The following is a 72,089-nucleotide window of genomic DNA, read 5'->3' on the forward strand; positions in this document are numbered from 1 at the left end:
TATGCTGCGGAGCGGCTGGGCCCATGAGCCATGGCCACTGGGCCTGCGCGTACGGAGCCTGTGCTCTGCAACGGGAGAGGCCACAACAGTGAGAGGCCCACGTACCGCAAAAAAAAATAAATAAATAAGAAAAGAAAAGAAAACCTAACAATTCTAATGAGGTAATTAGTAAGATAATAAGGAAATGATGGATAGATAAATAGAGATTTACATTACACCCTTTCTTCTCTCAATCTTTTTAAAAGGTATAAAAATATATAAACTAATACTTATAACAATGTATCATTGGGTTTATTACATGCATAGATGTATAGCAATATACAAAACGGGTGACTTTTCAACCGAAATAATGAAAACATGAAACAAAATAATGTTATAATTAATATTCTAAAAAACCCTGTTAATCTAGAGTATTGCAGTATGAACTTGATATCAAAACCTGATCAGTACTTGAAAATTAAAAGAAAATAAATAATAAAATCTTTTAAAAATTAACAGATAGAACATTAACAAATTGTACATAAAATAACAAAATTAACAAATTGTACATAAAATAAGGAAAAATCATAATGACCAAGTTGGTTTTGTACCAGGAATGCAAAGACACTTTAACATTTGAAAAAATTAATCAATGCAATTCATCACATTTATCAGAAAAAATGTAGAAAAATAGTAAAGTTATCTCAGATGGGTAAAAGAATGTTATATAAGTTAAAACTTATTTATGATTAAAAATATATGTTAGCAAACTAGGAATGGGGGGAAATTTCTTAATGTGATGTGTCTATCAAAATATTATTATAGTCAATAGAATATTTAGCAGTGAAATATTGAAAGTTTTCCCTTTCAAATTGAGAACAAGACAAGTATTCCAGCTACCACTTTTATTCAACATTGTTCTGAGGGTCCTAGCTCATGTAATGTGGCAATAAAAAGAAATAAATGGTATGAGAACTGTCAAAGAATGAAATAAAACTGTCAGCATTTGCAAACAACTTGATCTTGATCCTGAAGTAAGTACACAATAATATATCGGAATGTAATACAACACTCAGGTTGTTTAGAAGTGTGTTTACTAAATGCTTAAGAAATGAAATTATTGAAAATATCCCAAACCTTAAAGAAATATGGAAAATTTCCGAATTCATTCTCCTTATTATCATAACTGAAATATTCAAATAAGATGAGGGTAGCAGCAAATGAAAGAAAATAAAGGTAAAAAAAGAAGACAGCAAGGAAATTACTGAGCTTTATGTTAATCCATGAATTCAACAAACACTTAATTCTTACTTTGCTCAAAGAATATTCCAGGACCAGTGTTGCATAATTGGTAACTGTTATGATTATCTAAAAATATTTTCTTTTTAAAATCAGAGAACTGGTTGACGTGGGGAGAAGAGATCAAAGGGAGTAAACATTTAGAGAAAAATCTGTAGACATAGTAGATTATCACTAACTGTTCTATGAGGAATTTAATGGAAATCAGTCTCTAGGTTCAGAACAGGACATGATTTAAAGGTGGTTCAGCAATATTTCACCATTGATCAACAGCAAAGCAGAATTCAGGAATGAAGAAAATGTACAGAAAGAAATCGATGTAATCCTCCCATTATACACAAACTTATTCACACCATTAACTAACAGTCTCCTCTGTGTTAACATGTATGTGTACAACCTGAATAGGGTATTCAGGAGAGCAGTGAAATTGATTAAAAGCTTTGATCACAAGGTTTATCTAAGAAAGTTTATAAAATGATTTGGGGATTTCCCTGGTGGTGCAGTGGTTAAGAATCTGCCTGCCAATGCAGGGGACACAGGTTTGATCCCTGGTCTGGGAAGATTCCACATGCCACAGAGCAACTAAGCCTGTGCACCACAACTACTGAGCCTGTACCCTAGAGCCTGCATGCCGCAACTACTGAGTCCACGTGACATAAGTACTGAAGCCCATGTGCCTAGAGCCCGTGCTCCACAACAAGAGAAGCCCGTGCACTGCAATGAAGAGTAGCCCCTGTCCGCCGCAACTAGAAAAAAGCCTGCGAGCAGCAACGAAGACCCAACGCAGCCAAAAAAAAAATTTTTTTTTTAATGATTTGGCCTCAGGTGAGATTTCAGAGGATGATGGTACCAGACTTTAAAGATATGTAGGAACATTATTGTTCAAGTGCTGATGGTCATTTGTGTTGAAATGAATGAACAAGGGACAAAAGTCTAAGGGTAAGACAGAAAGAATTTAAATGTGGAATGATGACTGCTCATGAAATGTATGTCTCTAAGTGATATCAAAATAATGATACCTAGATTAAATTGTCTATGTTGATACTGTCATGAAGCAAAGGGGACAGATTTAATGATCTTCTGAGGTCACTAAAGTTCTGAAAATAACGTATTATATGTGTGTGTGTACATGTGTGTTCATAAATATATCATTCATATATTGTACACTTACTATATAATATACTTATTGAAATCTTTATTTTACCTAGAGATATTGTCCTAAAATCTTAATGTAATGGATGTTATAATAAAAATTAAACTTCATTCTTAACAGTAGGAGATCTAGTCACATAATATGTTTTAAGTTGTCATTTCCCTAATGGCAAAAAGAAAGAAAAAATACCCTCATTTCTCCTAAAGGGATTATGTCCACTGTCAGTGACTGCCCAGAAGAGAGTAAGCATATCTAATTTTGGTTTCTTTTCCATTATATTATCTAGTTCAAATGGTGTAATATATAAATATTTTATTCCATTACAATCTTTTTGAATCATTTTGAGATCTTAATTACAGTACAATTCCTTAGTTTATTTTATACAGAATGTTTATGCATATTATATCTTCAACAGAATCATTCACAATAAACTAGTCATGAAGAGTGCTCAAATTTGAAAAAATGTTAAAAAGAGTCATTTTCTCAAATTTTAAAGGGTGTACTCTCCCTCCCCTCCAGCTCCAAGGTGAAGGTATGGAAGACACTAATGTTACCACATTTCTGCAATCCTAAAGTTTTTGAGTGCCTTTCTATGTTACCTCAAAACTGAACTCTACATGTTTCAATCACTAAGTAATAAAAGTGTGAGGATATTCTTTCCATTGTTGAAGACATAAAATCAGTGTAATGATTTTTGAGAAAGAAGAGAGCTAGGGGTGTTTCCATCTCACTTCTGTAAAGAATGACATAACAGAGGACTTCCCTGGTAGCTGAGTGCCCTATAGGTACCACAGTGGCTATAGCACACAAGACAGGCAAGGTTCATTGCATAAAGAGAGAAATCTGTCCTCATTTGAACTTTCCCCTCAGGCTTCAAATCTATTTTTTAAAATGGACTGAAGCAATAACCAAAGGGATTTGCACCCCAAGAAAATCACCCTTTTGAATGACAGCTTTGCTACTTGGGGAAAATTTATCATAATTCAACTGTTTCTACAATGAGGGGAAGCAAATGTAAACTCAGCTACCTGGACTCAGCCATTGAACTTAGATAATTATTTCCCAATCCAAAAAGAACATCCTGTTTCTTTTTTTTTTTTCCCTTTTGGCACGCTCTGGTGTCTCTTAGCTTTGCTTTTTATAGATTTAATTGAAATTTCATAATCACAGAGTTCAAATACAGAACAGATTTGAGTCAGTACTCTGGAACAATATCATTTCCTTAGACCTTTCCCTGGTGAAAAGGAAAAAAATATGTATATTCCCATGTTTTTATTAGACTTTGTGCTTCTCCTGATTCTCTGTATAAGACTCTGTGCTCTAAGGATACTTGCTATTAAAGAAAAGCCTGAGGCAAAACTCAAAGGGGAAGTGAGGCAGGTGAGCTCACATAGATTATGGGTTTAGCAAGTTTATTGGAGAATTTAAAGAGAAAAAAATAGAAGGAAAAACACTTGGGATTCAGCAAAAGCCAAAACGAATTTGGACAAAATCTGTCATGAAACGATGTGTATTTTTAAAAGAAATGTAATCTGCATTTCTGACTCATTTACAATGACTTTATCAAAATGTCATGTGATGAAAGTTATTCAGGGTCCAATAATTCTTTTAAGCTTCTAAATAGCATTTCAAAACATTTTTTGATAGATTACAAATGAACTCAAATTCCAAAGTTCCACCAAGGTCAATAAAATTCTCAGGAGTCATCATACTGAAACAGAATTTCAACTCTGCAATTTTTCCTTTCTAGCCTGAATCATTAAAATAGCTCTGGGATGCTTAATTCAGTTGGTGGCTTTGGGTTGCATAATTATAGACAATCAAACAAAAATCATGAAAAAGCTTCTAGGAATAGATTTAAAACATAAATTATTTTGCACATTTATTATCCATTGCAAAAAAAAAAAATGCTACCAAACGCACCCTCTAACATTTTTGCTCTACAGTGTAATAGTAGTTTCTTAATGTTTCCTTAGGAATTAGGAGGTTGACATAGGACACTTTAATGCTGTAGTAGACTCCTGGTGCTCACACATTTTCCACATTTTCCATGTTCTATATCCTTTGTATTAGTTTGCAGAGAAAAACAAACAGTTGGAGATGGAGGTTATTGTGATAATTTAATTCAAACCCTGCGAGTTAAAATGGGGAGTTGCATTATAGGAAGTTTAAATTTTCTGCCCAAGGGAACATTATTATTTGGTGGCAAAAGTAGTCTAGATCCCCAAATACATGTGTAAACTTTCTGTAATATGCTCACTTCTCTTTCTGAAGATTGTCAAAACCTGCTGTCTGTAGGGCCAATCATCAATGGACATTGTCTAGCCCAAGGCATGACAATCTCTTGCTTAGACTATTACAATTGCCTCATAACTGGTTCTTGCTTTAGTCTTGCCTCTCTAAAGTCTGTTGCTGACCCAGTAGTGAGACTGACCCTATAGATCTTGTAACCTCTGTTTGAAACCTCCCATTAACTATTACTTGGTTTCCTCTTCCTTTTTGACTAAAAGAATGCTTACTCTGTCCTATAGGACCCTATGATGGTGTAGATCCTGGTACACTAACAAAGTGAAGTCCCATCACTTCTGTACCTGCTGACTGTTCTCTTATCATTCTGCCCCCCATCTCCTCTTACTGTTCCCAGCTACCAATGACACTGCTGCCTGAGAGACTTTGAACTCAGTGCCTCATTTGCATAAATACCCCCATTCCCCACCAGTTATCCCCATGGCTAACTCTCACATTCAGCTCTCTACTCAATGTCAGCTCCTCAGAGAGACTTGTCCTCCATTCCCTACATAAAAAAGCATCTCCTTTTACCCTCTTTGCCTAGGTTTTGCTTAGTTTACTTTCTGGAACTCAATACTAATTGACAGCATATCTATGTCTCTTTGATTATTGGTCGTAACCTGTTCCAACCACTGGAATATAAATTCTATGAGGAAAGAGACATTATTTCCCAGCACACTGAACAGTGTCTAGTAGATAGATGCACTCATAACTACGTGTGGGCCTATGGGAAAGTACGCCTCAGTGGAGACCCATAGGATATTTATATGAATGTGATTAAAATACTCATTTGCCCCTTTGAGCCAATGCATGCTTAATATTTGCCCACATAACACTCAGGCCAATGTACTGAAGTACTAGAAGACGATGGATGCTTCTGCTTCTGCTTCTGCTTCTATACTTCAAAATCATCAGAGAATCCATCCTCCACGTGTCCATCAGTGACTCCTAGACAGAGTTTCTTTCCTAATTCCTACTCACCTATGAAGGAATTAATTCCTCATCTTTCCACCTCTCCCATCTCTTTGTGTCAAATTTTCCTCTTCATGGGTTTGTCAATGTAAAGGCAATGATTATAGACATCTGTCACTAAACCAAAAGAAGATGCATGTTGCATTTACTAAAATGAGAATGTGTTTTAGTAGATACTGTGCAAATGAGAAAAGTAAAATCTCTGAGTGTTGAGAGTTCAGCCTCACTCAAAACTGATCCCCACTCTTTTGTTCACACTTGCTTGATTTACCTTCATCTATGGTTCTGTCATCAGGCCTAGCGATATTGGTTCCTGCTCTCGTGGTGTATGGTTCCAATCTCAGCACCACCATCATCATGTTCCTTTGGTTTAGCTTCATAATTTTGTGGATTTTGGAATTCTGTTATACAAAATATCTTGTTGTCACTTATTAATTAGTCATTTCCAAAGAGCTACAATTGCTGCTCAAATCACTAGCAATCAGGGACAATGCAGTTAATCTTGAAAAGCAGAGAAATTCTAGGATCTACTTCCATAATTGTAATGACAAAAGATTATAAAGAAAAGTGGGAGTGAAGATAGAGAGGTCACATCATCAACAAAAGACTTAGGTAATAATAAATTCTTATTCTTTATTTTTTGCTCAGTTACTTGTCTAATATCTTTTTGGATTGAGAACCATGTCTAAACTTGGTTATAAATACACTACAATACGGGCAAAAAGGCTGGGTACATTCAAAGATGAACAAGGAATAGTTGCTAGTCTTGTTGAAATGATAATGATGTAATGGTAAATGCTTGAAAGAGGTATACATACATTATTTAAATTTAATAATTTTACTAATAAGGACTGGAAAATCATGGGACACATTTCAAATTATTAGCTGAAGTATATATCCACAAAAAATGCTAGATATTATCATTGTCTTATTTTAGTATTTCATATTCTCATCACTCTCTATCACTTATATATGAATCATCTTTGTTTTCTAGTTCGACAATGATCACAAAAAATACTGAAGTGGCTATAAGCTATATCCTGAGACTCCTCTAGGGCCCAAAGTGTTGTTTATGAGATTGGAGAAGGCTGTAGGTGATGTCCATATCATATAGACATATATGATAATGAAAAAGGGAACTCAATAGTAATTAGTTCCATTATTCATCCACATTCAGAAATTATATAGCTGTACTCTTTACAAGGCCTTGTTTTTCCTCAGAAAGAACAATGTTTGAATTTGTATCTGCGCTGGCCATATTGGAGGCTTAAATTTTCCAATCCTCCCTTAAGCCATAAGACATGTGGAGAAAAAAACTACAAGAATGTTTCTTAACCAGTTTCAATGGCATTTACCTATGGGATATTAGCATACAAAATCACCAGCAAGGAGCAGCTGGATGTCAGCCAGCTACCAGTTTGGAAGCAATGCTGAGAGCAATTCACTTTTGTTAGTTTTGACATGTGGAATTGATGGATGATAGCAGTACACTTGAGCAGCTGGCCATGTAGGAAACTGAAACAAGTCTGGTCAAAAACAGAATATCTGCCTTAAGAACACCCAGAAGCACAATTGAGCCTAACTCTGGATTTCTGGAAAACAGAAAGAGCAAAACAAATTAATTTTTAGAACAATAATCACAAAGAAGTCTGTGCAAGTCAAGTTCTACACAGCTATTATAAATATCAAACATATGACATTATTAAATTAAAACAGAGCACAGACATACCATCCATGCCAAACCAATGAGATCAGTGAAGACTCATCATACAGGTGGATAAATTTATCAAAGTCTTTCAAATTCTTCCTGGTAGCAGACAAGATTGATTGATTATTATGTATGGAACTGTAAAGCTAATGGCATTACTGGGAAAATATAATACCCTCATTTTTTTTCATTTGTGTTTATTTGGGGATCAGCCCTTGTTATGTTTAACATGCTAGATTGCATTCAATAGACTAAAGTTTCCATGTAATGTTGGATTCCAGATTTTGAAAATAAGTGCTATTTTCTGAATTAAGCCAAGGAAGCTGTTTGAGGTATGACCATGTTTGGAAACTATGTTCTTAATAATAATGTTTTGAAAGTGGAATATTCTTTAGAACATCTAGAGAAAAACAGTTACTTTACATGAAGTTATAAAAATAAAATATATAGAACATATTAAAAGTTGCTTTGTAAACTTGGGATATAAGAAAGCAAAACTGAAATTTCAAATATAAATAAATCTGTATTGAACAGAACTTAAATAGATGACACACTCAAATGAGGTAACTTAGGACATTTTATTAAAGGGGTTATTTGTGGAGAAGTTTAAGAGAAACCAATAAGAAATGGAGGTGGCAACAATGGGAATCACTTGGCAACCTTGTCCTGAAGGGGACAGGGAAGGAACAGTTCCTGGAAACCAGCAAAAATACCTATAAGGAAAAGTCCCTGAAGCCCAACCAACCCAAGCTGTGATATTAGGTACAGAAATACAAACACCCCACAGCAACACAGGGAGGGGATCATAGGAATAAATACCCCAACATCGTTGTCCTCCTACTTTCTAACATCCTGCAAGGGCTTCTCACTGGCAAGAGAGTACATTGATTCTAGACTCATAAGGCTCACCTTCCCTTCCCAGGAAAAGATGAATAGAAAGAGATGAAGGAGGAATAAAGAAGGAAAAATGGAAAAATGGATGAAGGAAGAATAGATGAAGGAAGAATCTGGAAAAGCAAACAGACGATACGTGACAAACAGTCGACCTCAGGTTAGTATCATTAGCTACTAAAAAATGTAGAAATAGGTCACAACAAAACACTCTATCATAATCTTTGTTAACATTGGAGTTTTGTGAAGATACAAAAAAATAAATGTAAAATACTTAGCCTAGAAGAGAATGGTTCCTTTCCTTCTCCTTCTTTGGTAAATTATTGGTGTCACTAGAGATGTTGATGTCATCTTGATTTATCCCATGTGTAGTGTTTGGTATTTTATCAGCTTCATCAGTGAAGGAATATAAAGCCATATATTTGTTGCAATGTATGCTCAAGGAAGGAACAGGAAATAATTATGGAACTACTACTTGTGAAAGGCACTCTAAGTATATAACTATGAGATCTGACAGATTATAGTTAGAGTCAAACATTGTGAGTTTAGGTTAAACCCAGTTATAGTAGGAGAGTATAGAAAATATTCTTCATGCTAACTTTTCCTCATAATACCTAAGTAGTATTCATCTAGTGAACTTTTCTTCTTAAATCTATGATAACTTTGTGTGTAATAAGAATTATGAGATAAAGTGTACACAAATAAAAATTTTAAATACCTCATATCCCTATTCTAGAATATTCATAATCATTACAATTTATTATCTTTATTTTTATAAAATAAATAACCTACAATATGAAACTTTAATAATATAATAAAATTAATCTAAAGGATTTATACAAAATTAGATATTAAAGTATTAAGAAAACAATATACCAATAAAGTATTATAGTTATTTTCCAATGAAAAATATAAAATTAGCAAGTAATATAATTGCAAATAAAAGCTTTAGTAGAAAAGTATCACTTAGACTATAAATTGATTCTACTGCAGTTCCACTCCTGGAAAGATAGAGTATAATTATTTTCCCTATTACTCCCACTAAGTAAAACTACAAACCTTGGACATTACATTTAAAACAAACATAGGCAGACTCTGAACAGTGGGAGAAGAAGGAAGACTTACTGGGGACCGCGGGACCTGAAGAAAAGCATAGTGTGAGTTCCTTGGGTTTTCTTTTAGACCCAGATGTCCCAGAATTTGTTTCAAAAAAATGAAAGACCCCCCAAAAACAACAAGTTCAGACAAAAAGGAGTTGAACAGAAGTCACTTCTCTCAAACAAAAAGACCAGGAAAGGCCTAACAAGACAGAAAGCTGTTAGACAATAAAAGTTTTACTTCCGTGAAATATCACAGAAGAAAACTATAACCTCCAACCCCAATGCCACTTGGAAAGACTACGTGCAAAACCTAGACTCCACCTCTAGCCAGGCTATAATAAAGCATACTAACTCCCATGCTGGTTGGTATCAGAGAAGCCAGAAGAGACACTGGTATTGTTATGGGCTCAGTTGTGTCCCTTGAAATTTGTATGTTAAAGCCCTAACCTTTAGTACCTCAGGATGTAATTACATTTGGAAATAGACCCTTTAATGGGGTAATTATGTTAAAATGGGGCCCTGGAGTGGACCCTAATCCAATAGTACTGGTGTCTTTAAAAGAGAGGAGAACAAAACACAGACAGGTACAGAGGGAAAACCATGTGAAAACACAATTAGAAGGCAGCAATCCACAAGCAAAGGAGAGAGGCCTCAGAACAAATGACTGTCCTGACACCTTGATCTCAGACTTCTAGCCTCTGGAACTGTGGGAAAATAAATTTCTGTTGTTTGAGCTACCTAGTGTATGGTACTTTGTTATGGCAGCCATAGGAAACTAATATTAATAAGGGAATCACAGAGGCCACATGGAGAGCAGAAATGAGGTACTTCTCTTATCCTAGGCAGGGTGATATCAACAGAGGCCCAGTGGAAGCTGGAACTCCCCTACCCCAACTAATAATAACTAGGAGTCAACTGAGGTGGAGTAGAGAATCTGGAGATTGGCAGAGTGAAAAAGATTGACCAAACCATATGCTGTCAAAAAGAACTTTAGTTAAAATAAAACAATGTAAGAAGGTTGAAAGTAAAAGGAAGGAAAAAGACGGGCCATGCTACATTAATCAACAGAAAACAAAATTGGCTATATTAACATCAGATAAATAGACTTAAGAATGAAAATTATCAGAGACAGAAAGAGACATTGAATCCTGCAAGAAGATCCCAAAATCCTAAATGTGTATGCACCAAAAAACATAAGTGAAAGATAGGTGAAGTAAAAACTGAAAGAAGAAATAAATTTACAATTATAATTGGAGATTTCAATACCTCTCTCTTGACAATTGACAGAACAATTATACCAAAAAATCAGCAAGATATAGAAGTTCAAAAGTTCAAAATAAACTATCAGGATCTAACAGCATTCATTGGTATGATAATATAATACTCTACCTAACATTAGTAGGAAACATTTTTTCATGGGCCTATGGAATATATATCAAGGTAAACCATATTCTGGGCTAACAGGAAAATTTCAACTCATTTAAAGTAAATAAATTGTTCAGAGTATACTCCATTATCACAGTGCAATCAAACTAGAAATCAATAATAGAAAGCTGAAAGGAAAATCTGCAAACACTTGTAACTAAACAATTCACCTCTAAATAAGCCATGAGTCAAAATGAATCTCAAGTGAAATAAAAAATGCATTGAGTTGAACGAAATGAAAACACAGCATATCAAAATGTGTTGGATGCAGCTAAAGTAGGCAGAGAGAGTAATTTATAGCACTAAATGCTTTTTTATCGAATAAGAAATATCTCAAATCAATAGTATAAACTCCTATCACAAGAACCTAGGATATTGAGAACAACATAAACACAGAGCTAGCAGAAGGAAGAAAATAATAAAGATGAGAGCAGAAATCAATGAAATTAAAAGGAGAAAAACAATGCAGAACATTAAAAAACGAAAAATTGTTTTTTTTTAAAGATTAATAAAATTGATCAACCTCTAGCAAATTATCAGTATCAGGAAAGGAACAAGAGATATTACTATAGACACTGTAGACATCAAAAGAAAAGTAAGAGAATACTACAAACAGTGCTACACACACAAATTTGATAACTTAGATGAAATGGACTAGTACAGCAAAAAGCACAAGCTACCACAACTCACCCAACATGTAACAAGTAATTTAAATGTCCTATAAGAATTAAGGAAATTGAATTCACAGTTTAAAAAATTCCCTAAAAAGAAATCCTCAGGGCCAAATGTTTTCACTGGAGAATTCTATCAAATATTTAAGGAAGAATTAACACCACCTCTACTCATTCTCTTTCAGAAAACAGAAGAGGTAATATTTCTCAATCCATGTATAAAGTCAGTGTTATTCTGACACTGAAACCAGAAAGAAAAAATAAAACTATACATTAATATTCCACATGAAATTAGATATGAATATCCAAAATAGGGTTTATTCCAAGGAGGTTAAGTAGGTTCAATATTTAAAATTCAATCTATGTAATTCATCACATTGACAAGCTAAATAAGAAAAATCTTATGATCATATCAATTTGTCAGAGGAAAAAACACTTTAAAAGTTTTAACATCCATTCATGATAAAAACTCAGTAAAGTAGGAATATGGGAGCAGCTTCCTCAACTTGATAAAGAACTTATACAAAAACCATCAGACAACATCATATTTAATGATTATTAAATGTGTTTCTTCTAGGATTATACACAAAGGAAGGATACACTATTCAACATAATGATGAGGTTCTAGCCAGTGCAGCAAAGCAAGACAAGGAAATAAAAGCATACAGATTGAAAAGGAAGAAATTGTCCCTATTTGCAGATGACATGATTGTCTACACAGTATATCCTAAAGAATCTACAAAGAAACTCCTAGAACTAATAAGTGAGTTCAGCATGTCAGAGGAAACAAGTGCAACATCAAAAAAAATCAATTATATTTCTATACACTAACAATGAAAATGTGAAAAACAAAACTTAAAATGCAATACCATTTACATTCACTCAAAAAATGAAATACTCATATACGAATAAAACAAAATATCCATAGGACTTTTTTGCTGAAAACTATAAGACACTGATGAAATAAATCAAAGATCTAAAAAAATGAAGAAATATACTGAGATCATGGATTTAAAGACTCAGTATAGTGAGTTGTCAATTTTTGCCAAATTGATGCATTGGTTTAATTGTTCAAAATCCCAGCAATATTTTTGTATATATAGACAAGTTTATTCTAAAATGTATATGAAAAGGCAGAGTAATAAGAATGGCCAAGACAATTTAGAAAAGGAATAAAGTGGAAAGTCACTTTACCCCAATTCAAGACTTTTCATATAGTGATAGTAATCAATATCATATGGTATTAACAGAAGGATAGACACATAGATTGATGGAACAGAAAAAGGAACCCAGAAAATCTCCATACAAGTACAGCCAACTGATGTTTGACTAAAGTGCAAAAGCAACTCAATGGAGGAAGGATAAAATTTTCAAGAAATGGTGCTGGAGCAATTGGAAATCCAGAGGCAAATTAATGACTAGCAATTGAAGCTTCACATTTTTTGCAAAAAATTAATTCAAATTGGATTATAGATTTAAATGTAAACATAAAATTATAACATTTTTAGAAGGAAATATAGCAGAAAATTTAGGGGGATCTATGATTTGGTGAAGAGTTATTAGACATGACACCAAAAGAATGATACACAATAAAAAATAATAAGGTGAAATTCATCAAAAAATAAATACATTTGATCTCTGAAGGAATATGTTTAGAGGATGAATAGAAAATCAACAGAGCAGGAGAAGATATTTGCAAGTACATATCTGACAAAGGAAGAGTATCTGGAATACATAAAAAGCACTAAAATCTCAACAGTAAAAAGCAATGAAAATATAAAATGAACAAAAGACATTTTACCAAAGTGGGTATACAGTTAACAAATGAACTAATAAAAAGATGTTCAACATCACTAGCTATTAGAGAAATGCTTAAGACCACACGGACTTATCACTAATGTTGGATCAGCTAAAATTTAAAATACTGACAATAGCAAATGTTGGTTAGGAGGCAGAAAAAAATGGATCTCTCATACATTGCTGGTTAGAATGTAAAATGATAGAGTCACTCTTGAAAATAGTTTGGCAGTTTCTTTCTAAAAAAAATAAGTTTATTTGCTATATGAGCTAACAATTGCTTCTCTTTGTATTTATCCCAGTAAAAGTAAATTTTACGGCCATACAAACACCTGCACATGCATGTTCATAGCAATTTTATTTTTAATTAACCAGAAACTAGAAATAATCCGAATGTTCCTTAATTGGTAGATGGTTCAACAAACTGTACAATACCATATGTATACCATGGACTACTAGTAAGCATTAAAGAAGAACAAATGGTTGATACATGAAACAGTTTATACAGCTCTCAAGGACATTATGCTGAGTGAAAAAAGCCAATCTCTAAAGGTCAGACAACATATGATTTCACTTATATAGCATTGCTGAAGTGACAAAATTATAGAAATGGGAAATAAATTAGTGGTTGCCAGAGTTTAGGGATGGTGGAAGAAAGGATGGAAGCTATGACTATAAAGAGGTGGCATGACAAAGATCTATGCAGTGATAGAATAGTTCTGTATTTTAATTGGGGTGGTGGTTACACAAATATACACATGCGATAAAATGAATGCCAATACCAATTACCTGGTTTTGATATTTTACTATAGTTAGGTAAGAAGTAACTATTAGTGGAAACTAGATAAAGTGTACACACAACCCCTCTGTATTTTTTTTAATTTCTTGTGAATTTATAATTATTTCAAAATAAGTTTTTTTTAAAAGACTACAAGTCACAAATTCAGGAAAAGTTAATTTTAGAGTCTAAGCAAAAATCACAAGAATTGGCAGCCCTCATATTTCAGAAAAATGTTAGAAATAATACCAATAATGTGGTGAAGGTAGGTTATCTCAAAGGCCCCTAAGATTTAAGACATATGTAAATATAAAATATATTTAAAATGAAAGGCTCCTCCAGAGAAAGATAGATGGCAACATATATTTCTTTGTACACTCCACATTATTCAAATGATATTTTCCCAGGGAAATGAATTGTAAATTAGCATAAATTAGGTAATGTAAACTATTGATTGTGAAGTATCATTTAAATATCTGCCTTAGATCAGCATTCTAAGTACCTAAATAAAAGTCTAAATATACATTGCTTGAGCAGATGTACATTGAAGAAACACAGAAAACACTCTGAAGTTCAAATGAAACTAAAAAAAAAAAAAGATTCTTCTTAGTCAAATCCAGATACATTGAGAGAACTAGTCTCTAAATTTCCAGCTTCAGAGAAAATATAATTATATTGTGCTTAAGGATCTTGTCCAGAAAAAATGAAAAAGTAACCATCTTCACTAACATCTTAGGGAAGCTTTCCCTTAACCACAACTAGATTGTTTGTCCCTGTTAAATATTTTCAAAAACTTTACACTTCTCTTAAACTTACAAAATGACATAGCTAATAGCTGTCTTTCTCAATGGGCTGTAAGTTTCTTGGGAGATGCACAAATGAATATACTCCTATATATTAACTGATCAATCAATTAAGTTATATATAGATATATATTTACCTCATTAGTTTCTATCCCTTAATACCTAAAACACTGAATTGTACAGTATACATACTCAATATGTGTGGAATAAATTATTTTCCCCATATAACATATGAAAATCTCAAACTCATTAGTTAAGGAAAATCTAGCTGAAGGTCAAAGTAAAGAATACAAGAAGTTTAAAAATGAAGATAAAAACCAAAGTTTAAGAGTGAGGTTAAAAAGAAAAAATAGCAAGGGTGGAGAAATTTTAATATTTTATATTCACTTCAGTCCAGCAAATCTTTATTGAGGGTCTATTATGTGCAAGCCAATGCTTTTGCTGTCTGGTCTTTTGAATTCAGGAATATTAGAAATGTTAACAGATAGGAACCACACCAGAACTCTTATTATGTGAAATAAGATTCCTGATTTCTTATTATGTGAAAACTTGGGCAAAAGGGATGGTATTGGAGTTGACATTTAAATAAAAACAAATGTTGTGTATTTCTCTATATATCTTCTACTTCTTTAAAGTAAAAGAAAAATTCTGCACATGACATTGTCTCTCTTTAATAAATTAGAGTACAATACAACATATAGAGAATAGTTTTCTAATATAATTTAAAACCTAATTAATTAAAAATTAAATGTGACCTACCTGGGATCTAGCAAATAAAATTCTCTTTCTACTTTTAAACTGAAGGTACATAATAGGAAGTTAAAGGGAATTTTATTAGACACTGTTATATCCTTTAAAGAAATCAACTATGTACCCCAATTCTCTTAACATAAAAGAGCCAAAAACTTCCAAGGTCTGAGTGAAAACTGAGATGCTTGAATATGAATTCAGACAATGCAACTCAGCAAAAGGAACTCTGCATGAAGAATCAGAGACCTAAATTCTCTTCTGTCATTCTCAGGGTCACAAAGAAACTTCCATAGCAAATATAATTTGGCTTTTCCAGAGCTTCTAGTTTCTCAATTGCACAATGATGGAATTCTTGCTTGATCTTCCCTGTCTGAATCCATAGTGTTTAATGAGGCACAGGAGAGCTGAGGAAGTAAATTACTTTCCATTCATCACTCATTTATTCACTCACTCACATATTCATTCATTTGTTCACCAAACATTATTGAGCAAAGTATATTTGCTCAAACATTAATAAGATTAATAAGATACTTTCCAGTGACACATATGCAAATAGATATATCCCATTAAAAAACTGTACAAAAGACAGAACAAACTAACTCTGAAGCAGTTAGAGGTTTCTACTTTGAAACTTAACATAAGGTCTGGAATATGGTATTTATTTATTATTCAATTCCATAAGTAAAGCAAGCATCTATTGAGTGCCACTGGGCCATGTACTGGGGAGACAAAAAAGACTGCACACAGGCCTCTGTCATTAGAAGTTTATGGACTATCACTATCAATGACATGTTATATATTTGAGCATATATTGCTGTAGGGACATAAAGTTGATCTTCCAACCCAAACTAGGAGTCAGAGATCAGGGAAGTCATCATAAACATGTGCTATTTGAGTTTGACCAATCAAGTTTAGGATTAAGTGTAGAGATTTCTACTTCCACCATAATAACACTTAGACTTCCCATGAAGACCACATTTTCTGTCTTATCAAACCATGGTCCAAGTGGTACCTCCATCTAAAACTACACAGATAGATATAGTGCCTTAGGTGAAGCCAATCACTGCATGTGACCCTCCTTGCCACAGAGATTCTTCAACAGTAATCATATTTTCCAGGCCTATTATTCCAGCAGCCCAGTTCACTAATTGATTCTGGAATAAGCTAAACAAAATTAATTCACATAGAGTGAGGAAAGTAGAATCAAGAGATGGAGTGGGCCAGGGCATAGGTGAGAGCAACACACAAGAAGCACTTAACATATAGAAGGTGTAGATAGGTGAACAACTCAGGAGAGTGCATGAGACAATTATTTTTTTCCATAAATATTTTTAAAAAGGACTTTGGAGGATAAAAGCAAGATTGTGGTGCAGAAGAATTTTTGGCAGAGGAGTGACAAAGTAATTTTTGAAACAGAATTGTCCTTGACTGTGTTAATGAATGAAGTGAAAGGAGACTGAAAACAGGTAAATGAGTTAAGGCACTGTTGATGTCATCCAGGAAAGAAAGATGAGATTCAAAACTCAAGTGGAAAGAAAGAGAAGAGAAGGGGAGAAATGGCCAATATCACTGAGATAGAATTAGCAGGATATGGGAATTGAGAAAGGTAGTAATACAGGCTGAATTCCAAGTTGTCTCTTGTGAGGAAGAATGAATAATGAGATCAATCACCAAAATAGGAAGTACAAGAAAAAGAGCAAGCTTGGGTAAAAAATATTGAGTTCTGTTTCAATCACATTAAACTTTAAGTACTTTGACTTATGCAAGTGGAAAGACTCAATAGGTAATTTAAAAGTTGTTGCAGAAGATGAGGTTTTGAAATCTTTTACAAATCAGATGTAAATAACCATGTATATGGATGAGTTAAAATGGAGTGAGTACGTATTATAGGATGAAAGAAGTTAAGAACATGACTCTAGGAAAGAGAATAATAAAATATAGTCATAGAGATAAGAGAACTTTGAATCTTGGAAACCAAGGGGAATAGAGAATGGATCAAGGAGGGCATAATCAATACTATTAAAAACAGTAGAAATTTTTTTAAAGATAGACAAGCAACCATCATTGTATTTGCAATAAAGACATTTCTGGCTCTCTTAATGAAAGCTGTTTTAGTGAAGAGATTTTTTTTTCGCTAGATTCAAGACTACAGGTGGGATGGGGTAGATGGAGACTTTGAGGGTAGACCAATAGTTCAATAAATCTGGCAGTAAAATGACAGACATGGATGGTAGTGGCTTGAGGGTACAGGATAGAAAGATTTTGGTTTAGAATTTTTGCTTTTTTGCTAGTTAATCTGGGAGATCGGTATATATTTTTTTGCTGCCTGGGAAGATCCAGTAGGAAAAAATATGGCTGAACATATGAGAAGAAAGGGTGTAGCTGAGAGTGAAGTCTCTGATGAGGCAGGAGAGAATGAACTCTAAAATGAGAGATTAGAGAGAGGAGTTAACAATGGAAAACAGGGATAGAGTTGGGGTTAACTGAGTGAGTTGGGCCTAGGTATGGTGGTGTAGAGGGTGCTGTGATGAGATGGACGTGATAAAGATGTGGGAAATGGAGAGGTATACCAACACAGGTAACTGAAGATATTTCTGGTCCAATGAATACATTTAATGAGTGAACGAATGAAAAAAGGCATGAAGTGCTATTTGAACTGGAAATTTGGAGACAATCAGTGTCCTGTAAGTAAATGAAGAACATTTTAGGCAAATATAGGAGTGTATGCAAAGATGCAGAAGAGTAACAGACTTTCCCTATTTCTACCTAGTGGTGCGAGGTACAAAGTTTTGAGTGTGCTTTAGGGTAATGATGGAAAATAAGACTGAAGTACGTTTTTAGAGATAGATTGTTTTGCATTCAGAATGAGATAGGACGTATTTTCACCTGTTCTAAAGAATCTTTATGCAGAGGAGGAACTGTGTCAGATTTCTTTTTAGAAACATAATACTAGCAGCTAGGCAAAACTGATTAGTTGGGATGGAGAAAAAGGTTAGATTCCCAAGACATTTTTGAGATAGAATCTACATTTGATAACAGAACAAATGTGAGTCATAAAGAAAGAGATCAGTAGAGCATGACTATAACAGAAGAAAGAGAGCATTTTGAAGGTATGTATTAAACCAAGACTCCCTCTAAACCCATCTGGATTGTCTGTTCAAGTAAAAATATGCTTATCTCAATCAACCCATAAGGTAAAACTAGTGTATATGCCACATATTTAAGCTGGAGATATGAATAAAGCTCAATTCCTGCTGCCTAACATCTTCATAGCCTTCTAGGAAAAACAGTGAATAAGTAAGAATGAAATGATGCAGTATTCGAAATATGCATATTGTGGTGTGAGAACAAGGAGAGAACGCCTGACTGCTCTGTGCATGAGGAAATCTTTCACAAAGATGAATTTGAAGGATGGCTTGGAGGATAAACTGTCGTTTTTATAAGCAGATGAAGGGGAGGTATGCTAAGAAGAGTAGCAGGGAGAGTAGATATCTCATTAGAACAGAAAAATCCCTTCAAAGGAAAAAGAGAGTTAGCAAGCTTTCAGAGGGATTATTTATGGGGGAATATCAGGGCGTGAATATGAATGGGCAAAAGTGTATAGACACAAAAAGTCTTGAAAGCCATTCCACTGTCTTTTTCCCTATGGTGATTAAAATAATGATATTGATGATGGTGATGATAATAGGGCTACAATTAATATTTATCATGTATTTACCATGTGCCAACAGTTGTGCTACTATAGATATATAGAAATTAATTCATTTCTTTCTCCCAGTCAGCCTATAAGTCCAATATTAATACCATTTTGCATATTAGGAAAACAAGGATCAGAGAGGTTAATTGAATTACCCAAATTCCCCAACTAATAAGTGGAGAAGCCAGCATTCAAAGCCAAGTTGTCTACCTCTGTAACATTAACCATGCAATCAGACTGTCCCTGACAGAGATGGGGCTGCTGTAGTGTTTCAGGCAGCCAAAATAAGTATGGTTAAGGCAGTGGGGATAAAGGACAGATTTGAGACCAAAACTGGCAAAACCTGTCGATTGACTGGGGTTATTGGGATTGGGTCACAAAGGTAAATAAGGATGACATATAGGTTCCAAAGAAGGAAAAATATAGATATGGTTTAGTAGGAGCAGATGAAGAATTGGGGACATATTATCTGTGAGTGGTCTGTAAGATACCCAAGCAAAACTCAATAGTTCATCATTACACTTACAGGGTGAATTTCTGTAGATGTAAGAGAATGGATAGGGCTTTACATGGAGATCAGTCTTCAGCAAAGTAGAACAGATATTTAAAGATAAGAGTGGGGGCATAATTTTATATGAAAAGGTGAAGAATAAAAAAAAGAGCTAAATACAGACCATTTGGGGGATAGCTGACAAAATGATATGTGAATTAGACTTGCAAGAGAAAACAAGCATTAGAAATAAAATCAAAAGAGAGACACGTTGCAGAAACAGAACAGGAGGAGGAAAAGATTGATTGTGAGGTCTAAGGTTCTAGGATTCCTGAATAATATCCTGTAGAATTGACAATGATGGTATCGCCAACTAAGAAATCTCCTGAAACGCACTAGCTGGAGATACTTGTGGTCCTGAGCTACTGAAATGTCTTCCATGAACAGCTCAGTGCTGTTGATGCAGAAAAGGCTGAGGGATGCACAAAGATGACAGCTATGTGGCCAAGACACCAAGGGACTCTTAGACAATGTTCCCTTCTGGCCTTGCCCCCAGATGGATCTGTGTGCTCATCAGTAGAGCCATAAAATAGTGAGGAATGGGGTGGGGAAAACATTTCTCTTTAAATAAGACCATTTAGAAATTTGCCATGGCAGCATTTTTCTTTAGAAGTAAACTGTCTGTTCTCTATCATAACTTGACAAGTATTAAGTTAGTTAAAGCCTACTCTGTGCCTTCTGCTGGGAAACACCTTCCAGTGCTCAATATAAGAAGATTCTCAGAAGGTATTAATAACCTGCTCAATAATTTCCTGGATTTAAACTACTTCGAAAAAAAAATAGAATCTCCCATCTAATATGTAATCAATGTAGGATATACGACTTCCTGAGAATTCTACTGTTTTGAAAAGCCATTCTTTCAAATGCAATGGAAGATAGAAAGTACAATTATAAAATGACATTGGTTGCTACAAAGCAAACAAGAATTCAGTCTTCTTTATTCAAGTTCACATATATCATTCAATTAGGTGTTCAGATTAAGGAGGGTATACCAATACACACATGCTTGATATTTGCAGGCCCACACATGTATATTAAAAGAACTGCAGATTTCAAAAAAACATAAAGTGTATATATAAATTTTTCAGAGCTATTAATTTTTCATGTGAAATTTTGATCTTTAGCTATTTCTTTTATAATTGGTACTATTAGATCTCATATATATGTCTTTCATTCTCTTTTCTCACTTTGAAATGGGTGATATATCTACATGAAAATGACATCTTTGTTCCTTAGAAAATCATCTGTGGCTTATTGTCTGCCCAGAATTACAATAATCCTATATTTGTAACATCTTAATCACCTCCACAGCAACCAATTGTGAGGGTAGAAACAGGATTAAAACTTCAAGTGGGAAATAAAAAGGTGGAATTGATGAGCTCTTAAAAATCATGTTTTTTTTTTCAAAATAAATAACCTGAGGATAAAGAAAATATTTTCAAACAAGGACTATAAAAAATATAGAGAAAATACAGCAGAACTGTTTATCAAAGTTTCCCTTGGTATGTCAGCAGGTCCTTTAGAACTGACAGTGCTGATCTAAACGTTTTGATAATAATAGAAGTGTTAACAGTGACAGGAACAAATAATATTAAACACTGTCAACTATAACATTTCATTTTCACGGGCCTGATGTCACTGCTGCAAAGAAGAAGGAAATGAGAAGAAAGAAACTTAGCTATTGAGTCATTGGAAATAAGGCTCTAGTAACAATATTGACAAAGGTCATGTGGACGTTAAAAAGGAAAAAAAAAAGGAAAGAAAAGAAGGAAAGAAAGGGGTGAAGGAAAGGAGGGAAGAAGGAATGAAGGAAGGAAAGGAGACAAAAAGGAACCCAGTCATGATCCCTGACTGTTATAGTAACTGTAAATTTTTTATGGGATATATAGAAATAAATGTGTAGTAGAGAAAAAAATTATGTTTTAATATTATTTAAAAAGACAATCTTCTTACAAATGCATAGGAACTAGATGTTGATCTTTTAATGTCAGCCCCATCTCCATCTCATTACCATGAACAACAACAAAAAAAACCCAGTCTATTTACTGAAGAGAAATATGAGGCCTTGGAACTGGATTTCTCAGCCTTATCCTAGGGGAACATACGTTATTCACATAAACTTAGCATAATTGATTGTTCAAGAACAATACATTTGCTCATTAAATATTTAAGTCAATTGTGATATTACGCTCCACTGTAATATCCATTATGAAAGTGTATATTGTTACAAAGTCCACAAAGAGTTAAATTGTAATATTTGTCTTGATGTCATTATGGTATTCCACAATTAAATAGAATATAAAAGCATATGTAGTATCAAGAATCAAAGATATGCTCCCATATATACGGATGTAAGATTTTCACTAATTTTTCAATGGGATAATCAAATAAATGATGCTTTGTGCCACTTTCAATATGTAAACTTTCAAGATATAGATTAAACAGTGAAATATTTTATGTATATTAACTATATTAATTTAGGTACATGCACCTATTTGTACTCTAGTAATTCATACATACATTTACCAACCTTCAAATTTCAAACATTTTGTTTTCTTAATTTACAAGGTCACCATCATCCCACACATCTATTGAGACATCTAGCATATTATTCATATTATTTAAGATAAAATACTTTTTGAATTCAAGTATGATGTTCCCCTAGAAATTTTATCCTAAACCACAAGTACGTGATTATAAGCATTAAACAATTATTAAAATATTTACCCTGTAGGTTTATTTTAATGATCTCATTATAATTATTTAGTTCAATTTTTATGATATTGAACATTGATTGGATATTTATTAAATTTCTAGCCTTTCTCTCTCTCACTCTCTCTCTCTTTTTTCTTTTTTCTTTTTTTGATTTTGTCAAGTCATCTGGAGGTTCATATACAGCTACCCTTGAATTAAATTCTGCCTGGTATGTCTTCCATAAATACTAAATTATTCTTAAATTTAAGAGAGTTTTAAAATTTGAGATTAGAATCTCAAATTAAAGGCAAATATTATTTTCTGAAACAAGTCTTTTCAAAAGACAATTTCTGACATATATATATTTAGAAAAATTGAGTCATATAAATGGAAAAATATGAATAGAAGAATAATAAAACCATGGGCAAGCTTTGCACACAGAATTACAGCTCTATGCATTAATATGTCACATGGGGCAGGTCTTAGTTTCAGCTCTAAATTTTGAATCAAAAAAAAATGCAAAGAGAGAAACACAGTCCTAGATCCATAATTCCTAAAATATAAAAATGAACAGTGGTTTGAGAAAAGCACTTTTGAATTTTCATAGAGGATACAAATTCTTTGATGATTTTCTGCTATTGGGTATGCATATCTTAGAATATGGAGGCTTCATTTTAACTTTCCGTTATATTCCAATATATTATTCCCTTTGATTGTATATATATCAGTTGAGCTCCTGCCACATTCTTAACACTGTTATGAGCTCTGAACTCTACTGAGGGTGCATTTTCTGAGATTCAGAGCTCCAGCTTTGGGGTCATGAGGACAGGAGCAAGTCACTTAACCTCGGGGGGGTAGAAAGATTTCATTCTCCACCTCCTCTCTTCTTAACTAAGCCCTTCTGTGCCTGGAAGGGGTGGTGGGTCAGATGTTGTTCCCAGAATTTTTTTTTCCTTTACCTTTAAACATCTCTCTGAAAATATCCACTAGCACAGAATGTGCTTTTAAGGAAAATGGCTAAACATTACACTCTCCTCAGTTGACAACATGATGAAATTGAATTTGGTTCTGATAGAGTCTGATTCTGTCTAAATTTGGTTGAACCAGGGGGTCCAGCACAAATAATACCCCAGTGTTTACTAACTCTCTCAATCTCCAACCTCCTCCAGAAATTCCAGGCTCTCCACAATTATGCCTTGTATGGATGTAGCTCTCTGCACTCAACCCCAGAGCCCTGACCCTGTCAGGGCTTATTAGAGGTCATGTACCAGATGCTCTCATCAAATGGCTGAAACGTGATAGTGAATTGAGTCTCACACCACGTAGCATGTTGTTCCTCTAAACCCACAGCCTCACTTACAAGACCTTCAACTTTTAGGGCAACCTTTGTTTTTTTTCTATTTTTCTCCATGACACCTCTGCACCTTTTTTCTTTGACATTAAAAAATGATTCCTCTGAAGAAAATTGATAGGAAGAATATGTCACAAAAATCAGGATATTTTCATGGATTTCCCCATCCATGTGCTGTGAAGGTGGAGATCTATCTCTTTATTGCTCCAGCAAAATCAGCGAGGCTGGAGCTAGAGTCTGGATCATGCTGTAACCTATCATTATTAACAGGAGCGTATAGCTTAGCGAAAGGATGGAAGAAGTGATTTTTACACCCTAAAGAAAGATTAAGCTATAGTCAGGCAAAGATGTTGAAACTTTGATGAGGTGGGGGAGTAGAGTGGGAGAAGGAGCAGAGGAATTAAATATTTCAGGGTATCTTTCCCACAAAGTGCTAACTATTTTTCCAAAGAGAAAATGTGCACTGGAGAAACTTTGCAGATAACATTCTTAACCAAGAGATTGATGCTAACAGCAGCAAAAATAGAGCAAAGAAATTGATAGGATGCACTGGAAAGGATAAAATAATAGAGGCAAATTGACAGGCATTCCACAAAGTAAGTAGACTGTACTCTTTAAACTGCCAAGATCATAAAAGACAAAGACTGAGGAACTGTTTCAGATTAAAGAAGATAAGAACAGGAAAGAAAATGCAGCACAGGCATGGGCTGGTCTCTGGGTGAAAAAATTTGATTTAAATTTATGGATTACATAATATTGTACCTGTGTACATTTACTGATAGTGATAATTGTGTTGTAGAGATATATAATGTTTTGTTTTTAGGAAATACATACTGAAGTATCTAGGGGTACAAGGACCTCAGATCTGCAGCATATTCTCAAATAGTTCTGAAAAGTAGTAACATTTATATGAGAGTGAGGAAGAAAATTAAACCTTGTAAAATGTTAATGTTTGAGGAATGTGGGTATGTGATATGTTTTCAAAAGTTAAAAAAAATATTAGTCAGAAATACAATTGATTATATTAGAAATGTTGGTTTGAACTACTAAAAGGGAATATTTTGAGGCTAGAATTTACTATTTCTTATTTCTATTGACTTCCCTGATATCTTTTTTATGTGAATATAATATTTTTAAATTGTACATGTTCCATATTATTTCGGAAAAAGTAAGTTGATATAAACATTTGCACTCCCCAAAAAAATTCCAAGAAAAGTTAAGAAACTTAAATCTGTAACACATCTAGAGGTTATTCTTCTCTCTGACCATGTCCACCTCCAACAAAATTATCCTTCAAAATTGAAAGAGAAGTAAAGCCTTTCTCAAACAAAAACTGAGATAATCTATTACCAGTAGACCTACCATGCGAGACATGTTAAAAGATATTCTCCAAGCAGAAGAAAAATAATATAGATAATAAACTTATATCTACATAAAAAAGAAAAATAAATGAAAGTAAAATAAAATCTTCTATTTTTCTTGTTAATTGATCTGAAATATAACTGTTCATTTAAGACAATAACAGTGACAATGTGTTGATTGGAAAAAGGAGTCTCTGGCAATGAATATAAAATAGTAAAAAAAATCAATGATCATTTTAAATGTGAATGGTCAACATACATCAGTTGAAAACCAGAGACGGGAGATGATCTGAGTAGATTTTTTAAAAAGCCAAAATCATATGTTATCTATAAAACACAAATTAAATATAAAGACTCTGGTAAGTTAAATGTAGAGAGGTAGAAAAAGATATGTTATGTGAGACTTCCCTGTTGGTCCAATGGTTAAGAATCCATCTTGCAATGCAAGGGACGCCAGTTTGATCCCTGGTCAGGGAACTAAGATCCCACATGCTGTGGGGCAGCTAAGCCCACATGCCACAACTAGAGAGCCTGCACACCACAATGAAAGATACTGCATGCCACAACTAAGACCCAATGTAGCCCCCAAAATTAATTAATTAATTAATATTTTAAAGAAAGCTATGTTATGCTAACACAAATCAACAGAAAGCTGGAGTAACTAGACAAAGTACACTTCAGAGTAAGTAAAATCATCAGTTATAACAATGCTAAATGTGTTTTCACTCACCCATCTAAACACATGAAGCAAAAATAAACTTGAAAAGAAAAATATGCATATCCACTCTCTTAGTTACCATAAGTTATCATTACCATTAGTAATTGATAGATCAAACAGGCAGAAAATAAGGATATAGTTGACCTGAACAGAACTGTCAATCACCTTTAATTAATATTTATAGTAGACTGCATCCAAAAACAGCAGAAAACACATTTTTCTTAAACTTATATGGAATATTCACCAAGAAAGACCATATTCTGGACATGAAACACACATGAACAAATTTAAAAGCATAGAAATCATGTTCTCATACTACAATGAAATTAACTTGGATATCAGTAATGGAAAAAAATGCTGGAACATCTCCAATATTTGAAAAATAAACAACATACTTCTAAATCACACATGGGTCAAAAAAGTCTCAAGGGAAATTTTAAAATATTTTTAACTAAATTAAAATGAAAATATAACTTATCAAGATGCAGCAAAGCAATATTTAGACAGAAAATTATAGCATTGAATGCATATATTAGAAAATTAGAAACATCTAAAATTAATTACCTAAGCGTCCAACTTAAGAAACTAGAGAAAGAAGAGAAATTTGAACTTAAAATAAGCAGTAATAAAGCAATAAGAATTAGAGTAGAAAACAAAAATTGTAAATAGAAAAAAAAGAGAAAGTTAGCAAAACTGTCAGATTATAAGATGAGTCTTTGCAAAGATCCATAAAATTGATAAACCTCTAGCCAAGCTAAACAAGGAAAGAAGATACAAATTATTAACACAATAAATAAAAGAGAAGCAATACTCAATCCATAGACATTAAAAGGAAAATCAAGGCATAACATGAACAACTCTAGGTTCACAAATTTGAGAATTTAGATGAAATGGACATTCGTTAAAAGATAATTACAAAACTTCACACAGGGAGAAAAAGATAACTTGAATAGATTTATACTTGTTATAGAAATTGAGTTATGACTAATTACTTTCCAAAAAAAAATCACCAAGCACAAATGGTAGCACTGTAAATTCTACTATCATTTAATGTGAGAAATGATACCAAATTTTCACAATCTCTTCCAGAATTAGAAGCCAAAAGAATAATTTCTAGCTCATTCTAGGAGTCCAGCATTATCCTAATACCAAACCGATTAGTGATTTGGTGATTAGTTTGTAAATACATAACCAAAAGCATGATCCATGAGAGGAAAAATAAATAATTTAGACTTTAGTAAAATTAAAAAATTTGCTCTGTGAAAGACACTAAGTTAAAAGAGAGACATACCATTGAGGTTTATTTTACAAAATACTTGACCAGTAGTCCTCCAAACTGCCATGGTCATCAAAAACAAGGAAAGTCTAAGAAGCTGTCATAACAAAGAGTAGCCTAAGGAGACATGATTCCTAAATGTATTGTGCAATTCTGGGTGGAATTCTGGAAGAGAAAAAAATGACATTAGAGAAAAACTAAGGAAATGAATAAAGTATGAATTTATGTAAAACTAATAAATCAACATTGGGTCATTAACTGTGACAAATGTACCATACTAATGTAAGACATAATAGTACAAGAAACTGGGTATATTAGTTTTCTAGGACTGCAATAACAAATCCTCACACCCGAGGTGTCTTAAAACAGCAAAATTTATTCTCTCACGTTTCAAGAAGCCAGAAGTACAAAATCAAGTTGTCAACAAAGCCATGCTTCCTCTGAGGACTCTAGGGAAGCCTCCTTCCCTGTGTCTTCTTAGCTTCTGGTGCTTCTTACCTTCTTGGTGTTCCTTGGCTTGTAGATGCATCACTCCAATCTCTGCCTTCATCTTCATATTATGTTCTGACCTCTGTGTCTGTATCTCTGTGTCTTCACATGGCCTTCTTATAAAGACACTGATGATCCTAAAACCAGTATGATCTCATCTTAATTGATTATATCTACAAAGACCTTATTTCCAAATAAAGTCACATTCGTAGGTATCAATGTTAGGATTTGAACATATTTTGAGGAGAATGCAGTTTAACCCACAGCACTGGATGGAGAGAATATGGAAACTCACTGTAATATCTCCATAATAATTCTTTAAATCTAAACTGTTTTAAAATAAAAAGCCATTTAAAAAAGAAATAACACTGATGAACATTACTAGAAATTCTAATATGAATACTAATTTTTCACAGAAAGCCTTTCCTTAGTTTCATGGTATGAGAGTAATCCAAGAGGCTTACTTAATTCCCAGAGATAAAATACCTTAATTTCTTATGACACTGTGATTCAAATTTGAGACCAAAGAGCTTGACTTCACTACTTTATTCCATCTCTACAACCTTTGTCCATGTACCACTGAGGTACTCGAGCAGTGAAATAAATTGACTAAAGCTTTGTATATAAACATAAATGAATTTTTAACACTATACACTATGCAAAATAAAGTTGTAGAAATATTTTATTATTTATGACATTTAAAAATGCACTTTTCAAATATAAATATAAATATAAAATATAAATCCATTTGAAAAGATAAATGCACTTTAAATGAAGGCATAAAAATAGGCATGGAAATATTAAAGAAACTTAATTTTAACATTTACTATTATGAAATGAAGAAAGATGCAATTGGGGAGGACTAAACATAGTGCTTCAGCTGTATTCATGATATGAAAAGCCTTGGTGCATCTGTCAAAGCTAAGAATCTAACATCAGCACATTACTAATAACTAAACTCAAGACTTTATTTTGATTTCACCAGTTTTTCCATAATGGTCTCTTTCTGTTTGGGGATAGAATCTAGGGTGCTTCAAAATATTTAGTTGTCATCTCTCCTTGGTCTCCCCTGGTCTGTTTTCCTTGATTTTCATGAACTTGACAGTCTAGAGGAGTATGGACCAGGTAGCCTCTGCAATGCCCTACCATCTGGGTTTGTCTGTCTGATGTTTTCCCTATGATTAAACCAGGGCTGTGGGGGTTGAGAAAGAAGAGTGTAGAAGTGAAGTACCTTTCTCTTCACATCCTATCAGGGCTACATGATATATGGCATCACTGTTTCACCTAGTTTTTTCATCACTTGATTAAGATAGTTTTCACAAATTTTTCCACTGTACTGTTTTTATTTTTTTCCTTTCCCTACTCTATTCTTTGGAAGTGAAGAGTAAATAAATCTACCCCACCCTCCAGTGTGGTGATGGTGACCTGGGGGGGAGGAGGTTGTCCTGCCCAGGGACATTAAGTTGCAGGGAATTAAGTTCCACCTCCTGAAAAGGAGAGTAGCTATGCATACATAATTCATTTTGAGAAACAATTATGATTAAAGCAACACAGTTCTCATAGGGTGGGATCTTTCCACCCTATGGAAAGTTTATTTCCATTAATTAAACTTTGTTATAATCAAAAATAGTATTGAAGTATTTAGTTAATATTATTTATTCAACTTTTAGTCCTATGGAGCAATTAAAGTGGTAAAGTATTAAACATTAACTAACATAACCCTAGGTAAGAATAATTGATTTTTGTCAGTGTAGAAGTTTTTGAATGAAAAACATATTTAAATAAACCTATTATTGTTCCATTTACTTTTGTTGATAATGATTTGTATGTTTAATTTGGTTCTCCTTGAAGTTTTTTTTTTTTTCCTTCCATTTAGAGTAACCCAGGAAGCAATTCACAATTCACTGTACCTAGCTACATTTCCTGTTTATTGCTTTTTTTTTTTCCTGATGAATGTTTCATGTAAGCTTGTGTGTATGAGAATATTGGCAAAAAATAGATGAAATACTGCTCTCTTAAAGTACAGTATTCTTTGAGGCTTAATGGAAAAAGAACTCACGAAATTGTATCCTACTTAGTGGCAGGTATTGGAGGGCTCAGCAGTCTTTAGCTGTTCTATGAATTGTTCTTATTCTATTGTCTTAACAAAGTCATTTATTTCCAGTGTGTTATTTACATTTCCATGTATATACCCAGCAATCTGGGGGATCTGTTAGTGGAAGGAATTCAAACAATGAAGTCAGACATTCGATTTCCTTCTCTGCCAACTACTAGCTTTGGGATTTTAGGCAATTTAAGTTAATTTGTATCTTTTTCCTCATTTGCAAAATGAGGTGAAAAGTTACTAGCTTCGCAGCATTGCTATAAAGATAGAAAACAATGCTTGAAAGGTACTGATCAGAGTACATGCCATAGAGGAGACACTCAACACATTTATTTCACTTTCTCCTTTCATCTTGAGAATCAGGCCAGTGTTCAAATTCCAGCTGACTCTTTACTTTCTCCTTGACCTTGGGAAAAGATCCTTAACTTTGACTTTGGTCTCCTCTTTTGGAAGGGACTAATACACTATCTCTCTCTCATTGTTGGAGACAACAATCTCATTTTTGGTGACAAAATGTATAATCACCTGGCAAAATCCCTGATAATATGGCTGCTGAAGATTTCATTTTCCCTTTACTTCCTCCTCATCTAGAACATAAACTAGTATTTGTATTCTAGTGACTATTCACAATTTTAGCTTTTATTTGAAAAACTTGTCAAAGTGTTGGGTGCCAATTCACAACTACTAGTAACTTTTAAACTAATGGATAAATAAAGACAAGGTAGAACTAGTTTTATAAGTGATGCATGAATACTATAGAATAATCTAAGACAGCTGTTCTAGAGAGCCCAGTTAAACTGGTTATTTATTTTACTAACTCATGTATGTCCTGTCTGCTTAGCAAGGGTTTAAAGTGGTCCCTGAGATTGATAGCAGGGAAATCTGTGCTTCTGTCCTGTCTCGGCCACTTACAGTCTGTATAACCTGCCATAAGGCACCGATCCACTCTGAGTCACAGTTTCCTAATCTCTAAGCAATACTGTTACAGACTTATAGGGTTGCTGTAAAAATTAAATCGTATATATACATAATATAATTCATATATAACCGTATGCAATGAATAATGCATGTGTTTGGTAATTCTAAGGAGTTATATTGATTATTGATGATATTGTCCTGGGTTCTTTATATTTTATTTGAATCAGTCTATAGAATGTAGAGCCAAAGGTTAATGCAATTTCATAAAGGAGGTCCTTAACATTTTAGGTTTGGGGTCTTTGTTCTATTCCAGCAAGAAACTTCAGGTGTTCTACCTCACCAAGCCCTCTGCCTGAAGCAGTGTGGGCAGCACAGACAGTGGCCTGGCTAACTACCAGCTTACCAGGAGGGGAAGCTGCTTAATTGCCTGAATTCTGGCTTCACAAAGCAGCTTTTACATCTAAAGCTAGAGCAGCTCACATCTGTGCCTGTCAGACTTCTGCCTTGCAGATGAAGAAATCAGCTGTGCCCAGTCCCCACAGGATACCCAGGGGGTCCAAACCTCATGCATAAAGTCAAAACACAAAGGTTCATTTCCATATAGAATACAAATAACATATTCATTTAATAAGATAACTCCTGAAACTTACTGCACATGTGATTTTAAGCTCCTGTGCAGGTAATTACAATCCTACTTAGGAAAAATCGATGAAACCATTAGATCAAAACCAAATTCCCTTCATTTTATTTGCACGTGTGTCATCTCTATGTGCATTCACAGTACTTTCCTTACATACACTCACCCAGAACAGTTTTCCTCTTTAATGTTGAGGTAACTTATGGTATTACTTCAGGCTATGTGCTGTGCGTGTGTGTGTGTCTGTGTCTGTGTACAAATGCAGTAGAGAAGGAGGAAGAGAGAGGACATATTAGCTTTCATAGATATAAGTGTATTGTTCATTTTAGAGCTATAAAATATATTTTTTTATTGCTGTGTCATCAAAAGAATCACTAGCTGCTGATAAGGTGCAGGCATTCACAGGATGCTATATAATAAAGAACCATGCTTGACTTCACATCTGAGAGCCCCAACACGGTTCTAATAATGACATCTCTGAAGGTGAGATTTTAATTACTCAGCTACTGCTCAGTATAGCAACTGCATAAATAGGAGAGAGTGCACATCATGGACAATTTTGCACTTTCATTATTACCAGTTGTGGTGGGGTGTACTGTTTCAGCTTAGCTCAGCTGCAACTACATTTCCCCAGAATTTCCTTCCCTGCATCATTCCTGGTTAGGGTTAGCCACCAGAAGCTTTGGTGCAAAGTACAGAATATAGAAATAGAAGTAAAGCAGCAGGCGTTATACTCTGAAAGTCTGTGAGAAGTACCTCAGCCGCTGCCTCTCACACACGGTGTCACTGATCTGAGGGTTCATTTTCTAAGTGTGGGAAGCATTTGGGCAGCAGCTCCTGCAGCTTCACCTGGATCTCCTTGGCCAGCTTCCTCAATTCCTCGGCCAGAAATGTATGCAGCTCTGTGTCTCCAATAAATATGCTCTTTCTAACTGCTTCGAATTAACATCCATTCCCAAATTCAGTTTGACCTTGGATCCTAGGATTAGTGGTCTAAATCAGAGGTTGAAATTCAAAGCCAACATATTAATTATAATTTACTGTTTCTTGAGTATAATGTTTCATCAAGCACACACAGGTGGTCCACAGTATCATCTGAAGTATGATCATAACATTTTTTATTGGCAACTAGTGCTTCTATTAATTGTTGTCAGTTCTACTGTATGTTTTTCATCTAATTGTCATTCTTGTTATGTTAAACATAATAGGAGGAGAGCAGGGGTCCCAACTAAGTAAGACACGAATCAGCAATGCTCAACTTGTAGCTACTTTAGTCAAGGCCAGCCTTACATGTAAGTATTAATTACTATGTGATATGCTTTCCAAGTGACAGCTGAGAAATCCTCCCAACCCAACTCACAAGTGCTTAGAAAATATTTTCAGAGGAGCTATAACATCTTTACTGCCGGTCCGTAACAATGCCTTTCTCATCAGCATTAGTGATGCCTCCCTTTTTTTAAAGATCTATAATTCCTGAAAAATCCCTAACAAAAATGCCAAATATGCAGGTAGAAGTAACACTGGAAGCTTCAACCTCCCCAGTGGAAATAAATTATATGTATTAAGAGTTTTGATTTTGGAAAGCTGACAGCCAGGCACAGAAGAGCCTAATCACAGGACAAGAGTGTTGAAGGAAGGGAAGAGAAATGGATTGAGGTGGGACACTGGTCACTGCCAGGGAGTGAACACTAAGGGAGGTAACAGCTCAGACTTCTATGGTTTACAGGTATTAAACTTTTCCAGATAAACTTTTGTTCCTCCTCGGTACGTTATGGGGAAGGCTTGCCTTAAAGTACGAGAACGGCAGGGGGAACATTTGTCTTATTTTACATCAAATCTTTGCTTTATCGGAATCTTAAGTATATCTTCAGTGACAGCTCAAGTGGAGTGTGCCAACATGCGGTTACAGAGTTGAAGAGAAGGACAGTAATGGTGGCATTGGTTGGGAGAGAGGTAGGAGATTAAGATCGTTGCAATATTTACATAACCACGGCCAGCAAAGTAAAGTCCTGACATGAAAAGGTCTTCAATAAGTTTACTGTCTCCCGCCAAATTCCTCTCCCACATTAGATGTTTGCTTTCCAACTTACAAACATTTCATACTCCTCAGAAAGCAATGGAGCTTTCTGATGAAGCACTGAATACACTGAATCTCCCTCCCTAAGTAGTGGAGATGCCACTTTTCTTTATTTCTGTAGCTCACAGAAATAAACCTTTTCTAATATGCTTTTGTGCCTTCTCAGTACTCATGAAGCAAGCTTGACTTAAAGATCCTTGATGGAAAGGGTATAGTGTTTTCAAATCCAATAAATTCTTGCTTAATACCAACTTTTTTTTTTAATCCTGGCCAATAGTTTGCTTTTCTTTCTATTCATTACTCTTAGAAGTTTTCATATACACATAAGAGTTTTATTAGGTATGTTTTATTTTTCAAATCCATTTCAAATCTCAGACTCTGAATTTTCACTCATAGATAGATAGAATGACAGACAGATGGACTGATAGATGTGAATATATCTATAGATAATAAACATAGATATAGACACAGATGAATATATATATTAAAGTATGAAAGGACAAAGAGCAGATGGAAGGAGTTTCAGCCTAGAGAGTCTTCTTTTTGGCTCTGGGAGAAGCTTAACATTTGCAAATTCCAATTATAATGTGGACAACTGTAAAATGAGTGCTGAAAGGAGGAAGTCATTGAAATCCTGATCATATAAACTCCCTTCCACAACTACTACTACCACGAGTAGAGAACATCCAGTGAAAAATCTTCACACTGTAACATTTAGGGTTTCCTCATATAATTACCAACTTTCTGACTAATACAAAGCTAAGTCTGCCAGTGAAACAATTTTCACCCACAGAGAAAGAGATTCCATCAGTTTCTTGCTGCCTCATTTTTTCCAATACAGACAGAAAAGCAATTTCCCTGAACATTTCAGGGAATCCTGTAACAAGAAGAAAAGAGATCAAGATGAAGAAGGGGAAACATTATTCTGGAGTAAACAAAAATGATGCATATTTAGAAGCAAAGAATCTAAATACTGTATCTTAAGAGGTATTTAAGAAGATATTGCACACACCAAACAAGAAAAAAATACTGTGAAAAATTAATACTAAGGGAACAAGATAATTGCTAGAAAAATAGGATAGGAAGTTAAATTCAAAGAAATCCCTTTGAAAGTATGAGAGGTTTGATAAAAGACAAAAATGATCAATACAAAGGATCAGCACTCAGCTAATACAACTTTCAGCAGAATAGGGTAAATTTAGTAGTGTTGAAGAATATTTTCTAAGCAAAAATTATAAAATACAATTTCCCATGAAGGACATGAGTATACATACATAAGGAACCCATGGAATGTATTAAAAAGTGAATTTTTTAAAAAACCTAGTCATACCATTGTTAAATTTTAAGAGAATAACAAGCACACTAAAAATTATTAAAAATACTTCATATTTCCTTTTCAGTTCCTGCCTGCAACGATTTAAAAATGGGCAAAAAGCTGAATAGACACCGCTCCAAAAATGATATACAAATACATAGCATATGAAAAGATGTCCAATATTATATTTTATTAGGGAATTTCAGATTAACACAACAATGAAATACCAATACACACCTATTAGAATGGCCAAAATCCATAAAACTGACAAATGCCAACTGCTGGAGAGAGTATGGTGCAGCAGGAACTTTCATTTATTCCCGGTAGGAATGCAAAATGGTGCGACCCACTTTGAAAGGCGGTTTGGTAGTTTCTTACAAAGTTCAACATAGTTTTAAGATATAATTGAGTCCAACAGTTAAAAGTTATATCCATACAAAAGCCTGCACTGAATGTTTATAGCAGCTTTATTCATAAGCTAGAAGCAACCAAGATATCCTTTAGTAACTGAATGGATAAATAAACCGTGGTATAGCCATACAATAGAATATTATTCAACAATAAAAATAAAAGGTCTGTACTTCAAACCACAAAAAGCCATAGAAGAAGCATCAATGCATACTGCTAAGGTAAAGAAGCCAATCTGAAAAGACTACAAACTGTACGATTTCAACGGCATGACATTCTGGAAAAAGCAAAATCATTATGGTAGTAAAAAAGTAGTGATAGCCAGGGAAGTAGGGTGAGTGGGTGGAGAAGTAGGGCTGGCACAGGGATAAATAGATGAAGAACAGGCAATTTTTAAGGTGGTAAACCTCTTCTGTATGATACTGTAATGGTGGCTACATGGCCCTATGCATTTTTCAGAACCTATGGGAAATGTGGAACACAAAAGGTGAACCTCAATGTCAACTATGGACTTTAGTTAATAATAATGAATATGGGCTTCCCTGGTGGTGCAGTGGTTGAGAATCTGCCTGCCAATGCAGGGGACATGGGTTCGAGCCCTGGTCTGGGAAGATCCCACATGTGCGGAGCAACTGGGCCCGTGAGCCACAACTACTGAGCCTGCGCTTCTGGAGCCTGTGCTCCACAACAAAGAGAGGCTGCGACAGTGAGAGGCCCATGCGCCACGGTGAAGAGTGGCCCTTGCTTGCCACAACTAGAGAAAGCCCTCGCACAGAAACGAAGACCCAACACAGCCAAAAATAAATTAATTAATTAATATAATAATAATAATGAATAAATATTGGTGCATTCCTTGTAATAAATGTCCCACACTAAAATAGGGGGAAAATAGAGGAAACTCTGGTCTGGGTGGTCATATGGGAACTCTCTGTACTACCTGCTTAATTTTTCTATAAATCCAAAATTGTTCTATAAAAAAATTATAAATTAAAAAAAGAATAACAGTAAACAAAAGACATTAAAATCTTTCAGGGAGGATGAAAAAAAGGAAAACATTACTTCTTACTTATAAGGATAGAAACAAGCCTAGCCTTGGATCTGTTTTCAGTTTTTATCTATCTTTTTATGATAAAAGATACTAGAAAAATCCCTTCAAAATTCTGAATAAGTGTGACTCCATATTAGAATTCTATATAGAGCTGAGTGATCCTTTAGTATGAATGTAGAATAAAAACACAATTGTAACGCAAAATTCAGAATATGTACTCCCTGCTATGTTCTAGGAAGATACATAAGAAGATGTAAGAGTTAGTCAAAATAAAGCAGGGTACAAAGTACAACAGATCCAAATTTGGGAAAAGAGAGGAGGGAGGTCCTAGGATGTTTCTAGGAAAGAGGTCCTGGTAGTAAAACTGTGAGTCCACAAAGGAGCAGAAGGCAGAGGACTATGGGTGATAATAAGGGAACAAAGTACCCAATTGGACAGAGATCTGAAAAAATATAAATAAAGGATAAAGACAAGTAGAGTAAGAAAATAGGAAGAGCAATTTTATTCTTCAGAGAAACCAAATATGTATAAAAGGAAGAAAATGGTAAACTATGGTACTCAGTTATAAAATTAATAATAATGTATAGTCACAGTAACATCTGCATTGATTTGTGATTTTTTTTTTAGTTTTAAAATTCAACCTGAAACCAAGCATTAAAGACTCAGTTATGCTTATAGTAACTGATAAACATAGTGTGAAAGTAAAAATAAGTTGAGTCTTCTTAGTCAGTTTGTGCTGTTATATAACAAAGTATCATAGGCTGAGTAGCTTAGAAACAAGAGAAAGTTAGTTCTCACAGTTCTGGAAGGTGGAAGTCTGAGATCAGGGTTCCAGCATGGTCAGCTTCTAGTAATGGCCCTCTTCTGGGCTGCAGACTGCCAACTTCTCATTGTACCCTTACATGGCAGAGAAGAGAATTTACCCTCTTGATTTCATCTAACCCTAGTTATTTCCCAAATTCCCCACCCCGTAATACCATCATACTGGGGAGTAGAGTTTTAACATATGAATTTTGAGGGGACACAAACGTTCAGTCTTTTAACAGTCATATACAGAAAGAAGAACTATGTGGAAGGTTAGGACTTGTAAAAACTGGATATTTTCTATAAGAATTCAATCATCTTCCAAGTTCCATTTGAAAAGAAAAAATGCTTTTCCTTGACTGCATCACCATACACAGACACTCACCATCCCATTTCCCTTCTTTGCTTTACAACAAATTCTTCTTGAAAGAGAGATTTAAAATCCCTGTTTCCATTTCCCACCTCACGTCATTGTAGTCATTGTTTATTTTTTGAGCCTCTTCAATCAGGCTTTTTTTTAACCAAACTTGACTGAGCCTGATCTTGAAAAGATAAACCATAATGTCTCTAACACACACCAGTGTCTATTCTGCTGCTTAAACACTCTCTCCTTACTGAAAGTCTTTTATTCCCTGGCACTCTATTGGTTTTGCTCTTACTCCTATAGTCCTTTTTCTTAGTCTCCTTTGCCATCATGTGATTTTATGAGGGACACGGTATTCCATCCTAATCACCCTTTTCTTTTCCATATACACTTCTGCCAAGTGATCTCATTTGGATCCATGACTTATAAATATTTTCTGTGTACCAGTAATTCTCAAAGCTGGATCTCCAGTACCAACTTCTCTGAGTTCCAGATGCATGTTGCAATATCTATTTGGCTGAATACTTGGCATACTCTTAACATAGGCAAAAATTCTTTATTTTACCTACAAACTTGCTCCCTTCCCAGTTTTTTCTATCCTGTTTAAACAGCAGCAATATCCAATAAGCTAAAATCTAAAAGTTATCTTTGATTTCTTCCTTTCCTTCACACTATTGTTCCATTCAAGCCTTAAATCTTGTTAACTTGCTCTCAAGACTTATGAATTCATTATGTTTTCTTCCTCTGTATGAATTAAGGGAGTTCAATATAACCTCAAATTTGGCCTAGACTACTGGAATATTTTTCTAGCCAGTCTCACTGCTTCCTCTCAACTCAATTCCTTAAGAAGCAGCTAACATGACATTTATAATTAAAAAGTAACTCAGAATTATGATATTTCCTTGCTAAGAAGTCTCCCATTGCTTCCTAACAAACTTAGAATAAAATCCAAGTTTTTAGGTTTAATCCTTCTTAGATTGGGTTTCCCCAGAAACAGATCTTGAGACTTCTGAAAGATGGTGTGGAACGTGGTTCAGATAGTTTCACCACAGGGCAAGAAAGCTGGATTATATACTGCTGTGACCTAAATGTTTGCATCCTACCAAAATTCATATGTTGAAACCCTAATCGAAATGTGATGATATTTGGAGGTCAGACCTTTGGGAGGTAATTAGGTTATAAGGGTGGAGTCCTCATGATGGGTTAGTGTCCTTATAAGAAGAGACACAAAAGAGATGATCCCTCTTTCTGACAAGAGAAGATAGAGCAAGAAGCAGGATTCTGCAAAGCATGAAGAGGGCTCTCACCAAACAGTGAATCTGCCACCATCTTGATCTTGGACTTCCTGCCCTCCAGAACTGTGAGAAATAAATGTCTATTGTCTAATCACCCTGTCTATGGTGTTTTGTTATAGCAGCCCTAACTAACTAAGACATTCCCATCACTTGTTGGCCAAAAGCTGCACTCAGGTACTTCCAGACTGCCCAGCTCTTCAGAGAGAAAAAACTCTCAGCAAAGAAGATTCTTAGTTAGGCACTGTGCACCTATAGAGAGATGGTGAGTGTAAAAGAGACATGACATTTAATGTTGTCTGCTACACCTGGCTTACAAAGAACAGCATGACCTGCCTCTGACTGTGATCTCAACTTTTCTTTCATATTTTTTCTTCCCCTGCCACTCAGACCTCTCTCTGTTCCTAAACACATAAGCTGATTTCTGCTTTCCAGCCTAAGCAAAAGCTTGTCTCTCTGCCTAAAAGACTTTCTCTTCTCTTCCTATAGATCTTTGTCTGGTTCTGAGATAGGACTTTTTTTGTGTGTGTGGTATGCAGACCTCTCACTGTTGTGGCCTCTTCCGTTGTGGAGCACAGGCTCCGGACGCGCAGGCTCAGCAGCCATGGCTCACGGGCCCAGCCGCTCCGCGGCATGTGGGATCTTCCCGTACCAGGGAACAAACCTGTGTCCCCGGCATCGGCAGGCGGACTCTCAACCACTGCACCACCAGGGAAGCCCCTGAGACAGTCCTTCTTATAGTAGCTGCTGATTTACTCTCTATCATAAGTCCCTTAATACTCTGGGTCTTTTGTTTATTTATACTTATTTCTCTACTGGAATAAAAATTCCTGATTGTAAGGGCTTTGACCAGTGTATTTCAGAGCAATGATAGGCAAAAGTTAAATTTGGAGATGAATGTTTATAGAATGAATAAAAATTCTCATCTTACATGGTTAGAAGTTGAGATGTTATAGATTAAGAGATGACAAGAAGAAGAGAGAGCTCTAGTACTCAATATCTCTGGCCCACAATCTGTTGGCTGTTGATAATCGGCAGATCATTAACCTCTCTGCACCTCAGTCACTTCAATGGGATAATAACAACCCTTGCCTCATGGAACTGTTATGTAAAATTGATATGTATACAGTACTTAGAATAACCTTGTTCATCACAAAAACTCTAGAAAGAGACAGAAGCATCTATATCTGATAATTTGTTTGAGGGTAGAGAATGTTATATTCTCAAGTATCAAAATTAGAAATACAGGTAATTTCAAAATTGAAATTTTGTGATATAAACTTATTATTTTAGAAATATAGAGGTAACTAGCAAAAGATACCAGTCAGTTAAAATCTTCCAAGGAATAGAATTAAGTATGAGAAGACATGGAGAAGAAATGAGTTGATTCATTCAACATTTTACAAGTATTATTTAGAGTACTGTAATTTTTTAAAACAAACTCAATATTGGGTTGGCCAAAAAGTTTGTTCGGGTTTTCCATGCTCCCTTATGAAAACCCGAACGAACTTTTCAGCCAACCCAATACAATGAAGAAACAATAGTCTTTTCAACAAATGATGCTTGAACAACTGGACATCAACATGCAAAAGAAAAAAAAATGAATCTAGACATAGACCTTAAACCCTTCACAAAAAATAACTCATAATGGATCACAGACCTAAATATAAAACAAAAACCTATAAAACTCCAAGAAGATAACAGGAGACAATCTAGATGACTTTGAGTTTGGCAATGACCTTCTACATACAGCACCAAACTCACAATTCATGAAAGAAATAATTAATAAGCTGAGTTTCATCAAAATTAGAAGAAAATTGCTCTGCAAAAAGCAATATCATAGCAATTAGAAGAAAAGGTACAGACTGTGAGGAAGTCTTTGCAAAAGACACATCTGGCAGAAGCCTGCTATCCAAACTATGCAAACAACTCTTAAAACTCAACAATAAAATAAACAACTTAATTAAAAGAAAAAATAAGCCAAAGGCCTTAACAGATATCTTACCAAAGAAGATAAACAGATGTCAAATAAGCATATGAAAAGATGTTCCAAATCTTATGTCATCAGAGAAAGGTCAAATAAAAAAACAGTGAAATATCACTATACACCTATTAAAATAGCCAAAATCCAAAACAATGAAAATATTGAATGTTGGCAAAGATGTGGAGCAACAGGAACTCTCATTCATTGCTGTTGGGAATGCGAAATAGGATACCCATTTTGAAAGACAATTTGGTGGTTTCTTACAAACCTAAGTATATTCTTACCACACAATCCATCATCAACTGTGCTCCTTGGTATTTACCCAAAGGAGTTGAAGAGTATGTCCACACAAAAACCTGCACATGGATGTTTATAGTAGCTTTATTCATAATTGCCAAATTAGGAAGGAACCAAGATGCCAATGGCAGGTGAATGGATAAGTAAACTGTGGTACATCTAGTCAATGGAATATTATTCAGCAATAAAAAGAAATGAGCTATCAAATCATGAGAAGACATGGAAGGAACTTAAATGCATATTACTAAGTGAAAAAAGCCAATCTGAAAAGGTTACATATTGTATGATTCCAACTACATGACATTCTGGAAAAGACAAAACTATGGAGACAATAAAAAGATCAGTAGTTGCCACAGGTTAGGGATAAGAGGAGGATGAATTGGAGGAGGTCAGAGAATCTTTAGGGCAATGAAAATACTCTGTATAATACTGTAATGATGGATACATGTCATCACACATTTGCCCAAACCAATAGAACACACAGCACCAAGAGTGAACTCTACTGTAAACTATGGACTGTGGATGATCATGATGCGTCAGTGTGAATTCATTAATCACAACAAATGTTCCACTCTGGTAGGGGATGGTAATAATGGGGAAGACTATGTACATGTGGGGGCAGAAGGTACGAGGGAACTCTGTACTTTCTGCTCAATTTTGCTGTGAACTTAAAACTACTCTAAAAAATAAAATCTACTAGTAGATAGATAAAAAAAACTGTATTACAAATATTACTATCTTTTGTGTAAATAGATACATAAAGAGCATAAAACAGATAGTAGACAAAAGCAGAAATTTTTTGTAATTTACTAAATAATAGGCTCAATTCTTGATCTTGAAGATTTAAATCCTCATTTGCATTAAATAACGCCTATGAATAAAACATCAGCTCAACTCCTGGATTTACTTTATTTAACTGTACTATTCAAACATGAATATTCTAGAAAATTTACTAGATTAAAATGCTTATGGATTTCATCCTCTTCTGACATGATTATTTCATACTATTACAGTTTATTTTTTGATAAGGATTCTATGTTTGAACAAAATGAAACTTTAGTCACAGGCAATGTTTTTTTCATCATGAATTAACAAAATATTGGTCAGGGTAATAATAATTTTATTATTTATAAATAATAAAATAGTTTATTACAAAACATAAGTACATGCACATTGAAATTTTACAGTGATGAAATGCATAGTGTAGGAAAAAAGAGCAACTAGTAAAATCACCATATTAATATAATGATGTTAATATGTACTCATTTAATTTTTTTCTATGTATATACTTCATTCATTTAGGAAATTTTGAGCTTTTATCTCCGCCTCCCCCCCACTGTGCTAGACCCTTGACATGAAACAATGACAAATCATAGACATTTCCCCTACTCCCATGGACATCCAGTGCAATAAGGAAGTTGTATTATCCAACAATGATTTTCATAAAGCTGAAATGCAGTTTGATATTTGTTAGGAAGGAAAGGTACACCACACTACAAGGTAAATAATGTGAGATATTTGCCATAATTTGGTGGGATCCAAGAAAGCTGAGCTATTATTACTATTCAAAATTATGATTAGATACTATTCAACAAATGGACATTTTTCATTTAATAAAATAATTTGGATATGTGTACTATAAGTACCTATGAATCTACCTCATTCTGTTTCAATTCTGTTACTACTACTTTCCTTATCCTTTGTAAGTACAAATTTTGGATATTAACACACTTTCAAAATATGATCTTTGATTACACCCTTATTATAGGAATACAACTCATTTGATATTCACTACCTGTATACTTCATGACTCCTGCCTTTTTCTTGACTTTGGTAATCTGCTTTATTATGCTTGACCCCGAGTTGTGCTTAACCACTGTCTAATTGGACTTTCCCATGAGGCACTCTTGTGCCTAATGCTTATTTTGGGTTTTTTGTTTTGTTTTTTAACAATCTTGTTTTGTCTTTTAATGTCTTGTTTTTCAGTTGACCATTAATCAAAGTTCAAGTTTCACACAAATGCAAAAAGCTAAAAGAAGAGGAATTCTGGAGGAAAAAATACCTTCCCATTTAGTATGAAAAATCTGTCCCCCACCACTCCAATAAGAAAACAATAGCCCCCTGCCTCTGATGTCCTTGGACCAGGGTATGGGCCACCGTCCTTTGTGACTGCTCAGTCTGATTTCTCCTCTAGTTCCTCCATACAACTTGCCAAAAGAGGCCTTCAATTAATTTAAATTGCTTTTTAAAAGTTAATATTTATTGAGATCCTTGTCCCTGTAGCCACTAGAATCACAAAATCCAACATAAACACTTTATAGACATAGTACAATTGCTGAAATACCAGGGTACACCACTGTGTGATATGTAAAATCTTATCAAGGTTTTTTCTAAAACCTTCAGTGAGCTGAGATACTGAAATTGATTAATAAATTCCTGAATCATTTCTCAACAATTCAGTCTTTTAACAAAACATGTAAGTGCCTACTATGAGTCATATGCTGTGCTTGGCTCTAGTTTTGCAAAGACAAACATAAAACAAATGCAATCCTGGAGGTACAGTTTTACTAGAGAAATAAATACATACAACACCGTATGACAGGGAACCCTCTTGCACTGTTGGTGGGAATGTAAATTGATACAGCCACTATAGAGAACAGTATGGAGGTTCCTTAAAGAACTAAAAATAGAACTACCATAGGGTCCAGCAATCCCACTACTGGGAATATACCCTGAGAAAACCATAATTCAAAAAGAGGCATGTACCACAAAGTTCATTGCAGCACTATTTATAATAGCCAGGACATGGAAGCAACCTAAGTGTCCATCAACAAATGAATGGATAAACAAGATGTGGCATATATATACAATGGAATATTACTCGGCCATAAAAAGAAATGAGTTATTTGTAGTGAGGTGGTTGGACCTAGAGTCTGTCATACTGAGTTAAGTAAGTCAGAAAGAGAAAGACAAATACCGTACGCTAACACATGTATATGGAATCTAAAAAAAAGTTTTTTTAATGGTTCTGATGAACCCAGAGGCAGGACAGGAATAAAGATGCAGATGTAGAGAATGGACTTGAGGACACGGAGAGGGGGAAGTGTAAGCTGGGACGAAGTGAAAGAGTAGTATTGACATATATATACTAGCAAATGTAAAATAGCTAGTGGGAAGCAGCTGTATAGCACAGGGGGATCAGCTCGGTGCTTTGTGACCAACTAGAGGGGTGGGATAGAGAGGGTAGGAGGGAGATATGAGAGGGAGGGGATATGGGGATGTGTGTATATATATGGCTGATTCACTTTGTTATAAAGCAGAAACTAACACACCATTGTAGAGCAATTATACTTCAATAAAGATGTTTAAAAAAAACACAACTGTATGACACATTTAATAACACAAAGGAAGCAATAATTAGTTTTTTTAAAAACCAAGATCAGGGAAAGCTCAGTATAACAGCAACCCTCACATTTCACAGTCCCATAGCACTCAACAGTACACACTGTTTCAATTCAAATCACTACCTTGTTGCTTCTTCCCCCTGTAATATTTAATCTTCCTTGACTTTTCTGGAAAATGACTCTTCACTTTCCAAAGCCATAAATAGGTTTGACCTATCCTGTGAGGACACTGGAGAGGGAAAGGAATAGAGAGGAAGAGATGAGGGGTATTATAAACAGCACAGGAGCCAGATTATGGAGGGCTTCATGTGCCATGTTAGATAGAGATCTTGAGTTTTTCAGAGAATAGTAGAGTGCTGTTGAGTGCTTGTAGCCAGGTGGTGATAGTTTCCAATGGTAAGTCTGGACATCAATTTAGACAATAGTTTAAAGGATAAAAAGACTAGAGACAGTCTCCTTGTAGTGTTTTAGCAGTAACAAGGAAAAAGGTTGACAAATTTAGTAGAATTAAATCAATAAAAGGTGAAAGATTAGAAGGAATAATCAAGAGACATTCTAGAGTAGTATGTTCATGTCTTGAATTGTTTCGATGTGTATTACATCATTGAGGGAGGCTTCAAATAAGTGAGGTATAAGAAACTATAGTTAACAAATAATGTGGCTTTTGAGTGTCAAATATATTGTTTTCTATGTTCCCTGTTAGGGAGATATGAACACAAATAACTCAAATTCAGGACAGAATGGACTTCTGAGGTAGAGTTCTCCAAGAGAAATTAAAATATTATGACAAAAGAGGAGTTAGAAGGCATTTCCACTTGAGGGCATCAAATATCATTTTGTTAACAAAAAAGGTAACTTTTGTTGGATCTTCAAGTATAATTGAGATTTCAGGGTCAATGGAAGATAGTCAAGAACCAGGACATGTGTCTGAGTAATGAAGAATCATTCTCAAAAATTAGTGAAATAATATTCATGGAGCAGACTCGTTAAGGTTACGGGGCATGAGAATTGGAGTAAGATAGCCTGAGCACAAATTAAAATTCTCATTTCCTAAATTTTTTAATGTAAACAATATTCTTAAAGTCTTAAAATCTGCTTCCTAATATATTCACAAGATAATAATGCACAGTTTATACATGGTACCTAGTAAGCACTGAAAAAAATAATATAATTCTTTAAAAACACTGTAAACTGGAAAGCTCTAAACAAGTAAAAGTATTACTGTTATTAACACATTAAAAATATTTAGTTCTACAGAAACAGGCCTATGGTTATAGAGAACAAATTAGTGATTACCAGTGGGGAGAGGAAAGAGGGGGGGACATAAGGGTAGGGGATTAAGAGGTACAAACTACTCTGTATAAAATAAATAAACTACCAGGATACATTGAACACCACAGGGAATATAGCCAATATTTTATAATAACTTTAAATAGAGTATAATCTATAAAAATATAGAATCACTATGTTGTACAGTGAACCTAATGTTGTAATAATGTTATAAATCAACTATATTTCAATAAAAAAATTTGGTTCTAATAAAAGACTATAGATTTTAAAAATGTGTTGCTCTCTAATTTCAAGAAATACCAGAATTGATAATTCTAACTGACTAAAATGGCTATATATTAAATGGAATTGCTTTCCCCACTTTTTCTTTCTTCTGTAAATACTACAAAATCAAATGAAATAAAAGGCTGTTAAACTGTTGTTGAGACATAAATAAAAATATTTTAATCTCTCATTCAGCCTATTTCAAGATATATTAAAAATATTTCAAGTCAGTAAAAGCATACCTCACCTAAAAGAATAACTGTCTCTATTTACCTTTTCTGAAAGGATTTTTTGGTTAAAATAATGATCGTTTCTTTATGAAATAATATAGGTGGACTCTGTAACATGTTTTTCTTCCCTACAAATTCAACCTGAACTTGACAGCAGCAGAGTTATTGATTAGATATCATCAGAGCTGACATATACAGAGAGAACATAATTTCATTTTATGGGCTGCCATGCTGTTAGATAGAATTCATTTTATGAAATGATTATTGCTAGCCCTTTCATTATAACCACTTTGAAGAATTTTGTTTTACATTGGAATAATATTTTCTTACACCATATTGGTTTTCTAATGGCTTATCGTTTGTAAATAATTTAACAATGACCTTTTTTATGTACTGTGTAGTATGGGGAACTCAGTAAAATATATCAGATCTGTTCAGGTATATATTTAATCTCTATATTTGAATACAGCTTGCCATATATCTTTATACATAAATACATATATATAGGTTTACCAAGAGTTACTACTTTGGGACTTCATATCATTTGGTATCATTTTCAATTGAGGTCAACATACAGTATAAGTGTTTTATTTTATTTATTTATACCCCACCTGTTCTTGTTAAGTTTTTGAAGTAGAAGATTTGCTTAGTATGTACCAGGCACTTTCACATTTATTATCATATTTATACAAAGATGAAAAAAACTTGTCTCAAAGTTCCTAGTCTCAGAGCTTCAGAAACTCATAAACTATGGGCCAGGCACAATCATGGTGCTATTTGAAATAAAAAAGTATATTTTGCTGTTTTAACACCAAGGAAATACCTACTCAGAACATCTTCGAAAGAATACCAACACTTCCTAGAGCCTAAATGAACATCTCTGCCTTAAGTGATAATGGGGTCATTGAAAGAACTGTTCTTGGAGTGACTCCCTTATTCACTCAATAAGGGAGGTGACTGAGTGGTAACAATCAACATGCCAATACTTAGAATGACTTATTCTACCCTGTAAGTTTTAAATTTATTTTGGAGCAACCTATACCCCAAATCCAGTGACATGGTCAGCTGAGTAGCTTGTCAAGTAAAGGCTAACACTTTCTCTGGTTTGTTCCACTCCCTGTGTGGGAGAAAAATTCCATTATTTTTTTACCTTTATTGAAGTATAATTGACACACACAAAATTACACATACTTAATATTTACATCTTGATGAGTTTGGATATATGCATACACCCATGAGACCATCACCACAACCAAAGTACTAAACATAACTATCTCCTCCAAAAGTTTTCTTGTGTGTGTGTGTGTTTTTTTTTTTCTTCTTTTGCTGGGGTCAGGGGAATTGTTTATACTTTTTTGGTAAGAATATTCAACATTAACAAATCTATACTCTTAACATATTTCAAAATATATGTCCCTGATCCTAAACATTCACCTTCTCTCCTTTCCATTTCCCTCCCCTCCCCTCTCTACCTCCCCTTCTCTCTCTTTTTTTTCTTCTCATCCCCTAACCCTCTCTCTGATAAGCACACATGAGGACACAAATTTTCCTGTTTATTGTTAGGACATTTTTGAGACTAACATGATGATTACTGACATAGCCACCATTTAATTATCTTAATGTAAATACTCTAAAATATATTTTTGCATATGCTGAAAAAGAGTAAGATATAAAGTATCAAAAAGGTGGATTATTTAGCTGATAAGAAAGGTATTAATTTTATATGTGAAAATGCATTTAATAGCATTTAATGGTGTCTACACACATACACACAGATGCACACATTTTTTTTTTCAAGTATTCTTCCTCTCTAAAATCTATGCACTCCAATTTTGCATGCATGGGAAATAAAACACACATTCTAGAATTTCTTTCTTCTGTTTATGTTGAGTTCTCCATGGAAAAACTAAGCCAAGAACATAATGTTCTCTGTTTTTGATGAATAGCTGATTCCATTTTAAAAGGAAAATCCTTCCTTTCAAAAAAGCAGTAAAATAGAATTATTTTAAAAATAACTCCATCTGGCTCATTGTGGAATATCATTTAAAAATGTATGCTGAGTCTAAAGTATTTTCCTTGGTCATGAAATAAATATGTGTAAATAGATTACATATCTCATTAATTTAAGTCTGTCTGCTATTGAGCTTGAGAATCAATGGTTACATAAGTATTGATATTGACAGTGTTCTCAAGGAGCCCCAGTATTAGAAATGCATTATCTGTGTAGAGCCAGAAAATAATGAGCGTCAATGGTGGACTTGTCCTGAATATCACAAATTAAGCCCTGATTATGTAATAAATTAATATTTTCTACTAATTTACTCTTTATCCATCAACTTAGCCCTGTTTGCTACAGCCTTTCAGACTTGTCCTTTCATTTGAAGCCATAGTCTAGTAGAGAATTAACCTTGAAGAACAATACTAGAGCCTTCTGTTGATGTTCCCCTGCCTCTCACTCACTGGTACTCGTCTATATGGTACTATTACCAAGAACATCAAATCAAGTAGCTTGCACAATACATCCTTAACCTTGGGGCTCTTGTAATTGATGGAAGTCTGGGATCAAATAGTACATTCTTTGACATGGCTATCTGTTGCAGATAATAAACCAATAAAAATATACTGTGATTCCTCCGTCTAGAATCCTATTTGGTCTGAGCATAGCCTATTAAGAACTCGGTTTTCCGTCTCTTTATTTCTCATTACTTGACATAATAAAGAAAATAAAATATATTGAGTGGATGCCTGTCTGTCTCTCCTGCCCTCTTTCTTTTTCAATTTTTTTCTATAAAAGGGGGAACAAATAAGAGCCTAATAAATAGAGCTGAGGGAATGAAACCTGTGTTGTTGCTACACTGCACATATTCTTATAGCCTTCTAAATCATAAAACGTTAACAGCAAAACTAAATCTTGACATGTTGATAGCTAAAACCGTACTGCAATATGGCATAGCAGTTGCCTGTTATGTTTTTGAGAACCAAAAAATATTCTCTTCTGTACCATTAACATAAATCATACTGGTTAAAACACTTTAATACTCCAGGTGTATTTCCTGTTGTTTTGTTTGTTTGTTTGTTTTGTTTTTTGGATTTTTTTTAATTTTCAGAGGGCACATTTGTTGATGCTACTGAGGGATGGGGAGGGGAGGGAGATCAGATAAACTGTAAATTTGCTGTGGGGTTATGCACACAAATCTAACTCAATAAGTTTTTCAGGTGAACATTTCACATTAACCAAAATAAGAACCTGTCATATGACTTTAAACAGTTTCTCCTCTTCCCATGTTTCACAAGAACAATATAGTAGTAGGTACCACAGCTGCATTTTACTTTATTTTTTTTTAAGAATAGCTTTCGGAGCACAGGCTACGGACGTGCAGGCCCAACAGCCATGGCTCATGGGCCCAGCCGCTCCACAGCATGTAGGATCTTCCCGGACCGGGGCATGAACCCGTGTCCCCTGCATCGGCAGGCGGACTCTCAACCACTGCGCCACCAGGGAAGCCCAAGAATAGCTATTTTTAAAAGACTTCCATCATCTTATAGTTCTCCAGATGTGAGGTCTAGACTGTTGTGAGCAAGGAAAATTACTAAGTATAACAGAACTTAAGTAATTTTTTGAAACATAGAATGACCTGAAAAATACTGGAAGTAATATTTGGTCCCAGGAGGCACATATCAATGAATTTTTTAAATGTACATATAATTGACATTTTTCCTGTTGTTAATATTTGGAAGGCTGAATGAACATGGTACCCTATGCAAACAAGGCCAACACCTCTGTATCCTCTCTGCTAACCACGAGTGGCTGATTTTGTTCAAAGCTGCTCTGTCCTCTCACTGGGATGAATATTTTAATCCCTAAAGGTGGCAGAAGCCTATGTTTGGAACGCTTTCACTTTGAAAATGAACAGAGCTCTAAAAAAACCTCATAAGTTCAAACAGGGTAATAATACTTTGAATCTGTTTCTCATGAGATCATTTTCATATGCTGTACCAGTTCACTAAATCACATGTTTATTTTCTTATTGCCCATCTGGCCCCCCAGTACTCATTTGTTCCCACAGTTGTCTCCTTCTACATGCTCTGTTTTCTCTTGTATTGAAACATTTTGTTGTTGGATATTGATATAGCACAAGGTGTTAATGCATAATTAAGTTCAAGAATTACATGTAATATCACTCAAAGTTCATTATTCCTTTTTATTGCTGATAATATCCCACTGTGTGAATAGATAGTATTTTATTTACCTGTTCATCAGTTTACAGAGATGTGAGTCATTTCCACTTCTGGCTATTATAAGCAACGCAGGCCTTCTTGTTGTCTTGGGCCATGTTGTGCTCCAGCTCCAGGATCTCAGCCGTCAGGTACTCCAGCACCTTGCCACGTACACTGGCGCTTAAGCGCCAACCCCCTTAGCATAATTGCCTTTGCGGAGCAGGCAGTGCACTGGACCCTGGGGGAACTGGAGCTGGGCTTGCAAAGGCCTTAGCGTCAGCCTTGCTGCCTTGTTTTCCGCAACCAGACATGGTAAAATACTGAAAACAGAATAAGAACCAAAGAAATTGAACCTCTCCAACAATTATTGTTAAATTGTCTCCTTTCCCCTACCATTCTTTCAGTTCTTGCTTTGTGTTTTGGGGTTCTGTTGTTAGGTAAAAATATGTGTAGTACTGATATACCTTCTTGATGAAATTGACCACTCTTATAATAAAATATGTTTTATTTTCTCAAGCTGTGTATGTATGTTTTGGCAGTGTCCTGCGGCATGTGGGATCTTAGTTCCCTGACCAGGGATGGAACCCGTCCCCTGCACTGGGAGCATGGAGTCTTAACCACTGTACCACCAGGGAAGTCCCTCAAGCTGTATATTTTTGTTTTAAACTGTATTTTGTCTGATATTAGTATAGCCACTCCAACTTTCTTATGGGTGCTGTTTGCATGATATGGTATTTTTCACATCCTTCTACTTTCAAATTATTTGTATATTTGAATATAAACTGTGTCCACTTTATGCAGAATATAGTTGGATAATTTTTTGTTTGTTCATTTTTACTCAGTCTGACAACCTCTATCTTTTGACCGGATTGTCATAGACCTAGATTTATGTAAGCCATTTTACTTTTGTTTTCTATATCTCTTGTTTCTTGTTTCTCTATTCCTCTTTTATACTTTTCTTTGCATTAAATATATATTTCTATTTGGCCATGAGAATTTTTAATAATTCATTCACTCTATTTTTTAATTGTTTTCTTAGTAGTTTTTCTAGGACTTACTATATACATTTTAATTTTTCAGAATCTACTTCAGATTTATACTATCTTAATTCAGTAAGAGAGAAAAATTACTTTATAGCTCTGTCCTTTCATCATTTTTGTGCTATTAATGTTATGCATATTCTCTCTTCTTTCTCTCTCTGTCTATATATATATACGTATATAGCATATATTACTTAGTATAATTTTACATCCTTTAAAGAAACTGAGGGGGACTTCCCTGGGGGTACAGTGGTAAAGAATCTGCCTTCCAATGCAGGGGATGTGGGTTTGATCCCTGGTCAGGGAACTAAGATCCCACAAGCTACGAGGCAACTAAGCCCATGCACTGCAACTACTGAGCTTGAACACCTGAACTAGAGAGCCCATGTGCCACAAACTACAGAGCACATGTGCTCTGGAGCCCGTGTGCCACAACTAGACAGAGAAAACCTGCACACCACCCCACAACTAGAGAGAAGCCCGCATGCCACAACGAAATATCCTGAATGTGGCAACTAAGACCTGACACAGCCAAAAATATTAATAAAATAAATAAATATTACAAAAAATTAAGCAGCTGAGGGAAGAAAGAAGAACAGGTGTATATTTGTAGAGTTTGCCATATCAGCCTTCTTATTTGCTGTACCTGGATTTGAGTTACCATCTAGTATCATTTCCTTAATCCAGTATGGCTTTACTCCCACCCACCTTATTTGCCATTTTATTGTCAAATATGTATTTCTGTACTGTTGTAAGCCCAACAGTACAGTTATATAAATATTGTTTATAGAATTTCTTTTTAGATAAGTGAAAGGAAAAATGAACAAATATGCATTGATATTGTCTTTTATAATTATATAATTGTTTTTACCAGTGCTCTTTATTTTTTTCCTATGAATTTGAAATATTGTCTGGGATTCCTTAATTTAAGCCTAAAGAATTTACTTTAATACTATTTTAAGGCTGGAAGGCAGGCCTGCTATTAACCTGTCCCTACTCTCTTTCTCTCTCTTTTTTTTTTTTTTAATCTGGCAATGCCTTATTTAAGTTCCATTTTTGAAAGGTATCTTTCCTGGACATAAACATTTTGGCTGACATTTCTTTTTTATTTTATCATTTAAATATGACATCCCACTGCTTTTTGGTTTCCATTGATTCTAATCAGAAGTCAATTGATAATCTTATTGGAATTCCTTATATATATTGAATAATTGTACCCTGCTGCTTTCAAGATATGTTCTTTGTTTTTGTCTTTAAACATTTTTTACTATAATGAGTCTTCGTGTGGATTTTTTGCATTTACTCTTCTTGGAGTTAGGTGAGATTGTTGGGTATGTAGATGAAATTTTCATCAAATTTGGGAAGATTCATCCATTTGTTCTTCAATATTATTTTTGCTGTTTTCTTTATCTCCTTTCTCCTGGTATTCCCATTGCATTTAGCAGTGTCCCACATTTCTCTGAAGTTAGTTCATTTCTCTTCATTCTGTCTTCTCTCTGTTCTTCATATTTCTTAACCTCCATCAATCTATGGTAAAGTTTTCTGATTCTTCTTCTAGTTCAAATATACTCTTTTGCTCTTCTAATGAATTTTTTAATTTATTATCATTGTACTTTTAAACTAAAATTTAATTTTGGCTAAAGTAATTTCTATCATTTTATTCATATTCTTTATTGGATGAGGCATTGTCATCATACCTTTATTTCATTGAACTTGTTTTCCTTTTGTGTTTACATATACTTATATTGCTTGCTTTGAAGTCTATATGGTAAGTCCATCATTTAGGCCCTCTTACAGGCAGTTTCTGTTACCTGCTTTTGATCCTGTGCTTGAGTCAGACCTTCCCCCTTCTTCAGGACTTGTGTTGTTTTCTTATGTATTTACTCAGTGATTTAGCTGGACTATTTTAAAGCAGTCCATTTCCCCTGAAGTGTGAAACCTCTAATGTCATTTCTCAGAAAGCATAGCCTAGAGCATGGGCATTGTCACCCTGGGATGACAGTAGTTTAAGCCAGGCTGTCTTTGTCTCATTCTCTTCTTTCTATGTTAATCTGCCTGCCTTTTTTGGTCTGTCTGCCTTTTTTGGTCTTACACTTAGCTTTAGTCTCAACTAACTGCCAGGTATTTCCCTATTGTTTTTGACAATGTCCTAGGACATAAATTGCAGATTATATTTTGATGCTAGTCTTCGAGGTTTGTTATGACTCCAGGAGGACTCTTCTTTACTGTATTTTCCCCTTGTTCTCTCTGTTAAACTAACTAGCCTAAAGTTTAACCTACTGCTCATAGAAAAATTAGTTTTTTCTTAATTGCTTATCACCAAAACTCCTTTCTTTTAGTGAGCAAACTTAGGTTTGAACTTCTCCATATACTGTTCAAAAAAATCAATTACTTTGAGGAGAGCGCCATAGTCTTCTGTTCTTATATCCTTCCCCTCCCATTAGACAAAATCTCTGAGACACTGTTCAGAACTGGGAGTGGGAATAGTGGCCAACTTCTGTTGGGGTGACATCCCTACTTTAAGAGAAGCATTCTGGGCTGGGACAGTGTTTCTGGTATTCTGAAGTTGCATACACCAGCATAGAACTTAGTCTCTAAATGAAAACTGGGACAAAGGTGATTGGGCCCTCACTGTTCTTGGTCTGCTATCCATGAGGTAGAATCTGAGGGTTAAAAGGAGGAAGAGGGATCCATATATTCGCTCAGAATTTAGCTTCGGCAATATAGTGCTGGGAAAGATAAGAAATGCTTGTGGCCTGCCCCACCTGGGGAGTTACCATAGCCCTTGACTGGAGCTGGGGGAAGAAGGAGCCACATATTCTTGGTTTTATGCTCTCAGAGTATAGTCTCTATCATGATGAGCAGGGTATTCAGAAAGCGAGGGAATAGATTTCAGTTCTAGTGCCAAAGACTCTTGCTCTTCTTACAGATATTTGATTTTCTTGAATAAATAATTCAAGAAAATTCATTTGCAGCATACCTTTAAGATAATTTCCAAAGACTTCAAGTGGTGGAGGCTTTTTAAAGAAATAATTATCATCATTTTTGGCTATTTTTCTGGAGAGTATGCCTGCAGAACTCCTTATGCCACTATTTTGGAAATTTTCCTCTTTATGGGGAGTTTTTGAAAAGATTTTATTTCTGATTTTATCATCGTTTTCCCTTCCTTCTTCATCTTGCTTAAAATGTGAATGTAAGATAGAGATGGAGCAGCCATCTTGTGACCATTGGGTGACCAGAATGAGATTAAAAAAAAAAAAGGATAATGAAAGAAATGTGGGTCCTAGTGTTATTGGGCAGCAGAGCAATGTCAACACCTTTGGATTTACTGTTATATAAGAAAAATAAACCACTGTGTGGTTAAGCCACAGAGTGTGGGTTTTCTATGAAACTAAGACAAATAGGATGTTAACTTATACAGACCCATATTTCTTATTTTCTTCAGAATATAGCTTATTGACTTAAAGGCATCCCAAATTTAGCATAACTTAAACCTAAACTCTTCTTCCTCCTTCAATTCTGTTCTTGTTTTCTCTTTTAACTTTTGCTTCCTTATAGGCATCAACTTCACAGACTCTTCTTAATTTACAACCAGCATATTGTCTTATACTCCTCCATCTTCCACACCTAATGAGTCACTAAATCCTATTTTTACCTCTTAAAAAATCCCTTAGGTTCACCTATTCTCTCCTTTCCTATCACCACTGACTTACTGTGAACCATCATCAAACTTCACTTGAATTATTGCAGGAGTCCCTTAGCTGCCTTTCATTTCTTCAGTTTCCATTCCATACTACAGACTAGGTAACTATTTTAGAAAGCACATTTGATGTGTTCCTTCCTTATCAACATGTTTTAAATGATTCTCTTTTTTTGGTAAACCTTATCAAGCTCTAGCCCTACTTAGCATAGCAGCAAGTCTTTATAAACTCACCTATGACCAGCTCTTCTTCCTATGTTCTACCACTTCCCAGCACAAGCTCTGTACTTCGGACAAGCTGAAGGTAGCATTCTCTTACATTGAGTCTTTGTATCTACTCCTTCCTTTATGAGAAATGCTTTCTTCCTTTTTTCTGCTTGATGAATTACATTTGTCTTAAAAATCCTGCAAAAGTATCATCACACACAAAAAAAGACCTCTTCATCTTTTTTCTGATATTGTAATACTTACCATATTGCAATAAATGTTTCTTTATTCTTTTCACCTTCTTAGAATATAAACCCCAGAAGTCCAGGCCCTTTGTGTGTGTGTGTGAGAGTGTGTGTGTGTGTGTGTGTGAGTGTGTGTGTGTGTATGTTTATGCTTGATTATCAGGTTCCTAATACAGTGAGTGGCAGATATATTGCCTAATAAATGTTTAAAGGGAAAATAAGAAAGAAAGAATGCAGGAAGATAGTTGGAGTCTAGGGTCATGAGAAAGAGCATGTGAGAAATTAATTTTATTGTAAAATTAACATGTATCATTGTTTTTATAAGTATGTTGTAGTAGCCAAGGAAACATTAGATGTCTTACTGTATTAGCAGCTAATAAAGGAATTTCAAAAATTTCACATGAAAAAAATGTTCCCTTTTCTTAACCTGTGCTAAGACAACCCCAAATTTATCCCAAACAACACCAGATCACTGAGAAAAACAAAATAAGTAACTAATTCTTCAAATCATCAGATATACATCTCCAGGTACATTTCAACCAGTACTTTCTGATATTAAAATCACATAACTATTTTCTCTATACCTACAAAAAATGCAGTCAATAAAATATCTATAAACTCAGGTGCCTTCAGAGGCTGTCTATGAATTAAAGAGCAGTTTACCTTTACAAAGGCAATTCTCATGAATTTTAATGTAAATGTCAAACATGTCAGCTCTAATGCTCTAAGAGTTGAGAATAAAAATAAAACTGGAATAAATGCATTTATAGGCACACATAAGTACATATATAGCCATGAAATGAAATAGGTGCTGTGATATAAGTATAAGGCAGTGGGCACAACAAAGTGATCAATTCTACTTTGAAGAGGTAATGTGGAGTGAGGAAAGAAGCAAGAATGCTCCTTGAGTAGAAAGATGCTTGAGATAACTATAAAGGGATATAGTTCACTAAGGTTCACCATAGGAAGCAGAGTAGCCCAGAGAGTGAAAGTAACTTGAACAAAATTCCAAGATTTACCCTCTCTTGTGTCTTCAGAAAAATGTAAATTAGTGAATATGAGGAAAGGATGTCAAGGTGATCAATTCAGGAGCTAAGACTGTGGTGAGAATTGTGTCTAGAAACAGAGGCAGAGGGAAGACTAATTATGAATGGTCTTGAATAGCATTCTAAGGATTTAGGTGGAACTATTAAATTATTTTAGATAGGGTAGTGTCATCATTAGTTTTCTGTGTGGAAGAGATCCCCCCAGATGCATTGAAAACGAGATACTGGAGGTCAGCAACACTAAGGAAGCAGATAAAAAAGCAGGTAAGGGACCTTCCAGTACTGCAGGCAAGAGATAAAGGTTTATACCAATTAACTGGGAACCAAAAGACAATTACATGTAGGAAATCACTAAAGGGAGACAAGTCAGTAGATCATGGTGATATATTGGATTTGACATCTAGAATGAGTCCCAGATTCCTGAGTTTGATGCCTGGAAATCTGACCTAGGTGATAAAAGATAGCTTGATTTTAGATATAATGCATCATTTAGTGCAGCCTCTTCATTTTATAAGTGATAAAAGTACATAGATGTTAAGTGATTTTCCCAAGGTCTTGCAGCTGTTTGTCTAGTCCTGGAAGGACTAGAACATAGCTCTCCTAATTTTCATTTCAGGGCTCTTTCCAACATACAGAACTGTATTCAGAGATTCAAAGCTCTTTCAATTTTCATGCCAGGAGAGATGACATAATGGAAAAAAAAATAGATGGAGTTCCAGCTTCCTAATTGTTCCATAAAAGGATTTGGGGGCTATGTGTCTGACAATGACAGATTTTCCATTTGAGGATATTATCTAAAATTTATGAGACAATTATTATAATTGAATCATTTTATTTTTAGGAATAAAAGTTCAAATTTCATCCAATTTTGTAACTGTAAAAAAAATCATGACACTTCCCTTCAGTGATATATCATTTATCATCAGATGTAAAGAAACAGTGAAGTTTTATGTTTAATAATAAGGCAGCTCTCCTTGTGAAATGTCATATAAGAAAATTTAAAAATCAAATTGGTTTTAGTTAATTGCATGGGTAACTCTGCATATATCAAAATGAGGATAGGTCAAATTTTAAAATAGAAAGAAGGGTTTGGTGTAGGCATTTTGGAGAATATCCACATAGATTTGTGTGTGTGTGCATGTGTGTGTGTGCATGCACTTTTCTTTGTCTCAAGATAATTCTACAGACCACAAAACTAAAGATAAGAAAATTTGCATATGTCACTAATGTATCAGAACCAGTAAGGAAATATGGCACTATGCATCAAAATAATGCAATCCACATGAAGTTGTGATTACTGCAGCTATCTTACCTGATGGATTTTGGGGGTAAGTACCAAGTTCTTGACTATCAAAATGTTTCACCAGGTCTGCTGATGGAGCAAAATGAAAGTGGTGGAAGACAACATTTTCAAAATCTTTAGATTTAGAAGCTAAACCTATCTTTGTAATAAAATTCTCATCCAAAGTGTTCACTCTCTGTCCTAAACCTTCCACACATTATTCCTTTTTCTACTTCTCAGACAAAACTGCTTAGTCTTCCTATGCTTACTCTTCCTATGATTGCAAAAGTGTTGTGTTCATTCATCTGAACTTAACCACAGGCCTTGCACTCTGGCAATATTTGTCTTTACAAGCTACTTTTCCTTGCTCCAAACAAGTAGCTCCTTTTTTTTAAGTCTGTCTCTTTCACAAGCTTCTGTCAGCAAATATATCTTCCCAGCTTGAAGTTAATCCCACTTTTTTTTCCCCTTCTTCTTTTTTCTTTTAAATTAACCACTAGACAGACACCAGCTGACTATAAAACACTCAAGGTCTGAAGGTACCTTGTGTATCTTGATTCCTCCATCTTGTGACTCCTTGACTCACTAAACATTGAATAAGCAGACATTAATTTCAAATGAGACAAAATTTACTTCTTAAGGTAATGAATTCTCTTTATTTTGTTTCTCAGTCCATTTTAATTATTTCTGTGACCAGGGTCCCATCTTTCTACCTCTGGCATTTTCCAAGTATAAAGTTTAGGGGGAAAGTACACTGTATTGCAAATTCAGTGTCAGACCCTACAGGCCCCCAAAGTCAGGGAAACTTGGATCAGTTTTGTCCTCTACAGATGGAGTGATTTGACTGAAAGATTAGCTCTTTACTTGGATAGAGATTATGAGAGAAATAATTAACAATCTTAATACAATATAAAGGTATAACAGAGAAATAAGTACAACAATATGACTTATGACCAAATTTCAAACATAACAGGAGCCCCTCGAGAGATAAACTAGCATACATAGAACTAGATGTTTCTGAAATGCCCCTTCTCCTTCATTATTGAGATTAATTGGCCTAGAATTATTTCTAAACAAACTTTAGCTCTATCATCATATGATTCTATGCAGAACATCTTATATTTAAGTGTATTCCATTTATACTCACCATAATACAGCTACTAATAAATAACATTGAAAATCCTTTCATATGTAGAACCATTAATTAATTAATTAATCCATTAATTCACTCCACAAATATGTACCACATGTCTTGAATGTGGCAGGCTTATGCAGAATAGTTTCCAGGAGGTTTTAGAAATTAAACAAAAACAAAGCTCCAAAAGTTAAATAACTTGCCCAAGGTCACATAGCCAGTAGTTAAACACATGGTCAACTCATACCAAAGTCCATCTGTTTTTCATTCCATTCCACTGACCTCAAGGAGCTCCTGGTTTAGTGGAGGAAATGTACAACCAAATAAATAATTTAAAATACAGCACAAGAAGGTGTTTTGCTATAAAGTCCCTCAAAATGTCCTCTTTCTCTGACACCCTTATAAATCCAAGAAATATCATTTAATAAAATAATTTCCTTTAATCATTAGAATGTCTTCTAATGTGCATGTAGTCAGAATTGCTCAAGAAACTCACTTTTAATACTATAGTTTGGAGATGGATTTCCTTACTGATGGTTTAAAATGTAAATGCGTTTTGGCTTTCATTTTAACTTTTAAAAGAAATGGTATTTTTACTTGGAGAGACTCAACATGTAAATTTCTGGGCACCCTTCTGGCCACCCTTGAAGCAAGCAGGTGGCCTGGTCTCTGCCAGTTTGATCACTTTCAATAAGAGTCGGACTCTATGAGGAGAGGAAGGTTAGTTAAGGCCTCTTTCCAGGGCAGCCTGAAAAAACAGGTCTCATCCTTGTCCGTGTTACTGCTATTGTGCATTCTGAACCATACAGATAGAAGTTTCCCGGGCTTCTATCACTTAATGAAAAGATTCCATCTTTCTCCAGAACAATCGCTGTCAGGACAGCACACGCTGCCCCTTCTCAGCTGGTCTTGTTCCCCTACTGTGCATACATAAAGTGGTCAGGAATTGAAATCTTAACTCTCCGGCTTGAAAGTTTCCTATTTTCATCCCACTGGTTTACAGAGGAAAAACGAAAGAGTATTAAGATTTCTCTATTTTTATTTCATTCCATATGTGTCTCTGCTTCTGTATAAAGTTCACTCACTGAGAAGAAAAATAGCCTGCACAAGTTTTACTTCTTAAACTAAAAAAAAAAAAAAACAACAACCCTAAAGGCTATAACTTAGCTAAATATAAAAGGCAAAGAAACATGGAAAAAGAGAGAAATGAGTCATGGTTAAGACGACAAAATTCTTGAAGATGTCACAGAGAAGCCAACATTGCATGAAGGATCAGAAGTAGAAAGAAAAGGAATTTTCAAGCTAAAATGGGCAGGAAAGGCAATTCCAGGCCCATGAAATGGTATGTGTCTGGGTATGGGGTTTTAAGAGTCTCTGTTGGAATTTGATCTCTGGGAACTCCAGGCAGGGGGGAGGGAAGCAGTTGGAGATTGAGTAGGTTGAGGCCAAATTATAACTACCATCCTAAGGAGACTAAAACTTCACAACAAGGGTAATTTTCATAGATTTCCTTTTCTAATTTTGATCAGTCAGGAAAAAAACATGAACGAAGTCTAAATAGTAACAGAAGAGTGTTACTGGTTTTATGAATAAAAGCACTGATCTTTATTTATTCATTCAAACAGGGCTTTGCTTGCCTCTCCTCTTAAATATTTGCTTTCTGAAAAAAAAATTTAATTATTTATACGCTAGATAGTTTATCCCAAAGATATTTTGGTGCATAGCCTTAAACTGTCACGTTTTTTTTCTATGTAACTTTCTCATAAAGTTAGAGACATACTACAAAACAGCAAAACATCCAAAAGAGAAAACAGGAAATTCTTCTTAAGCCAGTGTATCATTAACTCATGAAATTCACCACTGCCTAAGAACATTGAAATGGCTTAGAATATTTTTAAATGAGGTCATAAATTCATATAGAGTAAACTGGATTTTAAAGTTATAACTTTATAATAACTCAAACAAAACGTAAATCCTGAGGCAGCAATACCAACTTGATCAGCAAATACATCAGGCACTAAATTGTCTTCTGAAATTATACTATAATTTAATAGCTTTTGCATAAAAATTGAAGAACACTTTGAAAGTTGCTTATTTATGATTCCTGATTATCTTCCTATTACTTTATTAAAATAACTGGCATTTATACTGTAACATTTTTAGTCTACCATATGATTTGTTTACATACATTGTAAGATGTGACCTTTACGATAAAGCCAATTTTTACAATAGCTCTGAAATATTATCACCTCTATTTTACAAATGATAAAAGTAGGACTAAACATGTTAATGATTTACTCAGATTTATGTGCTAGTATAATAAGCAAAAATTTGGGAAACAACCTTAAAATCTAAATTTTTATTTTAAAAAATTGTGGAAAATTTTATGAATAGAATGTACAACCTACATAAAAGTTACATATTTTTAATTAAGACTGGAAATCTAGATTATGTATGGGAAGCAAATTTTTTAAATATTATACTAAAAGTTACCTCAACTAATGTCAATAGATAACATTTGAATTCAAAAATCATTCTTAATTCAGATGATAGATTAAGGATTTTTATCTGTAATATAAATATAAACTAAAAAGGAAAAGTGCAGCACCCACTTCAATTTTACCCATTAAAGTGGCGAGATTTAAAAACAAGAGCAATAACACCTATTGCTGGTTGGGATGGAAGATGATTTAGGATATGATATGTTTAAGTCCAATAAAAATAATTAATACATATGCCTTCAACCAAGAATTGAGCAACTATGTGTCCATCCCATAATAATAAAACCACAGGATGTAAAAATGTGTATACAGAGATACCTGTAACAGTATTATTTAAGGAGGAAAGTGCAAAATGAATGTCCAATCAATGGAGAATCATTGAATAAATGGCAGAACATTCATAAAATTGATTATTCAGCCAATAAAATACATTAATTAGAGCTATATATATCAGATGATTCAGCATCTCTACATAGTATGGTTGAGTATGAAAACCAAGATGCATAAAACTGTGTTTAATACTATTCTATTTTTTAAAAAAATAAAGAAAACACTGCATTTGTATATATGAAAGTATATTTACGTACAGCTGTATATTAAGAAGACAGTGAAAATAGAGGGACATAGTGACATGGGTTATAGTGAGGAAGTGAGTAATTTAGGTAGAAAGAGAAGGTGGAAGTGTCCAAGTATGATGGGAAAATGTAAAACATTCTGTTCTTCAAAGAAATAGAGTATTTATATATAAAAATGTTTAAATTATGAACAAAAATTAATAGTGTGATAATTATTGCTACTGTCTCTGTTATTGTTAACAACAGTTTAGTTCTCTTCAGTCACCTGGATCTGATCCCTGTCTTGCCTCATGGGAATAGATAACTTTTTTCTTCCAGCTTTTAGCACACACTTAAGTTTCACTTATACTTACTTATGGCAGGACGTTTTGAGACAGATCCTTAACTTCTGAAACTATTTTTTCATCCATTTTGTTAATTTTCATACCTCCTCTCTTCCTAAAGTTACTTTTTATCATTTTATCAATAAAAGTTCACTATTTGCAAGATTCAAATCAGGTAGTTTATCTGATATAGTCAGTGCATTTTGTTTGCTTTCTGTTTTTTGTTTTTATTTCTTCTGCTTCAGTCATATTTTCTCAAGGGACTTTAAGAATTCAAGAGGTGAAAATGTTTGGTTTGATTTGGGGAGGATAGAGGTTTCTTAGGGTTTGTGCCATAAGTTCTGACTTGAAAGGATACAAGAGTATTACTTTCATGCCTTTAAATTTTAGTAACATAATAAAAGTGATTCATAAGAACTTAGAAAGAGTAAATTTTAAAAGCTCTTACTAAAGAAATGGACCCTAAGGTATCTGTATATGACTAAGAACAACAGTATATACTTTAAAGTATATAAACTAAAATACATTTGATTGTACCTCCAGAATAATAAATAACATCACCCTTACTCACATTTTATATGTTTATCTGAATGAAGGAGAATTGGGATGGATTTATAAGAACAAAAACAAATTTTATCCATGCCATAGCCCACTGTATTAGCAGCTCAGATTATCAATGATTAAGATATTGAGTTTTTAGATAAATAATGAGAACCTACTGTATAGCACAGGGAACTCTACTCAATGCTCTGTGGTGACCTAAATGGGATGGAAATCCAAAAAAGAGGGGGCATACATATACATATAGCTAATTCACTTTGCTGTACAGTGGAAACTAATACAACATTGTAAAACAACAACATTCCAATAAAAATTTTTTAAAAGTTATGAGTTTTAATTTTGTTCTTACTTTCATTTTATAGAATGGTTACTATAGACAATATGTTTTAAAAAAATAAAGAAGAAAATAATAGATGTGTTTCTCCAAAGTTATAAGTTGAAACCTAATCCCCAATGTCATGATATCTGGAGGTGGACCTTTTGGAGGTGATTAAGTCTTGAGGGCAGAGCCCTCAGGAAGGGATTAGTGCCCTTTGTAAAAGAGTCCTCTCTTATGCCTTCTGCCATGTGTGGACACAGAGAGAAGATTGCCAGCTATGAACCAGGAAGCATGTTCTTATCAGATACCAAATCTGCAATTGCCTTAATCTTGGACTCCTCAGCCATCAGTACTGTGAGAAATAAATTTCTCTTGTTTATAAGCCACCCAGTCTATAGTGCTTTGATATGGCAGCTCAAAGTGACCAAAGCACCACCCACCTTGCTTCCTGGAATTCAAAGGCAATGCTATGTTGAATCAGGCCATGTTTTCTTCTGCACTATTCAATCTGCTTATCAATGTACTTATTCTACACAATTCAGCCATAAAATCAGACTCCTTACAAATAAAATCTGCAAAGTTCACCCAGAATGTACATTGACGACTTTGCTGTTATATTTTGACGAGCTAGAAAAAAAAAATCTGACCTGAAGAATGTGGGTGTATTGAAGTGAGTCAAATGTTCTGGTAATAGAAATAAGATTTTCTTCGTGAGATTCTCAGACTCCAAGACATATCCTACCGTAACTCAAACATGATTATATTGCCATTGTGAATGAAATGAAAAATATTATTTTGATTAAAGTGAATGAAGTCGCTACACTGAAGAACTAGTCATAAAATAAATTAGTGGAGGTCCCCAGGGTAAAGGACTTTGAAGTCTTTCTATATATTATCAGATTGACTAGCACTCAGTTAATTTGTATATTGCACTAAAATGTCTGCATGAGTCAATATAGAAAAACAAAAGTGACGAACAGGTCCATTACACTTTTCAAGTCAATGATTAATGTTTAGAATGAAAAGAATAATTTATGTCATAGTGATTGCTTTCCATTTCTGTTCCTTCTCTTTACAAAATATGCAGCTATATGCAGTCTTGTTTTATGCTCTACAGTGAATCGATGAAAACCATGGCAGAATAGAAAAAGCTATCACCTTAATTCCTCTAGAATGACAACGTCTAATAGATACTTAAGAACCATAAATCTTAAAATGTCTGGTCAGAAAATCTACCAAATAATTTTCTTATAAAATATTAAAATAACTGTTTCGGCAAACATTTGCATGTGCAGGGGTAGGGATGTGAGTGGGAGGTATATGGTAATTTTGACAATTGACTGTTTGCTAGGGTGCTGATTGGACCAGTGGATGTAGGTGTTACATAAAATTTGAACTCATCATGTGAACATTTACAGGGGTAGATAGATGGGTAACAGAACTTCTGGTTCTCTCTTCTCCCACAAGAAGTTTTGTGCTATTATGAGTTAACAAAGTTTCAAGTAATAGCTATCACTCATATTGGAATTGTGTATGTCCATGTCACAGATTGAAAACTCAGAACAAGGGAAAACCTGGAGTAAAATGGGTCATCTTTTTTCTCAACTTGATCACCTCCTTCATTTCCAGCCAGACACCCATCCTAATGAAGTCATCAGCTTCTTACCTATGACAAGCAAAAACTACTTGATTTTCAGAGGTTAAAAGATCATACCAGATGGATAAAGCTAAATTCCCCAAATACATGATTTTTTAGAAATAGTTTCAGTTCCCTTCATAAGAACAATTGCCTTTTTTTTTTTTTTTTTTTTTTTTGCAGTACGCGGGTCTCTCACTGTTGTGGGCTCTCCCATCATTGTGGAGCACAGGCTCTGGATGCGCAGGCTCAGCGGCCATGGCTCACAGACCCAGCCGCTCTGTGGCATGTGGGATCCTCCTAGACCAGGGCACGAACCCGTGTCCCCTGAATCGGCAGGCGGACTCTCAACCACCGCGCCACCAGGGAAGCCCAGAACAATTGTCTTTTAAGAGGAAAAGGCATGACATAGTTGATATCTTTTAGTTTGTCTCAAAAGCCACAGTGACTGCAACTTTTGGAAAAATGAAAAATTGATCTGATTCATTTGCTAAAATGTCTTTTCTTTCCTACACATATCCTTAACTTATTCCTATATTTTCTGTAATATACTATAAATAACAAGGAATTGTTATGATAATGCAGAAGTACTTTTAAACAACATTAAAAAGAGTTTTAGAAAACCCCATGACTTCACAATGGAGATATTGATTGTATGAAAGAAAAACTCACTCCTATAAGATCAAATGGTTTACTTAGCTTAGGTCACTTTACTGTGAAACTAAAAACTTTCCTGAAGCATAGTAAAATCCCACATACGTGACTAAGCTCTCTCCTAAAAATAGAAGTGGCTTCAATTAAATTATCAGTGAGGCAATAAGTCAGAACATTCTTAGAGTTCACGAACATCATATGATCTATGTGAAGAAAGATTTTAAAAATAGAAATTTGGCTCAAGAGAGACAAACTATTCCCAGAGCATTTGTTTATGAACATAGTGTTGAGGGGCAAAAACTTACTTACTCTCCCCCAACCCCAATTTTTTGTTTTGAGTATATATGCACACATGCATGCCTACAAGTTTGTGTGTGTGATTTTTATCTTGTTGGTTTTAGCTCAGTTCTCACAGATCAGAGATAAACAGTTACTGATAAATTTAACAGAGATATTTTCTTTTATGAGAGCTGCAAAATTACATTGAAAAGCAATGACCATCTTTTTTATCCAGTTGACTGCAGCAGAACCCTTTGCAAATAACCTAAACATCCATGGCTCTTCTGATGAAGCATCTGAAAGTATTCCTATTTTTGAGCATGGTATTTTACTGTAACATTTGCAGTATTGCAGTACATTAACTATTACACAAGTTAGCATAACCTTGTTTTCAGATATATTGATGGAATCCATTTTATGTGTAGAAATAGAATGAGATTAATTCATTTTAAAAGTAATGAATGGACCATACTTTGTTGGAATGAATAAAACTATAATCCAGGTAGGATTTTTGATTTGTAGATATTATATGTACGTTAAAAACAGGAAAGAAGATTCTTCTGAATAATGGTAGTAGATATTACATAACTCATAGACAAATCCATTAAGTTAAAAAAAATTAGTTAACCACTTTCACTGTTCAGTTTCCCATGTGTGTCTATTTTCATAATTAATTTGATTCACTCAAGTGCACATTCAGTGTGACTTGTTGGGAATTAGTGCCACACATTTTTGTTTCTGACAGTGTAAGTCCTGGGAAACTACATCATTGTAATTATATTGAACGCCATTCAGAAAGGAATGTCTTGGGAAAATGTTGTCTTCTGGGAGGAATAGAATGCTAAGAGCATTGCAAATTTTCCTGTGAATTTAGAAGAACATGAAAATATGTTGCAGGCTTACAGCAAAACCATTAATACAGCATTTGGAAACAGAACACATGCTCAGCAACGTTTTCACCTCAGGTAGTAAGGAGGACTACCTTGGAGATTCTTTCTGAGATAGTCTTAGAGTCAGTACGGCTAGAGGGCCATTTATTTTCAATACTTCCCAGGAGCATTATCGGCAAAGGAGCATATTAAGCTGCCATAATTTACTTGTAAAGCCCCTAAAATAGAATTGGCAGAGACTGAATTTCTAAATGAGAAATGATAGTTCTGCAAGACTGGATTTCAGTGTAACTATATTAGAAAGAAACTCATCAAGTTTCACTCTTCTTGATCATAGTATGTACCGATTCCAAAGAAAGGCATTTATAAGACTGTTGCTTTAGAAAATTGTATGAAGTTCTGAAAAACCATAGGTAGCCTTCTACACCCTGCAGTTAGCATTTTATACAGGTAGCAAACCAACATTTTTCTTTTTTTATTTGTTTTTAGATATGAGAAACTAGTTAAGGCAACCAATATATCCACATATTATCCTCACATATCTCTATGAAATTAATATTAAGGATACTTCTATGAGGTTATAATTACATATTAATCACTCTTATCCTCTATGAGATTATATGAGGCTATCTCTATGAGATTAACATTAAATTAAATGTGCTTTCATTTTCTGTACCTTGACTTATTCTATCTTTGAAGCGTTCTTCCTAGTAACTTTGGACCATACTTTGCTGGAATTAATAAAACTACTAAATTAAGCCTCTACTTCTTTGTTATTATGCAGCTTCCTTCCTTTGGGATTTATGATATTTTGAAAGTTTAAAGGAAACAACAAATATTTTACTGCTTTATACCTCAATGTATTAATAAATCTCGCTGAAAATCTTTTAGAACTGATTTTGTTAACTCTCTCATAATTTAAATATTTAAACAGAGCAATCACATTATAAATGCTGGTGGTAGGTTTTTTTATATAATAAAGAATCTGCCTGGCCTTTGTCTCTAGTTCTTGGGAGGACTTCTATACTCTTGGTATTTTCAGAGTGATAACAGTGTTTTTGTTATTCATGAACCCCTTAGACCACAACTGAGTTCATGCTAATAAGGTGACTCAAGTTGGGCTTCAGAGTAGGACCAGCCATCAGAAAGGCCAATCATGTAAGAAGGTTGGGATTTTGAGCCAGCCCAAACTCCAGGGAGGGAAGGGGGGTTAAAGACTTAATTCTATCAAATAGTCAATGATTTAATCAATCATGCTTATGTAATGAAATACCAATTACCACTCTGGACATTGAAGCTCAAAGGAGCTTCCTGGTTGATGAGCATACTGATGTCCCAAGAGGGTGACATGTCCTGACTCCACAGAGATGAGTATAGAAGGTCTGTGTTCAGAACCCTCCCAGATCTTCATTTATGTGTCTTTTCATTTGGCTGTTCCTAATTTGAATCCATATGATAAAAATGTAGTCATGAGTTTTGCATCTTTCAGAGTTCTGAGAATCATACTACAAATGATCAAATCTGGGGGTGGTCTAGGGAACCCCTAGAATTTGTAGCCTGTTGTTCAAACGTGTGGATGGGGTCCCCATTTGTGTCTGGCATTTAAAGTTAGGGCAGTCTTATTGGGTAACATGACCTTTAACTTCTGGAGTCTGCACTACCTACCACCAGTTAGTGCCAAAACTGAGTTGCAGTATAACAGTTGGTGTCAAAATGAGTGTAATGCATAGGGACTGTTAAATAAATAAACTGTAAAATTCTGGTGAGGCAGGGTTTATTTTATTTTGCAGGGACATATTTTAATTACACTGAAAGGACAAATGATAGTTCAGGATAGGAAATAATAGCTTAAAAAATGTGTTTTTTTAAGTGCTAAGGAGCCATTTTCCAGGCAGTACTCAAATGAGAATTATGAAAGAATTTAGATTTCTCTCTGAGTGATGCAAAAGATAGTTAGAGGTAGACTTTTCATCAAGATGGTGGAACAATTGGACACTCATAGGCAAATAAATGGACCATCTTCATAGCAATGCAAAAATTAACTCATAATTGACCTTAGACCCAAATGTAAAATATAAAACTATACAATTTATAGACAAAAACAAAGGAGAAAACTTTTGTGACCAGGATTTAAGCAATACTGAGATACAACCTCAGAAGTATGGTTTACACAAGAACAAATTGATTAGTTGATGTTTGTGAAAATTAAGTACTTCTGCAGTTTGAAAGATATTGGTAAATAAGAGAATTAACAGACAAGCTACAGATGGCAAGAATATTTACAAATGAGACTGGTAAAGGTCCTATATCCAGACTCTCTATAAAAACATTCTCAAAACTCAAAGATAAAAAACAAACAACCCGATTAAAATATGGGCAAAAATTTAAACAGACACATCACCAATGAAGATAGATATATAGATATATAAAATGGCAAATATGTACATGAAAAGTACTCAGAATAATGCAAATTAAAACCAAAATTAAATACCAGCACACAACTGAAATCAAAGAAAGTGTTGATAATAAATGCTGAGTAGTATTAGGAACAACTAGAAATCTCAGACATTGCTGGTGGGAATGCAAAATGATAGTCACTTTGGAAAATATTTTGGCTGTTTCTCATGAAATTAAACAAATGCTAACCATACAATTCAGCAATCTGACTTAAGGATCACTCAAGTGAAATGAAATGTCATGTGCACTCAAAAACCTGTATGCAAATGTTTCAAGTGGCTTTATTTGTAATCACCACAGCTAAAAACAACCCAAATATCCTTCAACTGGCAAGTGAATAAACTGTGGTATATCTAAACAATGGAATTGAAAATTCCAATGAACAACTGAAAAGGAATGAACAAGTGATTCAAACACCACCAACAAGGATAAATCTCAAATGCATCATTCTAAGTGAAAGAAACCAGTCTCAGAAAGATACATATTCTATGATTCCTTTCATTGTTTGCTTTTAAAATTTATATTTGAGAGCAGTGTTATGTTCACAGCAAAATTGAGAGGAAGGTGCAGAGATTTCCTATGTATTCCCTGCCCCCAAACATGTGTAGCCTCCTCCACTATTCACATCCTATACCAGGATGGTACATTTGTTACAACTGATGAACCTACATTGACACATCACAATCCCCCAAAGTCCATAGTTTGCATTATGGTTCACTCTTGGTGTTGTACATTCTGTTGATTTTGAAAAATGTATATTACATGTATCCATCGTTACGGTATCATAGAGGGCTTTCACTTTCCTAAAACTTATCTGTGCTCTGCCTATTTATCCCTACACCCTCCCTATGATTCCTTTTGTGTGACATTTTGGAAAAGGCAAGTGAAAGTTTATACATATTAACCAGAGTTTTGGAGACATGATTTTATAAAGATATATCATAATCATAAAAACAATAAAATCAAGGATAATAATACCACCTTAGATTTGTGTAATATATAATATTAAAAGTCATTTCATTTATGTGATCCCATTTACTCCTCACACATCTAGAAATTTGTGTGTATATCTGAATCATTTGTGCTTTAACAGAATTCTACTATAAGTCAACAAGTTGCCTCCTCTGCTTTATTTCCATTGCATAGCCCTTCAGTCTATCACCTAGTAGAATCTCATGTCATTAACAATGATTTATAGTACCATCAACAATAAGGATGGGACTAATTGATATCATCAATATGTCCAATACTCCCACTGCATGACAACTAAGGGAAAAGTACCTAAGCACTAAGAACAAAAGTTATCTTTGTACTTTGACTAAAACATAGAAAATTACACACACACATTTAGTAATGCTGTCCTAAGCAAGTATTAAAACTTGGGAAATAATGTCATAACTAAGGCTAGGTGGAAACTAAAGAACCATATGCTTTTTAAAGTCATATATATGAACTAACCTCTGAGTGACTTATTCCCTGAAGCTATAAGAATTGTAATATATTTTCACAATGTCAGATTTTCAATATCATATGGGTTATTAGAATTTGTGTCACAGCAACCCAAACAGTTGAGAACATACTAAAGAAAGTAACTTGAGGAGAGAGTGAAGAGAGGTTTTTATCATTTATACTTGTAACCAGTTTTTAGCTAGTCTCAGTTATTCGGGTTATAAGATTTTAGCTTTGCCTCTGATATTTTTTAAATTTGTCTATACTTTGGGAATATAGTTGTCATACACACAAAAATTGAGATAGAATATATATGCATATGTTTTGCATTTCTTCAAATAGATTTCACAAATGGATTTCTAGCAAAAGCTAGAAGAGTGCATGAATATTTACATATACATGAACACAAATGCATGTATTTGTATTCGTACATTTATATTGCATGTGTTTGCATCGATTTTTCCCATAAGCATCTATAAAATTTCCATAATGATGTTGTTTTAAAGACAATAGGAAGCAAATACTTTCTAGCAATGCAATTAAATCACCTATCATGACGATACCTGAACATACCATGTGGCAACACAGCATTGTTATGAGATGAAGGAACTATTCCAACATCTGCAGCTCCGAAGTTAATCATGACTCCAGAAAGAACATCCTTCTAATGTGATGCATGAGAGAGACACTAATTAATCATTAAGTGGCTTGATATCATACAGGGCCGCCACTTCTGTTTCACTTCAACCGGGGTGGTGTGGAACAGCAATGGCAGTAGCAACAGCAGCAATGAACATGATGGGGGAAGTGTGGATCACCAAAACTCTGAGAGGACTGCAATTTGGAACTGGTACTTAAATTGTTTAATAAATGAGAGCCCATCCTCACTTTACTGATGGATGGGCTGTATTGGCCACTTGCCAGAAGTGTTTTCTAATTTGCACTAACGGGAGGTAAATTTCCCTTGATTGTAGAGGTGTGAGCTTTTGAGACTCCTCCTTGAGTCATGGTGGAATAAGACATGCTAACATCTGTACCTTCCAGCAGCTTCACCTTTACAATAACTGCCATAATCCAGTATAAGAGAGGTTACTTTCAATCATGCCACACAATATCCACCCTCAGGAATACTTAACTAGGTGAATCAGCCTATCATGATGATAATATACTGCACTGAAAATATTGTCACTCACTCCTTGTATATGCCTATGATTAGACAGTTGGAAAAGACAGAAGAGTTCACAGATGAAAATTAAAATTTCAATAACTACCAACCAAAGAAACACAATGTTAAAATCTTGGTAAATATATTTTTATTGCTTTTTTTCATCTTCAGAAATATCTAAGCTTTACTGAGGGCTTGCAGTGTGCCATCCACTCTTCTA

This window comes from Mesoplodon mirus (genome assembly GCF_964341445.2).
Source record: "Mesoplodon mirus genome assembly, chromosome: 10".
NCBI classification, from domain to species: Eukaryota; Metazoa; Chordata; class Mammalia; order Artiodactyla; family Ziphiidae; genus Mesoplodon; species Mesoplodon mirus.